Genomic DNA, 72,089 nt, shown 5'->3' with positions numbered 1-72,089 from the left:
GAAACAAGAGAACAATCTTGAACATAATAAGAAATAAACAGGCGAGCATAAACACACATAGGAGAGAGCAAAAGAGTCAGAAAACCTTTAAAGAAGTTTTTCCAGAAACCCTAAAATTGGATTCGAACAAATTTTGAAAAGAAAATTTGGGGAAAAGCCCTAAAACGTCTATTAAAGACCCAACACGTCACAGGTCTAGGAGAGATAGACGAGTACAGAACCTTAGACGGCTTAAAAATGGCAGAGAAGACCCTAGGATGAGAAGTTCTTGAGGAAAATCGGATCTTTAGTCGGAGAGACTCATATTGCTTCGAACATGCCCGAAAATAGCTGGAGAGGCCATGGATCTTGCAGATCTGAGATAGATCTAAAGGAGACCATTGAAGTCAGGCCTCCAATCTTCGAATAGCTTAAGCTAGTGGTGAGGGAGAGTGAGCACAGGCCACCTATGGCATGGGCTGCCATGGATTCCGGTGGGAATGAGATGGAGATCGGTGGAATAGGGTTAGGTTTTCGGAGGGCTAGAGAGGTTTTGGGAGACGAAGGGAGTTTGGAGGCGGCTGTCTTTGGGTAAATGAACTAGGGTTAGGGGGTTAGGGATTAAAAAAGGAAATGATAGGTTATGGTTGTTGATCAAAAATGATCAACGGCCAGGATTTAAAAGAAAATCGGACGGGTTTAGCAATTGGGTCAAGGGGTCGGGTAAAAAATGAAATTGGGTCGTTTAATTGGGTGGTATTGGGGTTTAATTTTGGGCTAAAATTGAAATGACAATGGCTATGTGTTAAATAACCAATTTCTCCCTATTTTAATTTATATAGAATAGTTAAAATAATTTTAAAAACAAATTAAAAGCACTGAACTAATTAATAATATATAAAAATTAATCTAAAAATATTGGGAATGATTTTATAATTGCGAAACTCTATTAATCATAATATAGGCTATAATTGCAATTTTATGCAATTTAGCTTAAAAATATCAAATAAACTTGTAAAAAAATATGCAAAAATCACCTTAATTATATTTTGGTGTAAATATGAGGATGGAAATAAATTATTCACCAAAATTATAATTTTGGAAATAATTATTGGATTTTGTACCGTTAAAATAGATAATAAATTGGTTTAAAAATTGTTAAAAAATACCAAACTCTTGGGTGTGCTGATATATGCACATATATGCTATTTTGAAAGTATTTTGAGTGTAAAAAATACTTAGGAAAAAATTGGGTATCAACATGGGTCAGGCTCTACCTCTCATTCGAGGACGAATGATCCTAAGCGGGGGAGAATGTCAGGTCCCGAAATAATTTGCGAAATAATATAGGATTTCGGGGTGCCCCAGGTAGACTAATTATAATATTTTATGTGCTATAGCTATGATGTAAGTGAATTGAATTGGTAAACAAGTGTATGAGTCATATAGTAATTAAGGTGAGGTCCAAGGAGAGGCCTAAGTGTAAGCCAAATGGGAAAAAATCACAATAGGCTAAGATTCCAAAGGTACTTGCACTAGTCTAGACTTTGAACAAGCATATCTAAATATATATAAGGTATTATGTGATTAATAACCTATCAAATGAAAGGTCTCTGAGTCAAGTTTCCAACGTTTCAAATTGTTTGTCATTTGGACACTCCTACAAGAAGTTATGACTAAATTACCAAACACTGGAAAATTTTGTACTACCGCGCCGCCCCATGCGGCGCACGGCACACCGCGCCTGTAGGAATTCTAGAATGGTCCGAAATTTCAATTCCAGACATATTTTGAACAGATGCCCCCGCACCCCGTGGTGCCCCACGCATCACGGCTGTACAAAATGGGTTTTTAAGACCCGAACCCCATTTCACTTAACTCGATTGAGGTTCATTTTTGGGGAAATTTCTGGTGTTCTAGAGAGAAGGGAGAGCGATTCTAGAGACAGGAAAGGGGAAAACTAAAGATTTCACTACTCTTCCTTGAATCACACCTTGAAATTGTATCAAAGGGTTGCTAAGGCTTCGAAGAGGTAAGAATTTCTTTTCCCCAATTCTTCAATTTCGAAATCTAACTAGAAATGGGTAATTAGTAAGATGATTCTTGGATGTGAGAGTATTAGTTATTTTTGCATGTACAAATTAGGTTTGTGGGAAGATTGTTGAACATAAACAAGTAAAGATTGGGTTGGAGAATGAATGGAATCTTGTAAAAGAGATTTGAAATCAAGATGCACAACTAGTAATTGATAAAATTCTCAAATGAGCTAGAATTATGAATATTTTCCTAATTTGTGTTCAATTTTGTTATGTCTCAAAATAGATTGAAGTTGCTAGAATTTCCGGAATATCGTAGTAATTAAAGGAAAGCTCAAGAAAGGTATGTATGGCTAAAAACCCCTCTTTTTAGAAATTAAGCTTCGTTGGTGTTTGTGTAAATGCGGTAAGATTAAAGTTGGGTTGATGTATTGATTGTTAATTCCACATGAATTGGTGTTGCAACTTTATATATGTGAAAGGTGTGTCTCAATATGATCGATGTGTTATTCTTGATAATTTAAAAAGGTGCGGAGAATATGAATCATGTATTGAAATGCCTAGACCTTAAATCAAGATTGAAATTGAAATTGTTATGCCAAACTATGTGAAATCCTCTATGTATAAAGATGTTTGAAATAAAACTTTGGGAAATAGAGTGTGGCCATCGTGCCAAGAGCTTGAGTTCTAATTGTGCCTAGTGATGCCTATGACATGAGAAAATATGAAATAGATTATGAAATGAGCCTTGACTTCACTTTCCGTAATTGACTTTAACAACAAAGTGGCTTAAAGGATTTGTACTCAATTTATGCCCATATGTGGCTGTTCGAGATATTGATTTGCCTTTTAAGTACCTCCAATGTGATTCGAGTTGTTACATACACCAATGTTTAAATTGTATATTGTCATGATTGAAAAGGAGTAATTCAAGAATAATTGGTGTAATTGCTTGTTTATGACTTGATGTGTGTTTCTATTATGGTTTGGTGTGTCCCCTCCTTTTTGGAAGAACCCTTTGTATTTGAAGTTCCATTGATAATGAACTTGAGGTGTATTATTTCTGAAATATTCTATATGACCATGATTCATGTTTCCTTTCATGTGTACTTGACCTCTTGAATTGAATAGCTTGTTGTTGAGATTGATATTGATGTGAAATATGTGAAAAGAACTTGAATTATGAAATACGGCCAAGTGCCAAGTATGATGTATTGATTGTGGCCCCAAGTGCCGATGAATTGATATGTGAAATAAATATTGAAATGAGATGATTGATGGAAAAGGGAAAACGTCTTGGTAAGACGGCCTAGCCGATCGGGCCATGATCGGACGTCATGCCGCACACATGGTGGTATTATGCTGATATTGAGATTAGAAAGTGACAATAAAATTGTGATTGGGGTACACGTCTCAAATAAGACGGCCTAGCCGATCGGGCCGAGATCGGACTCCGTGCTAAGATTCACGGTGGAATATGTATGTATGTATGTATGTATGTATGTATGTATGTATATATTGGCACAGAAATTGTGATTGAAATTGGGAGTTGGTTATGATGTGCATATTGTGAACAATGGTATTATGAACAGTGGCATTGTGAATTATTGTGAACGATGATGCAAAGATTTGAAATGTCCCAACCTAGAGGTATGGAAATTATGTGAAAGCTATGTGATCCCTTTTAATTGATGGTGTGGTGATTGTTTAAAGCTTTTGTTGAATCCTTATGATTTCTTTGTTCTTGTATGATAGCTCTTTCTACTGAGATGGTGTTTAGTTATACATACTAGTGCTATTCGACGGCACTAACGTCCCTTTTGCCGGGGGCGCTATGTCTTTAAATGGATGTAGGTGGTTCCATAGCAGGCAGTGTTGGTCGCAACAAGTGACGCATCTTCCTTTCAGCTGACTTGGTGAGCCCCACTTCATTTCGGGTCCTGTACCGTTGTTTATCATGTACTTTGTATTTTGAGGTATAGCCGGAGCCTTGTTGCCGGCATTTCCATATTACTCATCGGTTGTATTTAGAGGCTCCATAGACAGGTTGTGGGTGGTGTTTGGTATCAGGAATTAAATTAGAAATATTGGTATTTGGCAAATATGTCTTCCTTCATATCTATAAAAATTGTCAAATTTTGGATACTATGGTTGAAATGGCTAATGAAACCAAAATGAAAGTTTGTTAATGAAATATTTATAAAGTATGATTAATGGAGCCCATATCCTCCTTTTTCATGAATTAGTTTGGGTAGAATTAAACCTAACAAGCTTGCTCAGTCGGGTTTACTCGATTGAGCGCCGGTCGCGCTCCTCGATTTTGGGGCGTGACAACTTCTCAAGGTGAAGTTTTGCCCTACTCTTTTACGTTGATGCAACTCTGCTCTAACAACGTTGCTGAGTATCAAGAACTAATACTTGGGCTCGAAATGGCTATCGAAATGCAGCGGTTGCAATTGTAAGTCTTTGGTGACTCTCAGTTAGTGGTCAATCAGCTTTTAGGTAGTTGCGAGGTCAAAAAGCCTGAACTACGCCCATATCATGATTACGCTAAAAAGTTAATGGGGTGGCTCGGTGATGTAACTATTCAGCATGTGCCAAGGAAAGAAAATAAGAAGGCGGATGCTTTAGCTGCCCTAGATTCATCTTTAACCCTGCCTGATCAAGCGCAAGTTACTGTCTACCAAAAATGGGTAGTACCGCTGCCAAATAAGGCTGAAGGTGAAGAAAATGTACTCAAGCATCTTGTCGCTGTTTTTGAAGTCGAGAAAGCAGAATGGAGACAACCCATTATCGACTACTTGTGCTATGGGATACTTCCAGAAAATTCACAGAGAAGAACTGAAATCCGTCGTCGTGCCCTCGCTTCCTTTACTAAAAAGATACCACAGAAAGAAGATCATTCAAGGGAGTACTCTTGCGATGCTTAGGGGAAGATGAAGCACTCCAAGCTTTGCAAGAAGCTCATTCTAGGGTATGTGGGTCACACTAGTCTGGACCAAAGCTCCACTTCCATATAAAAAGGATGGGATAATATTGGCCAACGATGGTAAAAGATTGTTTGGACTATGCTCGAAGATGCAAGGCTTGTCAATTCCATGTGAATTTTATTCATCAACCTCCTGAAGTGTTGCACCCGACTGTTGCATCCTGGCCGTTTGACGCTTGGGGATTGGATGTTGTTGGACCACTGCCAAAGTCCTCTAGTGGGCACCTATACATCTTGGCTGCAACTGACTACTTCTCAAAATGGGCTGAAGTTGTTGCTCTTAAGGAAGTAAAAAAAGGAAAATATTGCAAGTTTCATCCGAGTAAACATTATTTATCGCTTTGGCATTCCTCGTTACATAATAATGGATAATGGAAAGCCATTCGATAATAGGCTGATGAACAAGATTTGTGATCTCTTTGACTTCAGGCAATGTAACTCTTCAATGTGCAATGTTGCCGCCAATGGTCTAGCTAAGTCATTCAACAAGACTCTATGCAACTTGTTAAAGAAAGTCATCTCCAAATCCAAACGAGATTGGAATGACCGTATGGAAGAAGCTCTATGGGCATATAGGATGACTCACCGCACGCCAACACAGGTGACTCCTTATTCACTCGTTTGTGGAGTCGAAGCCATCTTGCCACTTGAGCATCAGATACCTTCGTTACGACTGGATATTCAAGAAGGTATCACTGATGAAGAAAATGCTCGACTTCGATTAGCAAAGTTGGAGGCTCTCGATGAGAAGAGGTTGGAAGCTCAACAGAGTCTTGAATGTTATCAAGCTCGATTATCTCGCGCCTTCAATAAAAGAGTTCGCCCGAGATCCTTTCAGGTAGGAGATCAAGTCCTTGTCGTACGAAGACCCATAATTACTTCCCATAAACCCGTAGGAAAGTTCACTTCAAAATGGGATGGGCCATATGTCGTACAAGAAGCTTACTCAAGTGGGGCCTACAAGCTGGTTGATGCAGATGGCATGAGAATTGGCCCTATCAATGGCAAGTTTTTGAAGAAGTTTTATCCTTGAAGTTACAATGCTTCTTGACGCACGAGCCTAAACTACATATTGCTACACTCTTGGCCCGCATGAGTCTAAACTGTGTACGGCCCCTGCAAAAAAAAAGAGTCTGCTAGGTTGAAAACTTCGAAAGAGGCGGCCTAGGCAAAAGCTAGGACATAAAAAAAATCACTCGGTCTGAACTACGGTATGACTTGATCCTCCTTACCGAGGTATGTAGGCAACTTAGAGTTTCATTCTATGTTTAGTCGCATAAGTTCAAAAGATACATATTGCCCCAATTGTTGCCCGAGTGAAGTATGAAGGAATGTAAAATCAAGCTGAAACACCATCCTCCTGTTGAACTTTGATCTCATTTGATTTAAAAGGCGCAAGTTTCCATGGTAAATTGGTGTCTTCAATGGCATGATTATAGTCTTTTAGGAGACTACCAAGTATTTGCAATGAAGCCTGGTGATTCGTTATGCCTTCAAGTTCGCCAAACCTTCAAATTTTTGCTCTTCAAGTTGAAGTGTGCATATCTGCCAGTCTTTAAGTTGAAGTATTCACGCCCTCCAAGTCCATCGTCCTTCAAGTTGAAGTCCTTAAGTTCACTAGAATTCAAGTTGAGTTGTTTAAGCCCTCGAAGTCTCCAAGTTGAAATCTTCAAGTCCGTCAGTTTTCAAGTTGAAGTCTTCACGTTCGCCACCCTTCAAGTTGAGATATCTAAGCCCTCCAGGTCTCCAAGTTGAAGTCTTCAAGTTGAGGTCCTCAAACTCGTCGGTCTTCAAGTGGAAGTATTTGAGCCCTCAAATTTTTCAGATTGAAATATCAAAGTCCGTCGAATCTTCAAGTTTGTCGGTCTTCAAGTTTAAGTCTGCAAAGTCCGCCGAATCTTCAAAGTTTTCCAAGTGTTCAAGTTGACGTCATCAAGTCCATGAAGTCTTCGAGTTGAAGCTTTATAACTTTCCAATCTTAAGTTGGACATATGAGTCCATTTGCACCTTAAGTTGGCCTCTTCGTGGATTTGTCCTTAAAAGGAACTATGATTTTCCAATCTTAAGGTGGACATTTAAGTCCCTTTGCACCTTAAGTTGGACTCTCCATGGGGTTTGTCCTTAAAAGGAACTATAACTCTCCAATCTTAAGGTGGGCATTTAAGTCCCTTTGTACCTTAAGTTGGCCTCGTTATGGATTTGCCCGTCTATATAGCGATGTGGATTTGGCCATCTATATGGTGATGGGGATTTGTCCATCTATATGTTGATATGGATTTATCCGTCTATATGTTGATGTGGATTTGTCTGTCTATATGTAGGTATGGATTCGTCCGTCTATATATTGATGTGGATTTGTCCATCTATATGTTGATGTGGATTTGTCCATCTATATATTGAGGTGGATGTGTCCGTCTTTATGATGATGTGGATTTGCCCGTCTATATGTTGATGTGGATGTATCCATCTATATGTTGATGCGGGTTTGTCTGTCTTTATAGTGATATGGATTTGTCCGTCTATGTGTTGATGTGGATGTGTCCATCTATATGTTGATGCGGATTTGTCCGTCTATATGTTGATGTGGATTCGTCCGTCTATATGTTGATGTGGATTCGTCCGTCCATATATTAAGGTGGATGTGTCTGTCTATATGTTGATGTTGATGTGTTTGTCTATGTGACGATGGGGATTTGTCCGTCTATAAGTTGTTATGGATTTATCCGTCTATAAGTTGTTGCAAATTGATCTGTCTATAAGTTGTTGCAAGATCCGTCCGTCTATAAATTGTTGTGGATCTATAAATTGTTGTGAATTTAACCGTTTATAAGTTGTTGCGAATTTATCCTTCGATGGAACGTCATGGAGTTGTCCGTCAACTTGACACTCAACGACCTTTCTCTTCTTGGCCTATAAAAAACAAAAGGAACCAAAAAAAAAGGCAAAAGAAAAAGCACAATTAAAAAAAGGTTACCTCGGCACTTTACTTCTTCTGGCTCCTTTGCACAGCAAATTGATGCTCATAAATTGGAGAGCACGCTGCATTATATAGATGATTAAAAGCTGCTATTGTGAAGTAACTTTCGATGTGGGACATTGCTATAATTGGTTTTCTACAAGGAATCGACTTGTTGAGGCGGCGGTGGTATCCGATTTGAGGAAGGAGTTTTGCTGGCAAAACTAATTTTTACGCCTGAGAATTGCATGGCAAATCATGGGTCAAATGGTCCTATGTGGTTACGTTATTGCCTGAAGAAGCATAAGTTGCCAAATTAAATGCATGTGGATGCAGTAAAGACAACATATGAATTCAACTAATCTAGCTTAACCATTAGTGTTGGATTCTTTTAGAATGAAGGGAAAATTGAATCATTGGCAATGTTGGATTTTCAAGTGCTAAATATTATGTGCCTACGTTAGCATTATTCCTATATAAATAAGAATTGACTCCAAAAAGTCTCAAGGAATATACTGCGGGGTTAGTTTTATCTAATTCGAGCTTCAAATATAATGCTACGCTAATACTTCAAGCCTAGTCTTTTAAGATCAACATGTGACAAGTCTTGAAGTAGGGAGCATTTGTAGGCATATAAATTCTATTGGAATTAAATCCATAAAATAATTTGAACTATATTTTAGATTCAAGTTATATTAGTTCAAATAAATTTATTGGGCTAATATAATTGAATTAATCATATAAGTCCAATATGTATAGATTAAATAAATAAGTCTTAATCCATTAGGCTAGCCCATTTAATTTGGCTAAAGTGATGAGCCCACTTCATTAAGCCCAAGATGTCATCTTCCTAGATGCCCAGTTTGGTGCCACGTGTCAAATGACGTGGCGCCCCAAGTCAAACGAAAGAACCAATAAGACCATATCACGTGTCAAAATGACAAGGCATGCCAAGTCACACTAAAAGTCCAATGAAATCGTGCCACGTGTGCAAGTGACATGTTCTGGCCAATCAAATACGGCCATGTCACACTTCAATTTGATTGGCCGGAAAGAATTTGTTCTTATCACAACTCCTCCCTTCCACAACTATAAATAGGAGTCTTCATAACTCAGAAAAGACACCAGAAGTTATAACAAGAAGCAAGAGAGAGCTCGTGGATTAAACGCCGCAAATTTCTCTACAAGTTTCAGACTTCAAGCAACCAAGTTCAAGTTCAAGAATGAAGAACAAATCAAGTATTCAAGATCAAGAACGAAGTCAAATCAAATACAAGGCGCTCAAGATCAAGGCTACTTGTTCGTGATACAATTTGTGGCAACAATCAAAGTGTTCACGACGGTTAAATCAAATTCAAATTCAAGATCAAGCTCAAAGGCCCTTGAATTTATACTAGAAAAGTATAATTAGAGGAATCATAGAGATTGTAATACTCAAATATTTGAAATAAAATACTACGATTGTTGCGATATTTTCAGTCTTGATTTTATTTTCTCGACACAATTTATTGTCTACAAACTTATATTCTACACATAATTAAATTTATTATATTATTTATGCTAAAATATTCTTTCTTATATTTTTATAAAATTAAGCTATTATTTTTTAATATTTTTATCATTTATTAATAATTTTTTATAATATATTTTTGATAAATTTCATGTATTTAAAATTGTAGCCCATTTTTAAAGACAATTTCGGACCATATTAGTGGCCCAAATACCCCAAAAAACCTTAGCCGAGTTTGCCCCAGCCCAAACCAAACAACCTGTTCTCTTAACTCGCCCCATCTCCTTTCAATCCTAGCCGTTGATCTCAGATGATCAACGGCCCACAATAAAACCCTACTTCCTTTTACATCCCAACCCAACCCTAGAGACCCATTTTCTCTGCCCAGCCGCCTCTAATTTCTCTCGTCTCTCCACTCACCTCTGGCAAACCCTAGTCGCCTCATCTCTAAACACTCTCCCATTCCGGATGGACAATGGAATCCCCTTATGATTTACCTTCCTTATTTATGTTACCGCATCAGAATCTACGCGATAATGGCGTTACTTAGCACTTGCCTAAACTTGTCAAGAACTATCTCTCAGAATCGGGCCCGTTCAACTCAATCTTGGAGATTTGGACAAATCTCGTCCATATACACGAAGAAAAGTTTGATTCTTCATACCAGTTGGCCAATTTTGAGTTTTAAACCCTAACTAGGGTTTGGAGTTTGATTACTGATCGCATGCGATATTTTACTCTTTCTTGTTCATGTTTGCTTGATTTCTTTCCTTGTTTACTCGCCTAATTCAGTATTATATAAACCCGTCTCGTGATTCCCTATAAAAAACCTCAATCAATGTATTCTCACTCTCACTAGTCCTATACTATTCTAAAAACTCGAGCTCTTGGCCGGCTGGAAGTCAAGGCCACCAGAATTCAATTATTAGACCTCTCTCAGTGCGAGCACTATCTGGGTTCATCTGAAGCCCTTGGGAACTCTGACGCACTGAGAATTTTGGGGTTTCATTGTTCTCCTGCAATCGTCACTATTTCTGAGATTTTGAGTTTCACATTCTTTGTTCGATTTGTTTGCAACTAGTTAATACCTCATACCCTTGCAATTCCTACTTCTTTCTATTTGTATTATGTGCACTAGTGCTACTTGGATTCCTTTGAATTAACTTCGATATTATGTCACTTCATATACGAGCATGTTTGTCTTAATACCATTATGCAGTAGCTTCATATAGCTCGATCGATGTTTGTTGCACCTTATTTTGATTTCTTGTATTAAAACCCTTAGGGAACTATGTCATTACTTAGAATTGCTCTATTCCTGTCGAATCTGTTGTTTCTCTGCAAGTTATGTGACAATGATGTGTAAATGCTTAGCCTAATATGTTCTCTTGCCACTGCTAGCTTGATGCATGCCCATTATATGTATCCAACCTGATTGATTTCTAATCATTATGTTTATGTAGCTAGTTACTTATACTTGTCGCTTGTTATGAGTCTATGCCTTAAAGGAGCTAATTCACACCCAGAATATGCCTGAATGAGCTTTTACTAACAATTCCTCTATGATACCCTGTTTTACTTGCCTACATGAACCATATTTAATGACGCAATATTTTAACCACATATGTTGCTCTATTCTGGTATATGATCACTCTTGAATTCATTGGTATTGCTTGTATTCTAGTTGAATCCCAATACATTTAGGTTCCATGATCACTGGCCTATGTTCTATAAATGCTGCACTATTTAACTTTAAGATAATATGTCTCCCTGCCATATATTGGTGTTATACTCAACATGATTAGGCTTCTCGTTGATCTCTTGCTTGCCTCTTTGTTATGTATAATTGTCATTCCCTGAATATGACTCTGCCTGACCTTCCATGACTTAGGTTCCTAGGTTTTAAATCCTTTTAGGCTAGTGCTCTATTTTGAACTCATTTAGCATGTGCATCTTGTATATGTTTATCTTGTAACCCCAAATGACTTGTTTCCCATAACTCTCTCTCGATGTGTTTCTTTATGCTCAACATGCCATCTCCTACTAAGTGATTGAACCTGTAATGTCAATTTGCCATATCAACTTGCCATGATGAAGCTAAGCCTTATTAATTCTCTTGGTTTTCATATTCTTTTGTTTAATCAATCCTATTACGTTTGCCTCTAAAAATCCAAATGCATTCTCCTATAAATTCTGTCATATAGTCATTGTTAGTAGGCCCCTGAATCCTATAAGTGATTGTTATGTATGGTTTATTTGGTTAAGTTGTTAACTCACAATTGCTTGGTAAGTGGGACTCCATCTGGGTTTTGATATGGGTCCAATTATGGACTTGGGTTGTGCAACTAATACGCTCCAATGCTTGAGCTGAGTTTGGTTCTAGGTTTGCTACAGCGTGAGAAGCGAGCTTGTTAAAGGCCCAGGCAGTGCTGGATTATTTTCTTCTTGGGCATTCTCTATTTGTTGGGCCTATAGTCACCTCAATTTTTCAATATTTGAGTTTGTTTCTTCTTTTATCTTTGGGCCTGTAATAATTTGTAAACAAACGATGGGGCAATTAGTGAAAAGGGGTAGGGTATTCTGATTCTCACACAACTGGGTAGAAAGCATGCATATAGGATCTACTTGCTTTGCTTGCTACTTTGTTCGATGTGATATATATACTAGTAGAAATCATGCCTATAAGGAATCACACACTTCAATCAAATCGTCTAATATATGTATACTATCCAAAGTATGTTGTACATGTTTCCATGTCTATTACTATGTGCTATTAGACAACATGTCTATAGAAATCGACGCTTGTAATTACTTGTTTAATTATTAGACAGCATGCCTATTGGATATAATAATACATGCTTTTGCTAATGCTCATCTAGATACCATGACTATGTGATTTTAACTAATTAACTAGTTGCTCTTGTTGCTTTCATTATACTGCCCCACCTAGATGACATGCCTATAGGGGATAAATTATTATAAAATCAAGTTAGAATGCCGACTGTTAAATCCTGCCTATAGAATACTCTTGCTCGCCTAGAAAGCCTGTCTATAAAATCAACGTTGTTAATTCTAATTCTTAAACAGTTGTATTGCCTCATTGCGCAAATAATTAGAGATCATGCCTATAGGGTTTGCAATACCTATACTCTACAAATTCCTTAGTCTAAAAGTTGCAGTGCTGCTTGTACAATACTGGAAATCAGAATTATAGAAACTATGCTTATAGGACTTAACGGTTAAAATGCGTCTTAACCCTAAAATTGTACCTGATCGCGTGCATTCATTGTTTATATGTGGAATCTAACTTGGGCCTTTAATTGTCTTTACATGAAGTCCTATTTATTTTGAATGTCGCCTAGTTTTATCGTTTTTGAGCAGCCTAAGTAAGTCTAGAACCACCCAAATAGAGGTTCAAATCCTCCTGGACCATAGGCATAGGACGAGTAGTGCATGCATAGGGTACGATTTAGAATTGAATTAGAGCGCCTTTAAGTAAACAACTTTACATAGTAATTGGGTAGCAGGAGATGATAGTCTGTACCCGCTATATAATATGAGCAACCCATATCTTAAGGGAGTTGCGAAGTATTATTTATGTTGCACGGGGTGATCCTTTATGCTAAAGAACTTAGGACCCCCTCCCCCTTTTCCTTTATGTATTTGTTATCTACACCTAGTCGTTTAATGTAGACCAATGGAGTTATATAATTGTAGTTATTAAGATTTGTACCAATTCTCGTGTGTTGTAATAAAACTCTTCGACTTTTATATTTCTTTGTTATATGATAGCTTAGCCTAATGACATAATCCACATAGTGATAAGTTCAGTCGGGACCCACAGTTGTAAATCTCGAAGAGTGCCTAACACCTTCTCTTTGAGGTAATTTGAGCTCTTACCTGATCTTTGTTGGCGTTGACTAGTCAAGCAAAGTTATTTGCAAAAATAGGTGCCTTAACGCACCTTAAAAATTATTAAGTGGCGACTCTTCTCTTTTAATACCTATCCTCCATTTAAAAGAGTTGTCACACGTCGAAACCCAGTTTCGCGAGAAAAAGGGGCGCGACACTATCTCCTCTGGAGTCTTTTTGATCAACGGACCTCTAGCTGCATTACTCAATGTTCTCCGTGAGGTTGGTGTCAGTACATCCCAAAAATCCTGGAGTTGCATCCAGAGTTTAATTCCTCTATGTTGACACTTTCGCACTATCTCCTTAAACCTCTCCCAAGCTTCAAATATAGTCTTAGTCTCGTTCTAGCAGAAGTTGTGAATTTCTCTTCTAAACTTGCCCATTTTAGCCGAGGAGATATATTTAGCTAGAAGTTTCCTGGTTATCTCCTCCCATGTTCTAATGGATCCCTGGGGCAAGCTTCGAAACCAATGTTTTGCATCATCTTTCAGAGTAAAGGGGAATGCCCTTAAGTACACTGCATCTTGTGACACACCATTGTATTGAAAGGTGTTCATGATCTCCACAAAGTCCATTAGATGATTGTTTGGATCTTCGTTTATCTTTCCTCTGAAGACATAATTGTTTTGGAGGGTTTGAATCAACCCTTGCTTCAGCTCAGAATTGTTGGCTGCAACTGGAGGGGGTCTCACACTAGATAAACCTTGGTTGTAGACCGGTCTATCATAATCACCAAGTGGTCTCCCTTGGCCAGGAGCTACGTTTCCAAACTGGTCTGCACCCAAGAGCTGATTTTGAGCCATTCTTAGAGCCTTCTCCTCTTCATAAACAATTTGTGCATCTCTAAGTGTTGCTTCTTCAACATCTCTTTGCAGCTTTCTCTCTGAGTTGGGTTGGCTCTCTCACAGCCAAATCAACATTATCATCATCTCCCGCTATCTTTTCTTTGGTTGACGATTGCCCAACCGTCTTTGAATTCTCGGGGAGATTTCTATCCTTCCTTAACTGTCGTAACGGTTTCTGATTTCTGGTTCGTATGGTTGTAATTCCTTACCAGAAGATCGAGTCATACACCAATCTAACCTGTATCCTGCACACAATTAGAGAACAGCCAAACGTAAAAAGAGAAAATAAAATTAAAATTAAAATTCCTGAATTAGCACTACAAACTATTTCAAACACTATTGATTTCCAATCCCTTGCAACGACACCAAAATTTGATGAGCTTGAACGCACACTAAAATACGCTCGCTAGTCGAATATAGTAAATTAAAATATCGTATCCACAAGGATTGGAACTAAACAGTATTATCGTAGTTTGTAGCTAGATTGCTATTCCAGATGATCAACAATTGAGATTTATATGATTAAAACTAAAATTAACTAAGAGTTTAAACTATTGGCTAATAACAATCAATGCATGTATTAAGCAAAGGAAGTTATCAATTGGGAGAAGATAGGGTTGATAGGACAGGTGCAAAACAAATGTTTGGGATTTAACTCTAGTTAATTCACTTCTAATGTTCAAGTGAGTCTCTTGAATTCACTTGGTAATTAATTCAATTGATTATTAGAAACTCCTCTCTCGATTAAGTCTCAACCTCACAAGATGAACCAATTTTAAGTACGTGAAGATATGCAAGAATTCGTAATAGATTGGTCTTTAGGAGAACCTCTTTCGATTATCCTCCTAACTTAGTTTAATCAACAATTCAACTAGCCTCTTTCGATTACTACAAAGAATTAATGAATTCAACTAATAAAATATAATGCAAAAAATATCACTAGTTATGCCTCTCTCGATTACATTAACAAGTGAATGTAGATACAATGATTAAAACTTCCAAAATAATTCAATACATAGAGCTAGAGTTAATTATCCACAAACAATTATCAGTACATCAAACCCTAACCAGAACTACTCCATATTCATGGAGTACTTCATCACAATTAAGTTTAAAGTAAAGAAAAACATAAAACATTCCAAACCCTTGTCTTGAGTTGGGATTGAATGATGGATTCCTTGTGCTCTTGCTTCTCCAACTTCTCCTTAGCCTCCTTAGGTCTTAGATATGTCAAAAGTTCATAAAATATTTTTTTATGTATATATACCAATTCGGGTCGGGCCCAAACAAAATCACCTTCTCCTACGCGAAATAGGACACTTTTCCGGAGTTGGACGTGCCACTTAGAAGTGTGGTCGTGCACTTTTCACACTGTTTTGCGCCATATGCGTGCCCAGTGCGCGGCTAGTGCGCGGCCAGTGCGCGGCTAGTGCGCGGCCAGTGCGCGGCCGCGCACTTTCAGTTTGTTATATTGAGAATTTAGGAAAACATAAAACATTAAAGTTGTAGCCCTTTTAAATAGATTTCCAACGATAGCTTGTGGAGACCAAACGGAGTTCTGAGTGAAAAGTTATGTGTATTTTACTAGACAATACAGTATGTCTGCTCAATTCTTCGTTCGTTCTTAACTATCATCCATTGATCCCCGAACACGATCTCGGCTTAATGCCTTGGGCTTTTACTCAAACTTCAAAGCTCCAAATCACTTGAATTTATTCCATAACATGTTTATAGCTTAGAATCAGTCCTACAAGGCAAACACACATAATTAGTGCAAAACACTAGCGATCAAAGCTCAAACTCAATTAAAGTGCAATAAATTAGAGTGTAATAATCGACTAAAACATGAGATTATATCCTACCATCATTGAGCTTGTCTTGCGAGATAGGGGAAAAGGGAGTTGGTAGGTGGGATTTTCTTCTTCGCATTTGCAAATTTGGTGTCGCATTCGCGGAGGTATGAGAGCAGGTATGTCACATTCACATTCGCATGCAGGGGGCCGCATTCGCTATGGTATGGCGCCAGGTACAAGGATTGCCTTTGCATTCGTGGACAGGGTCCCATGTTTGCGTAGGCTTAGCGATGTAGTGCACCACATTCGTATTTTGGATTTCGCGTTCGCGAAGTGGAGCAGCAGCTGGGCGGGATTTTGGCCTTCACAATTGCGAAGGTGGTCCCGCAATCGCGATGTGTATAAATGGGCAGAACATTAAGTGTTATAATTTTGGGATTTACCCATTCTCTCATATTTTGAATCCTAGACTTCAAAGGTGGAGACTTTGGAGAGCGAATTCACCGCTGCATTGGAGATAAGCAACTTTTACTTGGATTTGACTTTATATCTTAATTTCCCATGGATTTCTACACCTAAAACAAGGATTTTTAAAAGGAAAATTTGGGGGTTTTGTCTATAACTTAAAAGGGGAATTTGAAGGTCGATTTGGACTTGATTTTGGAAACTAACCATATATTTGGACTCGTGGGGCTATGTGTAGTCAGGATCTACCCCTTGATTAGGGATTTGACCATGTGGGCCCGAGTTGACTTTTACTGACTTTGGGGATTTTGATTAAACATCAAAAGTTTATTGTTTGGGATTGTTTCCTATTTCTTCGTTTGACGTTATTGAGTAGTTTTTGGCTAGATCCGAGCCAGACGAATTTGGTTTTTAAAGGAAAGACTATTTTAGAGGATTGATTTGGCCCGTTTGAAGTAAGTATCTTATTTATTCTTATGTGAGGGAATAACTCATAGGATTTGACCTTATTTGTCTAATTGTAATGTATGTAAAGTGACGTATATGTGAGGCAACGAGCGTATATGCGGGTGCTATGTATGAAAAATAACTAGATTAGACTATATGCTTCTACTATGCCTTAATTTGATTGTGTGCTCTTTACTATACATGTGTAATCATTTGTATGACTATGTGAGCTTATCCTTTCATGTTAGATATCATGTTTTAGGATACTATTTCCTAATTAGCCAAGATCGGCATTTGTGGAATCATTGCTAAATTGATTTAGCTGTAGTCATGTCTTATATCTTGAGCACACATCCACGCTTTATTATTTTCATATCTTTGTGCACCTTATTGATGAATTGTGAGAATATGTCTCTTGAAGATAAATTTTTATCTTAAATTTATTATAATTATGGTACATATGGACATATTGGGTGGATTGATTGAGTATTGACATGAGGTCTCTTCCATGCAGATATTATATTATGATGATATATGGATTATAAAGGTGACATTCTTGATTATGATGATATTGGTATTGTTATAGCATGTGGTTTTTGCCGTGCAACGTGTGGATATGAATTCATCCTCCTAGGGTCGCCCTCTCATGTTTCTCTCTTGATAGTATACACGCGGATTGTAGTACTGTGATTGGTGTAATTGATGTGATAGAGTATAAAGGTGACATTCTTGTTTGAGAATGTGTGGAGTATAAGGGTGGCAACTTATATTGATGATGAGTGGGGTATAAGGGTGGCAACCTTGATCATGCAAGTGAATTCTTTATACTTTGTTATGCACTTTACATGATTTCACATTGTTTTTAACATTCTACTTTATGCCTCTGTTATTGACTGATAATTCTTTTTCATTTATTGAATTATGAGCTGATAACTCTTGCTTTATTGAGTTGATGGTAGTACACTGTTACACCCCATACCAAAATGAAGTGTGGTAAGTGAAGCTTTTAGCGTAGCCAATCAGCCAACAACACGTTTGAGGAAAAAGTGGTCACACACTTCAGTGGATTTGTGCCAAATGTCTCACCAGCGCTGCAATCGGGGCAGTGCGACCCATTTTGCATATAGAAGTGGCAGAAATTTCTATGCTTGGTATAGTGAAGCTCTTTCTCCTTCATTCTAGACCCGGTGACGCCCCTCCCAGTAGGTGCACGATTCAGCTATTGGTTGTTGCTCTCCACTCCTTTAGAGTAGCTATTCAAAAGTCAATAGGTGCTGAGGTAGATGATATAAATGTTTTGGGTACGGTGAGGCCCTGTTCCAATCAAGTTGTATAAATATATATCTCTTTTTGGTACTTTAGAGGCTTGTAGACTAGTGTTAGCATTCGGTTGCATGTAATGGTTGGGTATGACTATGTTGGTGGCAGTAATGACCATGTATAAAATGCCAATGTTTTTTATGTTAATCAGTTATTATCATTATAATTCAGGTATTATTACTTGGAGGCCTCAATGGCCCTGATTTTATGAATAAAAATATGTAAGAGCATGTGTCGGTTCGCAAGGGCCTTAGGGCATCGTGTGCCGGTCGCACCTCCCAAGGCTGGGGTATGACATACATTTTATTATTCTTGTTGCCAGTTATTTGATATATTGCATATGTCCTTTGACTAATGAGTATCACATAACTTGAAACTCGTTAGTCGTTATTACTTCACCGAGGTTAGTCTTGATACTTACTGAGTATATGTTGTCTCGTACTTATACTACACTCCTATATTTTTATGCAGATTCGAGTGTTGGTAGTAGTGGACCTAGGGAGTGAGCTTAGATTATTCGAGAGGATTCAAGATAGTGCTGCATGGATGCCACAGACCCTTGGAGTCCCCTTTTCTTATTTCACATTATTGTATTACTTACGAACAATATTGTACTTTTGAGACACGTTATGTATTCAATTTAGAGCTCGTGACTCTGTACTACCTGATTTTGGTCGTTGGCTTATGTACCATTGTATTGGTTTTGTTGGAGCTTTATTCATTGTTTATGTTAAATTCAGACTTATTATATCTTATTTCGCTGTTTTTATATTATTGTGTGACTGACTTACCTAGTCTTGGAGGTTAGGTGCCCTCACGACCTTTGGTGAAATTTGGGTCATGACTTTTGCACTAGTGAAGGTACAAAAATTTGTAATCGTTCATGCACGTTTGATAATTCAATAAAAAATTTAATTCCATCATAGTTTATTGGGGTTTTAGTTGTCAAAGCTTCAAACTCCAATACTGATTGCTGGAGTTGTGTTTCGTGTTTTAGTTGGACGCCAAAACATCAATTGAATTGGACCAGTGGAACTCTATTGTTGCATTTTTTAAAGAGAAATTTTCATAAAGCACTATCTTTTAGCGGTAATTAGCTATCCATAGATAACATTTGCTATACTACGAATTGTAGATACATTTTATGTTGTTATAAGATGTATTAGATGTATTTAAGCTACTGTATTCATGAATACAATAGCAAAAATAGGCGTGAATCAGAAAAGTTCAGCTAATCAGTTGTTGTATTCGAGTGTATTCGACTGTATTCATGGCGTGAAACATGAGATTACATCTGGACAGATTATTGTATTCGACTATATTCACAGCATGAAACAGGGGGTTACACTGTTTTTAAACGGAAAGTGGATCAATTAACATAATAGACTCCTAATATAACTCAACAAACTCAATTATAATACACAAAATTTGTATTTCCTTGTATAAAAAAGATTCTCAACCGAAAAATACCCCAAAAATATAGCAATCTTCAGAGAAATTATATAATACATCTGAATACATAAATTATATTAATTAAAAAACATAAGAATACATTCATGGCATATAGCGAGACAGTGACTACAATGAAATACATAGAATACAGCGAGATACATTGAAATACAATGAAAAGAAGACAGTGAATACAATGAAATACAACGAGATACATTGAATTACAATGAAAAAAAAACAATGAATACAATGAAATACATGAAAATACAGCGTGATACATTGAAAATACATTGAAACGGAGAGGAGATTTTTGGGTATGATTGAATCAAGTCCCATTGCTTTTGGACCTAAACTGCCGTTTGAAATGGCATTGCAATGTAAACTTTACGAATCTTGTGCTAGCTATTTGTGTTGGTCGTTAATGGGGTTCTTGCCCTATTTTGGCGCTTGTTATGTCCAGGCGTGTGACAAGGTTTTTTAGGGTGGGAAGCGGCTAGTTGCTGTGACTGGAGACGGGGTGTTCTGGCCGCTGGTGTTGTTGGTGGAAGAGGGTGGACAGATGGAGGCTTGGGAGTGAAGAGGAGAAGGAGTTTGGGTGGCTCAGGCTTAGAGGTTCAGGGGGGGGGTCGCTGGCTCTTGGATTTTTCGGTGACTGATGGCTGGCGGCAGTGAGCAACTGGTGGACTGGCGGCTGCTGCTTAGGGGCATTGGATGCTGCTGGTTTTTGGGGTTCTCATGGTCTAGGATGTGTGGAAGAAGTAGAAGGGGTCGTTGGTTGTGAGATCAGCGAGCGGAGACCTCAGTCGTGTTTTCAGGGAATGAGGGAAGAGAATGACATGTATCAAAGTGAGAGAGAAAGAAAATAATGTAACTGAATAGCGTATTTAGTGGCTTAGAGGTAAGAGGTACCTAAAATTAGATATTTTGCTATAAACATTAAAAGGTATCTATAGAATATAATTTTTTTAAATAGTATTTATTTAAAATAAATAAGGTGTTAACTTTTGCTATAAGAGGTAAAAATTCCTTTAAAATATAACTTAGCTCTAAAAATCAGCCCAAAAAGAGGCCCACACAGTTAATTTAGAAATCGACAAAATATTTTTTAGCTCAATAGATGGATGAAGGAGATTTTTGTGCAAAATCTAATAGGCCAGGGCAGTATTGGCACTCTTTCTTACTATAAATAAATATTTTGATCTTAAATTATATATATATATATATAACTCCAAAAGTAATTTTTAAGTTGTTGCAAACAATTTTAGTTAGTTTATTTTTTAAGTTTTACTATTCGCTAAAATAGTTATTGTATCTCTTATTTGGGTGATACATGCTTTAATAAAATAATAAAATATATATATATATATATATATATATATATAATTAATGGGTTAATCTTTTTTCCACCTAACTCATTAGTTACCTAACTCATTTTATACTCGCATAAATATGAGCGGATAGAGTTGTAACCTATCTTTTATTTGACTTATTTTGAATCTTTTAAATACAGTTTAACCAGCCCATTTGTCACTGCTATTTCAAAGTAATGCTTTCAACCTTCCTCAAGGAGATTGACACAAATGGTCCTATAAGAAGGTTGGTCCTTAATTAATTGCTCTGTTTTTAATGTGTTTAGAAAATGACTCTCGACCCACACACATTTATTGCTCGTCATAGATTTATCTATCGGATTGGTGTATATTATGCTTTATTTACTCTACTAATATTGTTAATTTTTTTGCAAACTTTACTAGGTTTTCATGACTTTGTAATTATTGTATTATTCATCAAATTGTATCATATTGGCGTGACTTTATATTATTTGCATTCGTCCTGTTTGTTAAATTATTCACATACTCTGTCTATTGACATGACTTGTGCTTGTTTAATTATTTATTATACTCTACCAAATTAATGTGACTTTGTGTTATCTTCATTTGACCTATCTATAAAATATTCATCAAAATCTACTTGATTGACATAAATAATCTATGTTGTCAGCACAGTGTTATTCAAATTTACAATTTTAATTTGGATCAAATAACCTAAATTTACTCCAAATGATCTCAAATTTTAAACAAAGCCTCCAAATACCGACACAAACGATCTCAAATCACTATTTTAGTCTAATAATACCAAATAAAAAGAACCACTTTGTCTTCTTCAACACAATCTAAGGACTAAAAATGAAATTTTAAGATTTTTAAAGCCATAAACTAAATCAGTGCTTAGACTAAAAATTTAAGCACAGATTATTAATATTCAACGATTTTAACAATTATCTATCATTAACTTTCAGTTTCTACCACCAAATAAGATTTTCGAACTTCTAAATTTGAAGAACTATGGTGTTGTTGGCGAAGAAGAACTTTGCAATGCACATAAAAGTAATAAAAACCTATTTTCTTCAAAAAAGTAAAAAATAGAAATAATATTTAAAGATCAGTTCCTCAGGGATAACGGTACAATATTTTGCCCTCCTCGCTCTCACCCCCAATCCATCGGCAGAAATTCAAAAATAGTCATATTTACAACTGGTCGTTCAAAAATAGTCCAGTTTCAAAAGTAATCAAAATTTATGTAAAGATAAATCTGAGCGAAACTACTGTTCAAAACTCGAAAAATACGCCAGTATATTATGTTGGAGTTCCAACATAATATGATGGAGTCCAGCATAAGTACACTAGAACTCCAACATAATATATTGGAGTTCCAGCAAGTATATCGGTCCAACATAATATACTAGAGTTTGGAACACCGGTGCTCTAGTCTCCAATATATTATACTAGAGCCAACAAAGTATACCGGTCCAGCATAATATGCTGGAGTTCATACACAGGTGCACCGAACTCCAGTATATTATGCTGGACCGGTCTCTGTTGCAGCAAAATAATGGCTATTTTTCATTGACTTTGTAAACGCTAGCTATTTTTGAATGACCAATCCGAAAACTGGCTATACCGTGCTATTTTTACCATAAAAGTTTAGGGAAACTACAACGCTCTCCCTCTCCGGTCCACCCCGTCTCTCGTAGTGTTTGTTTAGTAAATACTCTTAAGATAATATTTTTTGTTTATTAACGAAAAAACAAAAAATAAATAAAAGTACTTATTTTTCAAAAAAGAAAAAATTTCAGAAAAATATTTTCCATGAAAATAACAAACACTATAATGAGCTTTTTTCTTCCCTGATAATGTCCTTTTCATTTGTCTCAATGAAAGTAAAAAATGAGCTGGTTGGCAACCTGAGAAATTTTCGACAGAAAATGACGAATATTAGAGTCCTACTGATTCTACTGCTACTGCCGGCGGCGGCGTTTCTTCTGCCCGGTGCAGCAGAATCCGGCAGCGGTCAATCGTTAGTGGAATGGGAGATCCTGTCGAAGCTGAACTACTCTTCCCAGATTCGCCTCCATCCCCATCTTCTTCTTTTGGTCACTGTCCCTTGTAATCCCCACTTTTGTCTTTCCACTTTCAAGACTTTTCTTATCAAATATTTGCTGCAAATAAAGGCTTTGCTTAGCTTGTAGTGCATTAGGACTGATATAGATGTTGACCTGACTCATGTAGGAAGGGTTCATTTTGTTGTTCTTAAAATTGGGGGCTTTTCTACAAGACTGACGACCTGATTTTGAATCTTGTTCTAAATTGATATGTAAATTTATTGCGTGGATGTTTGTATATCAAGTACAATTTTATGGTGTGAAGAGTTGCTGACAGGGAGGTACCTTAGAAGTGATTTAGCGTCCTTGTTTAAGATATTTTGTTAAGTATGCTTTGTGTGAACGTATTTCTAATCCATTTTATTTTATTTACATTATATTGGCATAAGTTGATTTAAATGGAGCAACGTGGTCGATGAGGATTTATGTAACCGACCCTAACCTGTTTAGGACTGAGACTAGTACTAGTTGTTGTTGCATACATTCTGAACCTAGAGCGTTGCAATGTCAAATTGTGGGAAATGATCTGGTTAATTAACCAAAGTTCATGGTGAAAGTTCACTGTACAGTCAGCTTTTGGTAGGGTAATACAGTAAGCGTTTTTGCCATCAGAATTCTAACTTGTACCATTCTGTGTATTTTCAGAGTTGTAGTTTGTTTGCTTGTGTTTAAGCGATTTGGAGGGGTTGCAAAAAGAGATGAGAAATATAAAGAGAAAAAAAATTGCTGAAAGGAGGCAGAATGGTAGTTTGAAAAGAAGTCGAATTGAAGTATAAAGAAGATATCATGGTTGAAAACAACAAAATAAAAAGCGAGAGAAAAAAGAATATTTTTTGGTGTGAAGAATAGGTGGAACCAAAAGTGTAAAAGTAGACGTTTGAAAATGAAGCAAAATTGGTTGAGTTTCTAGAAAAAGAATAGCAGGAGGAAAAGGGTTAGAGTTACCAGGTCTTGGGAAACCAACGAGAAGAAGTGAGAGAATAACTTATTACAAACAGTTTGCCTTAGAGAAGTTAATCCAGACTTGATGGTTATGAGTGCCGGTGGCTAGAATCACAGGAAAGTATCATTCCTGGAAATCCTTTTACTTTCTAAAGAATGATTTGGTGTCTGGGTGACTATTTCTAGAATGCTAGACTAGGTTTAGGTCCATGAGGTATGAATATTTTGAAAAAGAAGTCAAAGGACAATGCTTCATGTAAGCTATGAACCAAATTTGTAATTCTACTTTATTAGGAAGGAGGTAGAATACATATGACAATTATTCATTAGCCAGAGTTGCTTTCATCATCATTATTTCTTTCTGCAGGAGTTTGATTAAGTTGACGATGTTCTTTGTGTTGTTACTAAACTAACCGACCACATGGATAATAAAAAGATTAAAGCTTTACTCTTATAAATATCGTTGTTTAATAAACGTTTAGTGAGTTTATTAAAAAGGTGATGGATTTGTCATACGTCTCTTAAGACAAGATGGTAAGAACGTTAGTTGAGTCCTCAAGTCTTCGTTTCACCGATAAGGATTTGACGCAAGATGTGGGGATAGAGCGTACGTCAAAAGTTCCAACCCTGCTGCTGATTGAAGCCTGGTATCGCGAGTTGCAACTATGGCCCAATTGAGGTTGGATCATTTGACTCATAGAGATTTCTCGATTATTAAAAGAAACGAGAGTGTTGGTTGCCCTACCGCTGATCAGTAGGTGGCTGGAAGGTGAAGGTTAATCATTTTTATTTTTTCCTGATGTTATTATCTCCTTTTATTCCGAAGTAGACCAAAAATCACGTGGAAGGATGTTGTTTCGAAAGACCTAAATCTCTTGGAATCCACGTAGACCTAGCAGAAAAAAGTGCATGATGGAAAATAAGATCTATGTATGTGATACCCATAAGTTGGGACTTTGTTTTAGTCATGTCAGTATGTTTACTTTAGGTTTTATATTTTGTAGGAGTCTTTTTAGATGAAATTTATATGCCAGGGAAAACTATAGAGGACTTCTAGTGCTTTATTATTATTATTGTTGTTGTTGTTGTTGTATAGTATGAGTCTAAGATGAGCTTAAATGGAGCAATATGTTAGTGAGGATTCATATAGTTGATCCTAACTTGCTTGGATTAAGGCGTCATAGTTGTAGTTGATATTACTCCTTCTTTTATGATTGCGCATTTTATTATAATTATATATAGTCCATCTTTATGATTTTTGAAAAATTTTCTGGCTTAAAGATCTATATTCAAGAGTATTCCGGAGGGTTATGAATATTATTGATTATTTGGTCTATTAAGGTCTTTCTACATTGCACATATCCTCCACATCTGGCGTTGGTGACCAGTTTTGACGCAACAAGGATGTGGGTGTGAGAATTGTGCCGAATTGTCAAATACAATAAGAATCGTTAACCAAGGCAAAGAGAGGAAGACAAAGAAGGGAAAAGAAAGAGAAGGAGAGAAAGAGAAGTGGTTATGGAGATTTTGCAATGACAAAATGGGATTGGAAAGAATTACAAGATGGGAAATTCTTGAATGACAATAATGCCGAGTCATTCCTATGAAGTTCGGAATCGGGAACATATCAGAAACTTATGGATATGTTCTCAGAACACATTTACATGAAAACAGGCGATGGTAAAAAACTTTATTTTTGAAAGAAAGATGGTTGAGACATACACCCCTCAAACATCAGTCCCTAGTATTTTCAGCATAGTAAATAATCATGGTGCCACAGTGGAATATTATTGGTCTACTCAAGCATGGATCATTTCCCTTTGGAAGAAAGTGCAACGATCGAGAATTGGAGGAAATGAACAACTTTTTGCATATGATAGATAGCTTTGAACCCTAAACCCTAAACCCATCATTAGCCGCTGAACTTTATTCCCTATCTGGCTAAGCACCCATGGTTAAGTAGCCAAGACCCAGATTGATTACCTCCTCTACAAAGAATGTGATAAAGGTTTATGCACTGATTGCAAGGTCATCTCGAGTGAGAACATCACGACCCAACATAGACTTCTAGTAATGGACCTGGAGATCAAAAGGAGCAAGAGAAAGAGGGCGGTGTGCAGGCAAACTAAGATCAAGTGGGGTAATTTTGACTAAGGACAAAGTTCAAGAGTTGGGGAAGAGGTTGCTGGCTGTGAGGGCTTGGGAGAGTAGGGGAGATGCAACTATTATGTGGGCCACGATCGCAAATTGCATTGGGAAGCTGCGATAGAGGTCTTAGGGGTTACGAAGGGCTATCCTAGGGGCCACAATGGGGACTAGTGGTGGAATGGAAGGGTCCAAGGTAAAGTGGAAGCAAAGAAAGCAGCTTATCCGAAGCTAGTAGAGAGTACAGATGAGGAGGAAAAGAGGATGTATCGGGAGTGTTATAACAAGGCAAGAAAGGAGGCGAAATTAGCGGTCACGGCGGCTAAGACCGTGGCGTTTGGGCGTCTATACGAGGAACTCGGGAGCAAATATTGAGACAAGAAGTTGTACCGGTTGGCCAAGGTGAGGGAGGGGAAGGCCTGTGACATGGACCAGGTGAAGTGTATTAAAGATGAGGACGACAAAGTATTGATGGACGAGGCACATATTAGACGTAGATGGCAGACGTACTTCTATAGACTGTTGAACGAGAAGGGGGACAAAAGTATTGTGCTGGGGAGTTGGAGCACTCGAGAGTCGGTGGGATTTTGGGTATTGTAGGCGTATCAAGGTGAAGGAGGTGGAAGGGGCTATGCGCAAGATGAGTAGGGGCAAAGCGACGGGGCCAGACGAAATTCCACTGGAGTTTTTGAAGAACGTGGGTCGAGCAGGCTTGGAGTGGCTCACTAGGTTGTTTATTGTCATTTTTAAGACAAAAAGGATGCTCGTGGAATGGAGGTGGAGTATGATGGTTCCGTTGTACAAGGACAAGGGTGATATCCAAAATTGCAACAATTATAGGGTATAAAGCTGTTGAGCCACACTATGAAGATTTGGGAGAGGGTTGGTGGAAGTCAGGATGAGGAGGAACGTGTCTATTTTCGAGAACCTGTTCGGATTCATGCTGGGGCGATCAACTACAGAAGCTATTCATCTGGTAAGGAGATTAGTGGAGCAATATAGAGAAAGGAAAAAGGACTTACACATGGTGTTTAACGACCTTGAAAAAGTGTACGATAAAGTGCCGAGAGAAGTTTTGTGGAGGTGTCTGGAGGTTAGCGGCGTTTCGATAGCGTACACTAAGGTGATTAAGGATATGTACGATGGTGTTAATACTCGAGTGAGTACTGTGGGACACTCTTAGCACTTTCCAGTTGTGATGGGGTTGCACCAGGGATCGGCTCTTAGCCCGTTTTTATTTGCCTTGACGATGGACGTGCTGACGCAGCACATACAGAGGGAAGCGCCATGGTGCATGCTATTTCCCGATGATATAGTGTTGATCGACGAAACGCAAAGCGGGGTCAATGCAAGGTTGGAGGTTTGGAGGTAGACCTTGGAGTCTAAAAGTTTCAAGTTGAGCAGGACTAAGACAAAATACTTAGAGTGCAAGTTCAATGACGAGGCTCATGAGTCACACATGGATGTGAAGCTTGATACTCAAGTTATCCCCAAGAAAGATAGTTTCAAGTATCTCGGGTCTTTTATGTAGGGTAACAGGGAGATTGACGAGGATGTCGCACATCGTACTGGAGCGGGATGAATGAAATGGAGGCTTGCGTCCGGCGTCTTATGTGATAGGAATGTGCCGCCAAGACTTAAAGGTAAATTTTACAAAGTGGTGGTCCGACCAACTATGCTGTATGGGGCGGAGTTTTGGCCCAATTAAGAACTCACATGTGCAGAAGATGAAAGTAGCAGAAATGAGGATGTTGAGATGGAAGAGTGGGTATACCAGGAGAGATAAGATTAGAAATGAAGATATTTGGGACAAAGTGGGAGTGGCCTTTGTGGAGGACAAGATGCGGGAGTCGAGGCTGAGATGGTTCGGACACATAAAAAGGAGAAACATTGTTGCTCCTGTCAGGAGATGTGAAAGGCTGGCCATGACGGGTTTGAGAAGAGGTCGAGGTAGGCCAAGGAAGTATTAGGGAGAGATGATTAGACATGATATGACGCTGCTTCAACTTACTGAGAACATGACCCTTTATAGGAAGGTATGGAGGTCGAGGATTAGCGTAGAAGGTTAGTAGGTAGTTGTAAGTTTCTCCTTTTCTTACTAGTTACTTTAGTAGCACTCAGGTTCGTGCATATGCGTAAGTAAATTGTTACTTCGTCATGCGATTTAATTCGCTATTCGCTTCTGTATCGTATTTCCTGTTGTTAGTGTTTAGTACTTCTATTCCCCCCCCCCCCCTTCTTCCTCTTCTTCTTCTCACTCTTTCTAAGCTGATGGTCTGTTGGAAACAACCTCTCTACCTTCACTAGATAGGGGTAAGGTCTGCGTACGCACTACCCTCCCTAGACCCCACTTGTGGGAATATACTGGTTTTTCTTTTGTTGTTGTTGTTGGTTTAGCATCCATGGTTCCAGTTGGTTCTCACTGTTCTGAGACAGTTTGTCATGGTTTGATTTAAAATTAGTGACTGAATCCTTTTGTGAGACTACTTTTTGTTAATATTTGTACAATTTTCATCTTTCTATTTTTAGTTTAATACTTTGCTTTTCTACCCATCCTTTAGTTCTATGACTACCAAAAGCTGATTAGAATTTATTTTGTTGGAGACCTAGTGAATGGGACAGGTGGGTGCAACCATATTTTATCAGATCCTTTTGTACTTCTAATATATTGTCTGATGAGTTTCCTTATTGATCAGGGTCTGGTGAGTCTCGGTCCCTTATGAAGGAATTGGCTGATGTAGTTGCTCATGACCAAGGGAGATTTGGTTCACTGAAGCTGATGGTATTATATAGGAGCAGTGAGAGAATGCTGGCAGATGCAGTTGGAGCTGATGAGGGAATAACAATATTTTATTATCATCACTCACACCCCCACAAGTATCTGGGAAGACTTCGAGTGCAGAACATATTGTCATCTTTATATTATGTTATGTCACTGTTGCCAGAACAGCTTCCATTCAAAATTTTAAAGACACCCGAAGACTTAGAAAATTTTCTTGGTTCAACTGATAAGGCTTTGATTCTTTCTGAATTTTGTGGATGGACCCAGAAATTGCTAGCTAAAGGTGGCAATAACAACAGCGAACGTGGTTTTGGTAAAGTCTTCACTTCTGGTTTTTGTTGCTTTATTTCCAGTAATGGAAGGTGAATAATTTTTATAAAATGAAATTGCCTCGTGAACTTTATAAAAAAAAATGAAATTGCCTCATGAAGGATACTGAAATGACCTATCCAAGAACAAAAAAAAGGTAGAGCCATGCTAACTGAAACAATTTCATTGATCTTTCTAATACTTTCAAAGTTCTTAGTTTACTTAACAATGTGTTCATTTAACACGTCATGCTTTCTAAAATTTAAACTAAATGATTGGTTCTGTCCATATTTAAGCATCCAAGGGGAACTGTTCATCAATAAGATAGTACGATTTGCTGGTCTTAGTTATACTTTAATGAAGGTGCGGAAGTCTTTGACTTCCTAATGTAAAGGATACTTCTGTCATTATCGTTATTGTTATTGTTGTTATAATTTAAAGGTCAAGTAGTCATTACATATTAACAATTCAAAGGGCTTAATTCTCATGGATAACATAATTTAATCTGCTTGAGCACTAAAGTGACATTCTAAAACTGAAGTGTAGGAACTTTCTATGTCTAAATATTTAGGTTCTGTAAAGGACATGTGTCCTTGTTGGCGATTTAAAATTGGGAAAGACGTTGATTCCCTTCAATATTGTGATTGAAGTTGCTATCCTGTTGTATCCTCTCTATCTATCACCTACTTGTGAACATGCTAAAATCTTTTGATTCTAGACATATTGGATGGTGGGCCACCAGAAGGACTCAATTACTTAGAGCTTTTAGTATTATAAGTCTTTATGAGCCTTGAAGTGAGAAAATGCTTTTTTCTTGGGTGGTACAACACTTTGCAGAATCCATTTTCTAGTTTTTTCTTTATGTGATTGCTTGTATCATTCATTCTTAGTATCTAGAACTTGGAATTTGATAAATGCAAATGATATGTGATTAAGCGGGGCTAATCTATCATGCGGATAAACATTTAATGGTATCATAATTTCTCTTTGCCTTTTTTTCTTTCTTCTTCTATTTCGCACTTGAATGATGGCATGGGAAGTTCTAAACTGACGCGCTTATTCGAAACAGGATTTCACGAACAGTTTAATGGAACAATTGCAGCTAAAGAGAATGAAAATCAGGTGGCAGATGGTAGCTTCTTAGTGCTTATGACTATGAAACTGTTTTTAGAATTGTGAAACCCATATTGCTTAATGGCTTTACCTGTATTTTGTTTCTAACATTAGGGATTGGAAAATGCGAATATGGATTGCGGTGTTGACAATCGATTTAGTGACATGCCTTGGCTTAGCGAGTTTACCTCAGCAAACAATAGTGCTTTCCTCGCGGCTGAGAATATGAGCCTTAATAGTGGGGCTTCCTGTAAAATTGATGAATTCCAACATTTCGAATCATTCTTACCAAAGTTTTTAACTGTTGCGAGAGACTTATTTCTTCCTCCTGAAAGGCTAAGATTCGGTCTGGTTCTTGATAGAGCGTTGCTTTCATCACTGAACATTAAGGATTCTGGATCATGGCTGGTGACATTGCATTTTGCTGGATGCCTCAGTTGTTTGAAGGTTCTCAGAGAAGGTGATGATCTCAAAGCTTTTGCCAAAATTCAAGCTTGGCCAGTTGCAGAGGCAAGTGAAAACTTGTGCTTTACATTCTTGATAATCTTTGTATAAAATCTCACTCTCTAGATTTTTCTAGTTAGGGTAGAAAGGTAGTAGGTAGTCGAGCTTATTTTTGTTCCGTACCGATGGTATTAGGGTTAGTCTGGTAGTTTTTCTTGTCTTAGATTGCTAGTATTTCATGCTTTTTCCCTCTTATCTTGCGCTTCTGTTTCTTAGTATTTGCTGTTGTTATTACTTGTTGCTACTGCTTCCTTCTATCTTTTTTTTTTCTGGCTCCATGATTGTTGTTACTATCTCACTGCCCCTCTTTGTTGATATTAGTTGTTTATACTGTTTCTGTTCATGAAGGGGAGTCTTGGCTTAACTGGTAAAGTTGCTGCCATGTGACCAGGAGGTCACGAGTTCGAGCCGTGGAAACAGCCTCTTGCAGAAATGTAGGGTAAGGCTGCGTACAATAGACCCTTGCGGTCCGGCCCTTTCCCAGACCCACCGCATAGCGGGAGCTTAGTGCACCGTGCTGCCCTTTTTCTTTTAGTCTTTTACTATTTCTTTTCATATTTCTTGAGCCAAGGGTCTATCGGAAACATCCTCTACCTTCTCAGGATAGCGGTAAGGTCTGCATACACTCTGCCCTTCTCAAACCCTACTTGTGATATTCCACTGGGTTGTTGTTGTTGTTGTGGATTTTTCTAGTTACTAACATTTGAACTCCTTGAATGGGGATATTCTTGATAGTATAAATAAATGTCTGCATTTCCCGTAGAATTATATCTTTGTATGAGGGTTCTCTACTTTTCGTATTCATCTTTTTTGCAGGTTTTTTTTTGTCAATCAATAAAAATTTCAAGACTTCAGTAGAATTTTTCTTTTCTTTTGAATGGAGAAGTATCCTTTTCTACCTGCTTGCGGTATCATCTCAAAACGTGTGCTATCTCTTCTAAAAGCTTAAGCTGTTAGAGATAACACACTTCTGTTTACTTAATTATATCTTAAAGGGTTTTTATTCAAAATAGTTTTTCACGGATTTGCTTTCTTTTTTTACTATGATTCTATGAATATGAGAGTGGCTTTGGATTTCATGGAGGATTGCTGGGAGGTGGGAAGGGAGTATGGGGTTTGAGAGAGTGGGGTTGTGGTAAGAGCAGGGTCACAAGAGTTTTTGGGCTAGGGTGTCACGCCCCAAAAATCGAAGGGCGCGACCGGCGCTCAACCGAGTGAACCCGACTGAGCAAGCCTGTTAGGTTTCATTCTACCCAAACTAATTCAGGAATATCATACTTTGTAAATTTATTATTAATGACTTCCATTTCATTTCCATTAGCAACTTCATTCATAATTTTCAAAATATTACAAGTTTTAGTACATTTGTTAAGTACATGTTTAGCAAATACCAACATTTCTAGTTCAGTTCCCAATATCAAACACCACCCACAACCTGTCTACGGAGACTCTAAATACAACTGGAGAGTAATATGGAAATACCGACAACAAGGCTCCGGTTATACCTCAAAATACAAAGTACATGAGAAACACAAGATACAGGACCCCGAAAAGAGGTGGGGCTCACCAAGTCAGCTGGAAAGAGTGCACTGCTATCACTGATCGATGTCGCCTGCTGTGGGATCACCTGTATCTTTAGCCCCCGGCAAAAGGGACGTTAGTGCCGTCGAATAGCACTAGTATGTATAGCTAGAAGTCCTCTTTCAAAATAGAATACCCACATAAGAAAGGAAATCATAGTACGTAAAGCAACTATAAAATGCCTCATGGATTTACATTTCAGGTTTTTATTATACTTACCTCACTCTGAACTTCCTTGGGGCCGATTCAACCATATGAACTATACGTGGGATACAAAATATAATGTAATCACAACAACATGTATAAGCAAGGGCAACGAAATAGAAACCACCTACCGTTTGTGTTAAATAGGCATCTCCACAAACCATTCGGTCCTTTCTTATTATGCACATATACGTTTTAGAGACAGTTAGTAAGGTTCACATATTATATTATACACCTATGCGTTTCATAGCCCGTCCATAGGGTTCACATATCATATTATACACCTATGCGTTTCGTAGCCCGTCCATAGGGTTCACATATCATATTATACACCTATGCGTTTCGTAGCCCGTCCATAGGGTTCACATATCATATTATACACCTATGCGTTTCATAGCCCGTCCATAGGGTCCACATATTATATTATATACCTATGCGTTTCATAGCCCGTCCATAGGGTCCACATATCATATTATACACCTATGCATTTCATAGCCCGTCCATAGGGTCCACATATTATATTATACACCTATGCGTTTCATAGCCCGTCCATAGGGTCCACATATTATATTATACACCTATGCGTTTCATAGCCCGTCCATAGAGTCCACATATTATACACCTATGTGTTTCATAGCCCGTCCATAGGTTCCACATATTATATTATACACATGCGTTTCATAGCCCGTCCATAGGTTCTACATATTATATTATACACCTATGCGTTTCATAGCCCGTCCATAGGGTCCACATATTATATTATACACATATGCGTTTCATAGCCCGTCCATAGGATTCAAATATCATATTATTCACCTATGTGTCTTATAACCCGTCCATAGAGTCCACATATTATATTATACACATGCGTTTCATAGCCCGTCCATAGGGTCCACATATCATATTATATACCTATGCGTTTCATAGCCCGTCCATAGGGTCCACATATCATATTATATACCTATGCGTTTCATAGCCCGTCCACAGGTTCCACATATTATATTATACACCTATGCGTTTCATAGCCCGTCCACAGGTTCCACATATTATATTATACACCTATGCGTTTCATAGCCCGTCCATAGGGTCCACATATTATATTATACACCTATGTGTTTCATAGCCCGTCCATAGGTTTCACATATTATACACAATAAACCTTTTATATCGTACTTAGTTTCATTGGTATCTTTAGCTTCTCACAACATCATTAATTTATTTGCTCTTTTTGGCCATACGTACGATTCTTCTTTCATGGCGCAATGGCCGTATTTCATATTCCACAATGCACTTATTTCACTTCCAAACATCTTTATATTTTACCAACAATACATTTCCAATCAAGACTTTAGGTATACATATGAGCAATTATGAGCCTTAATCATATCGAACTTTCTCACACAATTTGGCATACAAGCCTTCATTTGAAACATGACACAAAGTCGTAACATTTTAACACGCAATCCATACTTTGGTCATATATCTTCATTCATAAGGCTCATTTCGGAATAGTCAAGTTTATAGGTAATAACTCGGAATATATAAATTAGAAATTTTGAGCCAACATACTTAAACTTACGGAAACATTTATGGAATTCGATTCTAAGAGAGAAAGTTTAGCCAACATACCTCGATTGAGCTTTCCTTAAATTCTTACAAAATTCCAGGACTCTTAGCAACTTCAATCTATTTTAGAAACATAACAATCTGAACCAAAATTAGGAAGATGATCATAATTCTAGCTCATTTGAGCATTTTATCAAACACTAGTTGTGCATGTTTATTTCAAAGCTGTTCTACAAGATTTCCCTCATTCCCCAACCCAATCTTTACTTATTTGTGTTCAGCAATCTTCCCACAAACCTAATTTGTACATGCATGCATACATAATACTATTACACCCAAGAATCATATCACAATAACCCATCTTATACCCCAAACTCGAAATTAAGGTCTAGTGTATAGATCCTTACCTCTTAGATGAAGATCTTGAGGGATTTCTTGTTGGATTTCAAGGATTGGACAAGATTTTTGATGAACAAGGCACTTGAGCTTCTTCCTCTCTCTAAAAGCACCAGAATATCCCAAAAAAACAAACCCCAAACGAGTTAAATGAAATGGAGTTCGGGTTTTAAAAACCCATTTTTGTACATCCGCGGCGCATGAGACACCGCGGGGCATGGGGCGGCTGTGCAAATTGTGTTTGGAAATTAAATTTCGAATCATTCTGGAATTCCCTATAGGCGCGGCGCACCGGGCGCCGCATGGGGCGGCGCGGTAGTACAATTTTGAGCAGCATTTGGTAATTTGGTCATAACTTCTTGTAGTAGTGTCCAAATGATGAGCGATTTGAAGCGTTACAGACTAGATTTGAAAATCTTTCATTTGATAGGTTGTTTATCACATAACTCCTTATATTTATTCAGATATTCTCGTCCAAAGTTGGTCTTGTGCGTGCTCATTCGAAACTTTCGTCTATAATGAAAATTTTCAACTTGGCTTGGACTTAGGCCTCTCCTTAGACCCCAAATCACTTATAATATGCCTCGTACACTTATTATCATATCCAATTGATATCCATCATATTAATAGTCCTCATTTGCACACAAAATAATATAATTAGCACACGTCAACTTTCTTAATAGCGCTTAAGTACTTCAAATGTTTTTTCCGGGGTGTTACATTCTCCCCCACTTAGGATCGTTCGTCCTCGAATGAGAAGTAGAGTCCGCTCTAAACGCCTAACGTAATATATCTCTTTTCTTCTCACCTACCTCAAGTCCCTAAATTTTGACTAACTCCTAAATTTTTCAAAAATTTCGGCAGTCTCCTTTGTAACTAGGCCTATCCACCTGCCAGAGAACCACCGAAACCATACTAAAAACACATGCACAACGAGACAAAGTACCACAACGTATATATCAATAATACTAATCTCAGCATTACAAGCACTCCATTATCATAAAGACACCTGGACATGAACTGCACATTTCTAAATCATAATACCTAGAAGGTACCTTTCAAGTCAAAACCAATTGCTATACAATCAAGAGAAAATACCTTGTTTCCACAACACTTTCGGCCTTCAATGTGGCCTCTTATACTTACGGATTTTGCCGCACGATCCAGAATATCAAAGAAGGGTGTTATTTCTAAATGCTCAAGAAGCCTCCAACGTATAGATGTGGTCGATAACACACCGATAAGGACTCTACTAGACACGGCTCCGAGACATCCTACGACACTTTAAAACCTTAGGCTCTAATACCAAGTTTGTCACACCCCAAAAACCGAAGGGCGCGACCGGCGCTCAACCGAGTGAACCCGACTGAGCAAGCCTGTTAGGTTTCATTCTACCCAAACTAATTCATGAATATCATACTTTGTAAATTTATCATTAACGACTTCCATTTCATTTCCATTAGCAACTTCATTCATAATTTTCAAAATATTACAAGTTTTAGTACATTCGTTAAGAACATGTTTAGCAAATACCAACATTTCTAGTTCAGTTCCCAATATCAAACACCACCCACAACCTGTCTACGGAGACTCTAAATACAACTGGAGAGTAACATGGAAATACCGGCAACAAGGCTCCGGTTATACCTCAAAATACAAAGTACATGAGAAACACAAGATATAGGACCCTGAAAAGAATTGGGGCTCACCAAGTCAGCTGGAAAGAGTGCACTGCTATCACTGATTGATGTCGCCTGCTGTGGGATCACCTGTATCTTTAGCCCCCGGCAAAAGGGACGTTAGTGCCGTCGAATAGCACTAGTATGTATAGCTAGAAGTCCTCTTTCAAAATAGAATACCCACATAAGAAAGGAAATCATAGTACGTAAAGCAACTATAAAATGCCTCATGGATTTACATTTCAGGTTTTTATTATACTTACCTCACTCTGAACTTCCTTGGGGCCGATTCAACCATATGAACTATACGTGGGATACAAAATATAATGTAATCACAACAACATGTATAAGCAAGGGCAACGAAATAGAAACCACCTACCGTTTGTGTTAAATAGGCATCTCCACAAACCATTCGGTCCTTTCTTATTATGCACATATACGTTTTAGAGACAGTTAGTAAGGTTCACATATTATATTATACACATATGCGTTTCATAGCCCGTCCATAGGGTTCACATATCATATTATACACCTATGCGTTTCGTAGCCCGTCCATAGGGTTCACATATCATATTATACACCTATGCGTTTCGTAGCCCGTCCATCGGGTTCACATATCATATTATACACCTATGCGTTTCATAGCCCGTCCATAGGGTCCACATATTATATTATATACCTATGCGTTTCATAGCCCGTCCATAGGGTCCACGTATTATATTACACACCTATGTGTTTCATAGCCCGTCCATAGGATCCACATATTATATTATATACCTATGCGTTTCATAGCCCGTCCATAGGGTTCACATATCATATTATACACCTATGCGTTTCATAGCCCGTCCATAGGGTCCATATTTATATTATACACCTATGCGTTTCATAGCCCGTCCATAGGGTCCACATATTATATTATACACCTATGCGTTTCATAGCCCGTCCATAGAGTCCACATATTATACACCTATGCGTTTCATAGCCCGTCCACAGGTTCCACATATTATATTATACACATATGCGTTTCATAGCCCGTCCATAGGGTCCACATATTATATTATACACATATGTGTTTCATAGCCCGTCCATAGGGTTCACATATCATATTATACACCTATGTGTTTCATAGCTCGTCCATAGGGTTCACATATTATATTATATACCTATGCGTTTCATAGCCCGTCCATAGGGTCCACATATTATACAGAATAAACCTTTTATTTAATAGCCCGTCCATAGGTTCCACATATTATATTATACACCTATGCGTTTCATAGCTCGTCCACAGGTTCCACATATTATATTATACACATATGCGTTTCATAGCCCCGTCCATAGGGTCCACATATTATATTATACACCTATGCGTTTCATAGCCCGTCCATAGATTTCACATATTATACACAATAAACCTTTCATTTCGTACTTAGTTTCATTGGTACCTTTAGCTTCTCACAACATCATTAATTTATTTGCTCTTTTTGGCCATACATACGATTCTTCTTTCATGGCGCAATGGCCGTATTTCATATTCCACAATGCACTTATTTCACTTCCAAACATCTTTATATTTTACCAAACAATACATTTCCCATCAAGACTTTAGGTATACATATCAGCAATTATGAGCTTTAATCATATCAAACTTTCTCACACAATTTGGCATACAAGCCTTCATTTGAAACACGACACAAAGTCGTAACATTTTAACACGCAATCCATACTTTGGTCATATATCTTCATTCATAAGGCTCATTTCGGAATAGTCAGTTTATAGGTAATAACTCGGAATATAGAAATTAGATATTTTGAGCCAACATACTTGAACTTACGAAAACATTTATGGAATTCGATTCTAAGAGAGAAAGTTTAGCCAACATACCTCGATTGAGCTTTCCTTAAATTCTTACAAAATTCCAGGACTCTTAGCAACTTCAATCTATTTTAGAAACATAACAATCTGAACCAAAATTAGGAAGATGATCATAATTCTAGCTCATTTGAGCATTTTATCAAACACTAGTTGTGCATGTTTATTTCAAAGCTGTTCTACAAGATTTCCCTCATTCCCCAACCCAATCTTTACTTATTTGTGTTCAACAATCTTCCCACAAACCTAATTTGTACATGCATGCATACATAATACTATTACACCCAAGAATCATATCACAATAACCCATCTTATACCCCAAACTCGAAATTAAGGTCTAGTGTATAGATCCTTACCTCTTAGATGAAGATCTTGAGGGATTTCTTGTTGGATTTCAAGGATTGGACAAGATTTTTGATGAACAAGGCACTTGAGCTTCTTCCTCTCTCTAAAAGCACCAGAATATCCCAAAAAAACAAACCCCAAACGAGTTAAATGAAATGGAGTTCGGGTTTTAAAAACCCATTTTTGTACATCCGCGGCGCGTGAGACACCGCGGGGCATGGGGCGGCTGTGCAAATTGTGTTTGGAAATTAAATTTCGAATCATTCTGGAATTCCCTATAGGCGCGGCGCACCGGGCGCCGCATGGGGCGGTGCGGTAGTACAATTTTCAGCAGCATTTGGTAATTTGGTCATAACTTCTTGTAGGAGTGTCCAAATGATGAACGGTTTGAAGCATTACAAACTAGATTCGAAAATCTTTCATTTGATAGGTTGTTCATCACACAACTCCTTATATTTATTCAGATATTCTCGTCCAAAGTTTGGTCTTGTGCGTGCTCATTCGAAACTTTCGCCTATAATGAAAATTTTCAACTTGGCTTGGACTTAGGCCTCTCCTTAGACCCCAAATCACTTATAATATGCCTCGTATACTTATTATCATATCCAATTGATATCCATCATATTAATAGTCCTCATTTGCAGACAAAATAATATAATTAGCACACGTCAACTTTCTTAATAGCGCTAAGTACTTCAAATTTTTTTCCAGGGTGTTACAGAGGGGTCGTTGGGGTGGGCATGGAGACAACTTTGGAGGCCAATTTTGTCAAAAATAATATTGGCTCGTGTAAAAGCTCATTCTTGAAATTACAGGGGACTATGTGCTACATTTGCCGTTAGTTTGTTTGAAAAAGATTTAACAATTTCATTTTGGTCGATAAGCTTGAATTTGTTTCGAGTATATTGAGAAAACTTAGAGGTTTTTTAAGGGTTACAAATTATAAACTGAAAACTGGAAGAGGTGAAGTGCATTTCAGCCAAGATAAGTGAATGAACAAGTCTGTCTTCATACAGGAGAAAGCTAAGTTTTTGGACATCTGAGTTGTCTTATGAGTGCATCATCCTTTGTCAGCCTGTATGGAGGAGAAGATTGTTGGCTAAAAGAGGTCCCGAATAACAGGAAGCGATCGGCTAATAAATTGGATAGGACCTTGGTTTAGAAAAAAGAATATATCGTTTTGTGTAGACAACATGCCTTAATTGATAGGACTCAAGCAGCTTGGATTATGTTATCTTGGTGTTTAAGTTTCTCCACTTGGGGATTAATTAAAAAAGGAAAATAGAATATCATTCAGATATAATCACACAAGTTGGTTTGTAGTGCTTGAATACAACTCCGAAGATCATAAAATCAAAATAGATGGAAGGAGAGGATTCTGGGGATGACAAGAAATGGATAATTATCAGTACAGTCATGTTATCATAAACTCTTGGTGAGGGAGTAATCGGGTTCTCCTCACTTATCGGTTTGGATCCCTGGTGCACGAAAAAAGGTGTGCTTTTTTACTTGGGCGGGAGCAAGGTGAGCAATCTTGACAGTTGAGAATTTGACAAAAAGGAGAATTACATAGTGCTTTTATGTGCGATTTGTACATTGTCAGGTGCTCGCTTATGTGTGATGGTTCGGGTTGCAACAAGCGATGTTGGGCATAGTGAATGACGCACTCTCTGGTTGGACATTTAGAAGAAGAGAAGTCGAAGAGCATTGGATGTTGATTACATAGTGCTTTTATGTGCGATTTGTACATTGTCAGGTGCTCGCTTATGTGTGATGGTTCGGGTTGCAACAAGCGATGTTGGGCATAGTGAATGACGCACTCTCTGGTTGGACATTTAGAAGAAGAGAAGTCGAAGAGCATTGGATGTTGCGCCATTGGCATTCATGCGGATCTTGTGGAAGGAGATGAGAAGGAATAACTTCTCATTCTTAATTTCTTTTTCGTTGACTCATGAAAATTCTAGCTGTATAGAAGATTGGATGTCGTTCGTACCGAATAATATTATTTTGTATTTTTTTTTTTGGTATATTGGTTGATTTTCCCATAATTAATTAATTATTTATCTTATGAAAAAGAGAATTCTGTGAAAGAACGGAGGACAATATTGCAGAGAGATGAAGTTTGACTAGGGAGGCTATAGTTGGAAGGGAAAATTAAGGGAAGAGAAAAACTAGGAATGATGAAAACTATGGGTATTAATTTTCCTTTTGATAAAACTTTGGGTATGACCTGTTGAATTGTAGTCAATCATCACAGCTAACAACTCGTTGAAAGGAGAACCTACTTAAGTCATTGTCCAAGCAGATGATGGCTTGGAGACAGTATTTATATATATGTGTATACATGATGACATAATTTTCTATGTGCTATTGTGGTTGCTCTCTCAGTTAATTCATCTGTCATTCTATATTGATTCATAGATGTCCTACCATGCAGCTGGAGGATGATGTGGATGATCTTGAGAATGCTCTTCCAGCAAATAAGCCATCGGTTGTTCTTTTCATTGATAGATCGTCTGACTCCTTTAGAATCAGAGAAAAGAGCAGGAAGGCTCTTGATTCATTTAGAGAGTTTGCCCTGAAAATTCAGATGTCAAATGAAATGAGTGAACCAAAAGCATTCAGATCGCAAAAGACATCTCTTAAGGCTTTTCAAGCATCAAGAAGTACTTCCAAACACCCTAAAGTAGGGCTTTTGTCAGCATCTCAAAAAATAAATATCAAAGACAAGATGTCAATTGTTGTATTGAACCAGGGAAAACAAGTCATCCTGGAAGATCTGGTTTCGGGACTACAGGGGAGTACATTGCATGAAGTCTTGGCATATGCACTTCAGCAAAAGAAGGAAGTGAAATTGAGCTCACTTGCGAAAGATGCAGGATTTCAACTTTTATCTGAAGATTTTGACATCAAAACTGTTCAAGCTTTACCAGGTCAAACAGAAGTTCAGTCGAACAAGGCTTCGGAGCTCCTTGTGGAAGGTGTTTCTGAAGGTATTATTGATCCAGATAAAAAAGCAAAGCTGCATGAAGATGCCATTTTGGGGAAGCAATACAATGAACAATCTGAATCAAATAAAGCCAAGCCTTCTCACGTTAGCCAAAAAGATGCTGAAACTATATTGGTGCACACGGAAGTCCAGTCAGATGAACTTTGTCCTTTAGAAGGTGCTCTAGTAGGGCCTATTGATTCAGGTAAGGATCAAATGCTGCATGTTGACGAAGGGAAACACATCGAACAAATGAAACCTGTTAATACTGAATTGCAAAATGATGAGAACAATTTACTTGAAGATGAAAGTTCACAAAAATCTGTAAACTTTGGTCATGATGGTATGATGGAGGTTGCTAATAGTCCTAGTGCAGAGGAAACAGTCGAGAAGCTGGATGAGCAGAATGAAAAGAGAAACTTCAGATCTTCCTTCTTCTTTCTCGATGGTCACTATAGACGACTTAGAGCTCTGACGTCAGGTTCAAATATACCATCTGTGGTACTAATTGATCCCACTTCGCAGCAACACTATGTTTTAAGCGAGCAAACAGATTTCAGCTGCACTTTGCTATCTGAATTTCTTGATGGCTTTCTCAATGGAAGTCTTCATCCATATCAACAGTCTGAGCATGTTGTTCCAACAATTAGGGATGCTCCAATTCCACCATTTGTTAATCTGGATTTTCACGAGGCTGATTCTATCCCTCGAGTGACAGTGCATATGTTCAATGAGCTGGTCTTTTATAATCAGTCTGATTCCAAAAATGCTGGTAATTCTCGAGATAGGGATGTTTTGGTTCTTTTCAGCAATAGCTGGTGTGGGTTTTGCCAGAGGATGGAACTGGTTGTTCGTGAAGTGTATCGTGCAATCAAGGGATATACTAAAACCCTAAGGAATGGGTTTAAGAATGAGAAACTGTCATTGAATAGGGGTAAGCAGTCTAGCCCATTTCTGCTCTTCTTTGGGTAACATATGTATTAATTTATATAAAATAATTTGTATATATAACTATACCCGGGATTAAGATTGTAAGGATGTATAATGGTTAAAATTGTTTTAAACTATCATATCATTTAAAACGTAACATCTACATGATTTCATCTCATTCTAGAAATCTGCTAGAAGTTAATAAACAAGTGTTCTAAATGCTTTTTAAAAGTTGAGAAGCTATTTGGTCCATGTCTATCCTCTCTCTTAGTCCATATGAAAGAGAATAATAAACAGAATAATATTAGAACTAAGCTAATTTCAGTTTGTTCTGGTGATATCCTGCATTACAAATTAATCAAGTTAATGCAAACATAGGCCTTATCTCCTCCTTTCAGTTATATTCTGCACATCTTTGCCGGAGTCTTGGTCGCGGTGAAGAGCAATGTTGATTTACCAGTCATGGCAAACATACTCTTGGTTTGCTTTATTTTAGTATCCTTTGTTTTATTGTCAAGTGGTTAAATTTGTGGCAGATGAGGCGAGCAATGCGAACCTGAAGTTTCCAATGATCTACTTGATGGATTGTACATTAAATGACTGCAGCCCAATCCTGAAATCTGCGGCTCAGGTGTGAATTCAACTCATATAAAATTTTTGTCATTATGTCATTAGCATACTTGTTATGTTTGTACTGCTAATTACAAGGTATATCAATCTAAGGTCATATTTGCAGTGACTATGACATGCCGCATTTCTTGAGCACTCATTTTTTTTTATCAGTAAACAAGAGGTATTATTTGATAAGAACATATCAAGGAGATGCAGAAGCACCAAAAAAATGAAAGCTAAAGTTTAAATAAAATAAAATAAAATAAACAAAGAAAAAAGGAAGAGGGATTAGACCTTGTAGGGATCCTTAGTTAGAAAAAAGGAAATCTAGGAACTGGCATGATTTCTTGAAGTTTCCACAGTTTTGAATTTGCCCCCTTTCACTTGGTTAAGTCCTTACATTAATCTGCAAATCTTTTGTGAGACTAAAAATATTTGGCTTCATTAATCTGCAAATCTTTTGTGAGACTAAAAATATCTGGCTTTGGTAGCGTTAATAGTTACCTTGTGGCCATTTCCATCCTGTAATGACAACCTTCTAAAAATTACTGTGAATACTTTAAATGCTTAGCTGATAAGTACTTTTCAGTATAATATGCATTTCGACTTCCCTAGTATTAGCATCTTACTAGGTTCGGGCACATTCAGAGGAGGAGCACTGATGCACCGGTGAGGGAGGTGTGAGCGACTGGCTGTAGTGGGCACACGGAGAGGTAGAGGGCGACCTAAGAAGTATTGGGGAGAGGTGATCAGACAGGACATGGCGCGACTTAGGATTACTGAGGACATGGCCCTTGACAGGGAATTATGGAGGTCGAGCATTAAGGTTGTAGGTTAGGGGAAAATTGTGAATATTTCTACAGCACAATAGAGTGAGACTAGCCAGTTAGGAGTTAGACTAAGAATGTCATTGCTCGTCTATTGATGCAGGGCTTTACCTGCTAGTTTTTACTATACCAGCCATCTATTTCGTATTTCGTATTCTGTATTTCATATCTCCTATATTGCTGTTATTTTATTATGCATTTTTATGGTACTAATATATCGTCTCCTGTTGCTTTTTTGAGCCGAGGATCTCCTGGAAACAGCCTCTCTACCCTTCGGGGTAGGGGTAAGGTTTGCGTACATATTACCCTCCCCAGACCCCACTTGTGGGATTATACTGGGTTGTTGTTGTTGTTGTTGTTGTTGTTGTAGTATTAGCATCTTAGCTTACTTAAGTTAGATGGCTGCCAAATTGTTGGGTTCAAAGGCACGCAGATAATAATCCTCTGCACTCTGGTTTCTCATCCTTCTTTTCACCCTTTTGCAAGTAGATGACACTGCTTTTACTATTTCACATGCTTGGGCTGAGATCTTTGTGAAGTTAGGGATGTGCCAAGATAAGTGCTTCACATGCTCAGCTGTTCTGAAATGAAATTTACCCTAATTACAGAAGAGCATTGCTGTTGGGTGATCCTGTTAATCAAATAAAACTAATGGCTGAAAATCATGCACTTTCGCGCCGAAATCTTCTACTAAGTTTCTTCCTGGTATGTGAAATGCAGGTGGAAAGTTATAAGCTATTATAATCTCTAAACTCTAGTACTTCTTAACTCAAATTAAGCAGTCCACAATCAAGCCTCCACTTGTATTTAAGTGTTAATTTTTGTCTTGTGCTTGTCCATTGCAATTTTGCAGAGGGAACTTTATCCATCTCTACTATTATTTCCAGCTGGGAGGAAGAAAGCTATCCCTTATGGTGGAGATATAGTAGTATCTAACATCATTGACTTTCTTGCTCACAACGGGGGCCACTTTTACGGTCTTCTTCAGGAGAAAGGTGAGTTTCCAGATTTGAAAATATGCACTATTAAGAAATATCATTTACTCAAGTTGGAAGTGGTTACTTACCTAGAAAGTGGGGGAGCTGGAACCAATATTTGAGAGTATCTAATAAAGCATTATCAGGAAAATAGATGTGGAGATTGTGTACGCCTTCTTTTTTTTACAAATAGGTTTTGTTTTGTGTCCTAGCAGTGTTAAAGTCTCCTAAACTGAGAATAAAGTTAACTCAAATTACGCCTGAACCGAACATTAGGTAAGATAAGAAACCTACAAAATATGAGGATGTTAATTTTTGTGCAGAGTATAGATATATAGCAGAATAAATTCTTAAAATAGTTAAACGACCACTTACTAGATCTACAAGAATATTATTGAAATTGGCCGCCCATGTTTAGGAAAGAAAACTTGTAGCACCTGTAGTAATTGTGAGATTGCTTTGTCTTTTGTTTGAAAAATATAGATATGCTCAATCCTCTATTGTTCTTATTCCACAAGTCACTGGTTTGCATTTCATGTCAAACATTAAAGAGATTTTTATCCTTTACACTGAAGGCAAAAGGAGAGAACTATAACCAATTAAGTAGTATCTGTTTAAAGGAAGATTCCTGGAGTATCCAGATTGCAGTGAAACCTATCATCATAAGTTTTTCAGGTCATTTGCTTTGCCAGTTACAATTAGTGCAGTTGCATAAAGTTCTTTTTATATGTTTCAAATTTGTCAAATTGACAACGGAAAAGGGCTAAATATACCCCTCTACTTTCAAATATTGTTTACCTGTACCCTTCGTTATACTATTGGGCTATCCATACCCCTACCGTCATACTTTGGAACAAAAATACCTCTATTGTCATACTTTGAAACAAAAATACCCCTATTTTGGATGGAGTCCCACGTGGCAACATCAAGATTAAAACGACCCATATTTTTTTTACCTGATCCGTTTTTAAAAGAACCCACAACCCGACCCCTATTTCATTTTTTTCCAATTTTTTTTTTTTAAATTTCAGTTTTTAAAAAACGAAAATATTTGTTAAAAAACAAAACAAAAAAAATTCTGTTTTTACAAATTGTTTTTCCAGTTTTTACAAAACAAAATTCTTTTAAAAAACTGAAAAAATGAAAAAAAATATTTTTCAAAAACGAAAATAGTTTGTTGAAAATAATGTTTTCAGTTTTTAAAAAACGAAAATATTTTGTTATAAACTGATTTTTTTTTTTTTGTAAAGGGTTTTAGCTTCTTTGGGTTCTATAAATAAAGGATTTTCTTATAAGGTATATGAAATTTTATTTAACATATGTAACGAAAAAAAAGGAAGAGAGTGGTGGGTGTGTGGGGGGTAATTTTGGGTAATATAGCAAAATTAATGTGTATAAATATGGGGATAAAAAGAGATAAAACAGAAAAAAAATATTTTCGATTTTTAAAAACTGAAAACATTATTTTCAACAAAATATTTTCGTTTTTGAAAAATATTTTTTTTTCATTTTTTTAAAAGAATTTTGTTTTGCAAAAACTGGAAAAACAAATTTGTAAAAACAGATTTTTTTTTGTTTTTTAACAAAATATTTTCGTTTTTTAAAAACTGAAATTTAAAAAAAAAAAATTGGAAAAAAATGAAATAGGGGTCGGGTTGTGGGTTCTTTTAAAAACGGATCGGCGAAAAAAAAGAAATGGGTCGTTTTAATCTGGTGTTGCCACGTGGCACTCCATCCAAAATAGGGGTATTTTTGTTTCAAAGTATGACAATAGGGGTATTTTTGTTCCAAAGTATGACGGTATATGGATAGCCCAATAGTATAACGAAGGGTACAGGTAAACAATATTTGAAAGTAGAGGGGTATATTTAGCGCTTTTCCATTCCCTTTTTCCTACATCAGGTATACTGTGGAGTGAAGGTGAACCAGGGATAAATCATAACATGAATGCAGAAGCTCCTCCATTTAAGAACTTACCGCATGAAATAATACTTCAAGAAGGACCACCAACGTTAGATGTTCAGTTCAGCGAAAATAGAGCTCCTCTTAGTAGCTCCGCGAAAACATCCTTTCATGTGATTGTTGGTTCCATCCTTGTTGCTACGGAGAAGCTTCTAAATGTTCACCCATTCGATGGATCGAAAGTACTTGTTGTGAAAGTGAATCAAAGCACAGGATTTCAAGGTCTGATTGTCAACAAACATATCAGCTGGGACTCGCTTGATGAACTTGAAGATAACTTACAGCTTCTGAAGGAGGCTCCTCTATCTTTCGGTGGCCCTGTTATGAAACGTGGAATGCCTCTCGTTTCATTGTCCAGAAAGTATATTGTTAATCAGTCCATGGAAGTATTACCAAATGTTTATTTTCTTGACCATAGGGCCACAATAAGCATCATAGAAGAGCTAAGGCTAGGAAACCAGTCTATCCATGATTTCTGGTTCTTTTTGGGATTTTCGAGTTGGGGTTGGGGCCAGCTATTTGATGAAATTTCTGAAGGAGCTTGGATTGTTAGAAATCATGATGAGGAGCAAATTGATGGGGCTTGGAGATGACCTAGATCTTCTGGATCAGGTTAAATTGCTGAATTAGGTATTTCTTTCAAGAGTCTAAAGTGCGACATTATTAGAGTTTAACAATAGAATTTGATTTACAATAGGCAGTGACTATCACAAGAGTTTGCATAGGTGTATAAAGATAAAACAACATTCAAATATCCTAATGTGGTCTGCTTTTTGTACCGATATCTTTCATTTGACTGACTTCGTAGTGAGTCGGTTTGTCTGTCCCTCCCTCATCTCTCTATACCCCCCAACACCCCCCCCCCCTCCCCACACAGATGAACTTAGGGTGGTTTGGTTCGTGGACAATGTTATATAGAGAGTGTTTGAGCAAAAAGTATGAGACATTTTTTTGTTAAACTAATTAAATAAGATGGAGGGTAAATCCTACTTAAGGATAATTAATTCTAGATCCAAAATGAATAATATGAATAGAAAAACATAGCTGAGTATGAGTGCTGACAGTGATTATGGCCAGATTTAATAGCATAAAGAGATGCATTAAGTAACATTAAATGACAATAAAATGTAAATAAACGAAAAGAGTCACCCAATCTTGAGTGAGGCGGATCCTCTTTCATTTGATAAAGATGAATGATAGACAAATATAAGAACCTTAGGACCCTTTTTGGATCTCCTCCAGGTCTGGGATCAAAGATCCTCTAATCTTTTTAAAGAGGAATGTTTACGTGTTTTCTAGAGGGGGGGGGAGAGCACCATCGTTCTTTTGGACATTGCTACTTCCGACTTGACGGGTGTCGAGAATGGGATATAGGATGAGCTATGTTATCTTTTACTATTCGGTCACTTGGGCGGGACGTTGGTCAGCTCGGCCGTGACGGTCAGATTTTGACCAATACAGAGAGTATAACACGATTTAAAATCGCTGTATTATGTAGTCTATATGATCTTTTTGGCAAACTTTTGGTTTATTGCATTAAAATTGGGATATCAGTGTATGTTATAAAAGCTTACAATTTTACCCTTGCTTTTGAAGTAAGTGAAAAATAGAAAGATGAATCAAGGTTAATTTGTCTTTTAGGAGTTTTATTCCTGAACATATAGACATTCCCTTAAAGTCGTCACCAATTTTTACTAAGATATTTTAACTAAGGCATTTACCTATTGCACACTTTCACCTCATCTAATGTCTGCCAATTAAACACAGGTTGCTGACATGACACAATGGGCGTTTTGCACATCTTTTAAGCGCATGAAATGGGTGTTTTGCACATATTTTAAGCGCGTGAAAGGCTGGGTGATTCCAGATTCGTTCATCAGTTCTTCCACATAATATCATCCAACTCTCCCCATTTCTCACTTCCTTCAATTGTGATCCTTCTCATTTTCTATTCAGCTACGAAACAAGTAATAAACATTACTAGTAAATAAAAGGTAACTAAAAATGATATTTCATAAAACATTCACGGATATCATTGAAAAACTTATCACCCTGTGAATATATCTCTTTTTAGTTTCTAGAACTTGAAGAAATTTTCAAAAGTAGCAGTGGCAAATGTGTTAATCTTTTTTCTTGAATCGGGGAGTGAATGCGTGCTTGAACAATTTCTTTGGGGACTTTGGTAATTATGGAGAATCAATGTGTTTTGCTTTAAAGTGAAACTGTGGTGATGGTTTCAAAGGGCTTAATCTTTCCATCAAAGAACTTCTCATAAATAAACTCTCTCTAATGTCCTCTAAAATCAAAAGCAAATTTGTCATCTTTAACTGGGTCAATATTGATCTCTTTTTCTTTAAGATTTTCTTCCAATTGGGTAATTGTTGATTTTTCTCTTGTAGGATTTTTTTTCCAATTGAATGGTCATCTTCAATTGGGTCAGCTTCTGAATGGCTTGAAGGAGCACTAATGTAAGGAGTATAACCACAGCCAAAGTTGAACTCCGCCAATCGAGATTATATTTCCATTTATGCATAGCATATGTCCAATCTTTTTCTAATGGGAAAAGAAGAATAATATACACGTGCAGGTGACAGGAGAAAAGAAAAGAGGAGGACGAAAGGGGATGGGGATTTTGTCAAGAATGAGTCTTTGTTTCATGCTGTTTGCGACGTGTCATTCACTTATTCGTTCATTTACATCAACCTCACGCTTTTTAATTTATTTGGGGCTGTCAAATTAGTGTTTAATTGAAACACATTAGATTAGATAAGGTTGGAGTGTCTAATAGGAAAATGCTTTAGTTAAAGTGTCTGAGTGGTGACAAATGTCTGTGTATTTGGCCTAAGTTATTCCGTGTGTGACCGGGTATAATACTATTTGCAGCAACAAAATGAACCGTAGACTCACTCAATCTGGCAGTTTACATAACTGATTTGCTATCATTCAATTTCTCCTTTTGCTCTTTCTGCTAAAATATATATAGACTTTCAACAAAAAGAGAAAGGAATGCCTTCTTTTTATTCCTAATATATAGTATTTGCCTTGTCCTTTAAGAACAACACTGAGATGAATATTTGAGTGATGAGGGATGGATCCAAACGCAAATATCTCTTTCCATCCTTTGGGTATTGAGTCAATAAAAGCCAACTTCTTTTAGCAATAATCAATCTCACCCCATAGCTTTTATTGAGATTTCATTGAAGTTACCTTCTTGAGCTCCAACAATCTGGACCACCTCCTATCAATTGAAGCAGCATTCTGTTTGCCCAAAGCTGTAATAAATAATTAACGGATGGATGTTATTATTGTAATAGAAATGCATTTTGTTTTTCCAATTCGATTTCCTATTTCACTTATCTATATTCGGTTTTTGCAAAATCAGAATTTTGAAACCATGTACAAATAATTTTTCTAACCCAAAACGATATAGTGTTTCTTACGCTGCAATTTAGGTTCAGATTTTTCACATGATTTTGAACAAGTCTCCTGCAAAAATAAGCAATATCCTGGTTTAAAATGGTTTTCCCTATAAATAAAATGGAGTTATATATTGAGAAGAAAAGTGGATATATACTTTAACAGCGGCAGCAAGGCTTATGGTATCTTGTATTAAAGAATCAAGGTCAGCTTCAAATCCTGGTTTCACATAGATAACCTGCGATGTCCCAAAAGGATAAACTTTTAGGTTTCTTTTCTCAGTTCATGATCGGACAACAAGAACTATGCTACTTGGACTCTCCAAAAATGCTATCATACCAATGTCGAATCCTCAAAAAATGTACTATTTTTGGATGATTTGACACGCACGATCTAAGCAAACATAGAACCAGAGTAAGAGCCTTAATTTGTAGTCTTACAGATGGATCATCCCAACCAAGCACTGGAAGCTCATCCGTAGCTGATCCTTTTTCTCTGCTTGATGGTAAAACCCAAACTTTAAAGCTTGCATCAATCTGACCAAACAGGAACATTTATCAACCACAACAATTGAGGAGTGAATTTGAACCTTTTTTTTCTCTCCAAGAATCTGGACATGTGGATCCACCCATTTAAAGATTAGAAAGTAGTGTACAATAAATACCTCTCTGCAGTATGGGGAAGAGCAGTTGCTACATTTTCTAGTGAAAGATGTGATAACTCTTCCATCCACTGAGAGCCCAAAACCTGTGTGCTGCTCATCAATTAAAAGGTCTTGCATTCAGGATTTGGTAAGAATATTCACATAATAAGAATGGCGAATTAATTAAAGGAATAGCGATGAAACCTTGTGAATACAAAGACTAATGGAAACTTGAGTATCTTTATGGCCATCTTCAGCTAATTCTTCAAGTTGAAGATCTCCAAGAGAGAAAATGTAGTCACACTTCCATTCCCCATGCCATCTTCCATCAGAGGTAGAAATTGTCACCAAACGCTTTGAAGCCCTTTGACTTCTTTTTGTTATCTTCAATATTTGGAAATTAAACAAGAAAATTATGACCATGTCAAATCATTTATCTTTTTTTTTTTTTGTAGGTTGTCAGTCCATATTGGTACGAAAACTTACCAATAATGAAGTGTATATGAAAGAAAGAAGTAAAAATAGTAGTAAGATGTTTTGTAGCTAGAGAACTAGGCTAAGGAACTCTGTAACTTTTGCTAGGATCCTATATTTATATTAGAAAATATATAAATATTTAATTATGAATCAATAATTAAAATGAAGTATAAATTCAGATGGCAAGTTTAGAGATGATAAGCGAAAAAGAATTTACCAATGAGAAGTCATTTCGTTTTAATGAAGCTTTGGTGTTGTTTGGGGAAAAATAGAAGGGTTTAATAGGTTGTGGTTGGGATATGGAGCTTCTTGATGATATCCAGCTTCCAGCTCTTGCCATATCCCTTCCTTTCTCTCTCCTTATCCTCTGTACTGCTTGGGTAGGCCAAATAGGTGGATATATTTATTCTTTCTTGTTTCTTATTTTTATTTTGGCAATATAATTTGCAGATATTTCCTTTTATCTCAAATGCTTCATTTGCATTTGACGAAAACAAGAATTTTGTTAAAGAGTCTTTAAATTTTAAATAACTTTTATTTTCGATAATTAGGTGCAACTAGATTTAAATTAAGCAACATACTATTTAGCTAAATCAATTCTTTTTTTGTTTCTAAGAAGAACGCGACTACTTCTGATTGGCCGGCATTTTCTACTCGGTTAGATGCCTACCTTGCTTTTGACACTTGAGGAAAATTTTCTCCGTTGAAATTCCAAACTGAATTGTGAGGCCTTTTAATTATAGGAATAATCACACAATACAAAATCATAACTCCCAAAAAAAAAACATAAAATAAAAAAGAGAACGAATACAGAGGTAGAGAAAGAATAACAGTAGGAAAAAAATACAAATGAAGCACAAGAGTCCGTAGTTAGATAGAGCACATGCATTTTTGTAGCTACTTCAAGCAGCATCAATCAAAACTAAACACTAGATTTTAGGAAACTCATAACAATTTACGATCAAACACACTAAGGGGTATTAGCTTTGTGTATTAATAATATATTGTTTGGTAGACATTTTGAACCTATACATTAGTTATGCAAGCATTAGTTATATATCTTATTTGGTATTATCCTATGCATAACTAATGCATAGAAAACAATGGTATTAGCAATGCAATGGATTTTAATGCATGTATTAGCTTAGTTAAAGACAAAATTGTCCTTCAAAATTATGCTTGATTAAAATATGCTAGTTAGTATATTAATGCAAGTTCAAAATAATCCAAATAGTGAGAAATAAAATTATATCCCTAGTAAATAAATAAATACTTAGCATATTTCCTTTTTTATAAATAAATATTTAATTTTATTTTACAATATAGGTAGACAAATAAAATAATTTTTTTAAAACTTTTTCATATAAAAACATTTCTCAACATATGTTTCTTTTAAAAAGTTAGAGTGTGGACTAGTTTTGAGGGCATTTTTGTAAACAAACAATTCTTTTAGAAACTGTGCAATGCTTTAATACATCAAACCAAATAATGGATAAGAAATATGTCAGCATAACTAATACCAGCATAACTAATACCAACATTACTAATACCAGCATTACTAATACACCCTATTCAGCATTATTCTTATGCACCTTACCAAACGACCCATAAGGGAATGCCATTATGCTAAAAATCCAGTGGAAGCTAGTATATAGTAACACAAATAAGTTTTGGGAACTTGAATATGATGAAAGGAAGGGAAGATACTATCTTGGAATGAATGGAAGATGATATGACTTTATTCTAATTCGAGGGTTGAATTACGTTTCAACACTGGTCTACTTTATATCATTGTTAATTTTTATTACTAATCTTTACATTTATCAATTGGTATTAGGTGAAATCACGTGTCCTTAAAACCACATTATAAGTTTAATTGTTATCCAATTTTAAGGGTAAACAGTTTGGCACCCATTGTGGGGCTAAGGATAATAGTGATTATCTGGTATTAATTCTCGTAACACAGACTACTTTATGCTTATTTTTGTGAGTATTTTTGATTTCAGGATCAACATGTCTAACTCGCAAGCAGTACCCGCTCACATCGATAACGACCTCGATTTCCATGGAGAAAATAATAATGTAGCCACCCCAGGGATCGAAGTGCCTCAGGCTGGCCACGAGGGAGTACCAATCACAGACCCCATTGATGTCAGTTTGCATGTCGCCCTAAATGCATATCTAGGCATTGATCCTGAAGGTAGCGTACTCAGGAAAGTTCGATCAGGCGGTCGAGGTACGCAGGGTGGAGAAGACGGTGGAGTTAGCCTCTAATTGATATTTGAAATACTTCAGGCTCAGTAAGCCGCTATAGCGCAACTACAGAATCGACATCGAGCACCAAGTAGGATCGAACCAAAGACTGAACCAGAAACTATTCGCAGGGCCGAACCTATACCGGAAAGATCGGACGCCAATGATTCGGGAGCTGACCCTGCTATTATGAAAATGCTCGAGGAGCTCACTAAATGGATTGAATTAGGAGAAAAGAAAATCAAGGCAAATGATAAAAAGGTAGAAACATACAACTCCCAGGTTGACCAAATAAAGGGTTTGGATTCGAAAAAGTTTGTGTAGAAGCCTTTCCCGCCAAGTGCGACTCCGAAGCCTATCCCGAAAAAATTTCGCATGCCAGAAATTCAATGGAACCACTGACCCTAATGAACATGTCACTTTTTATACGTGCGCAATAAAGGGGAGTGACTTAGAAGATGATGAGGTTGAATCCGTTCTATTGAAAAGGTTTGGTGAAAATATATCGAAAGAGGCAATGATATGGTACCACAATTTGCCACCCAATTCCATCGACTCCTTCGCCATGCTGCAGATTCCTTCATGAAGGCACATGTCAGAGCAATAAAGGTTGCGACTAGGAAATGGGACCTCTTCAAAGTAAGACAAAAGGACAACGAAATGTTAAGGAAATTCGTATCTTGGGCTGTTCAAGTTTTTACTCAAGGTTTGAACGAACGAAGTTCGATAGCATTACGAAAACTGAAGCAAAATTTAATTAAATATCCAGCTGTAACCTGGGCCGATGTACATAATCGATACCAGTCGAAGATCAGGGTTGACGATGATCAATTGGGAACTCCTTTCAGTTCTGTTTGTGAGCACGTGATTTTTGCCCTATATATGACTTACTCCCACAAATTCAAAACAAAATAATTATTTCCATTGTTCGCAATTTCATAGGTTTTTGTAGCATTTTTTCTCAATTGTTTGCATTTGTCTATGCACGTTTATTTTTTTTAATTCATGAAAAAACACAAAATACATTGCATTTGCATTTAGGATCTAATTTTGCATTTTTGAATTAATTAGTAATTTAGTTATTTACAAATCATAGAAAAATCATAAAAAATTATCACATTTCAGTTTCATGTCATCTTAGGCTCAATTTGCATGTAGAAATTAATTTTATTAAGCAAAAATCACAAAAATGGTCATTTTTACATATTTGGATTTTAGCTTTTAAAATTAGCATTTTTCCTTAGTTTTAAGTTAATTAGTTGTTGTAATGTTAAAAATAAATAAAGAATTTTAATAGATTGATTTAGGATTTTAATTGATTTTTTTTTAAAAAAAAAGGGAAAAAACAAAGAAAAGGAAAATAGGACTAACATATTTTTGATCTTGTTTCTTTTAAAATTGGGCTAGAATTCAAATTGACCCTATTCCCATAAGCCAAGACCAATGCCATATCCAATACCCTCTTGACCCAAACTCTTTTTTTATAAAAGGCAAGACCTAGACCTAAGAGCATCAGATTTTTCCATACACTTGAGACCCCTTCCCTTCTCCACAAGAAATAAAAAATGGTGCACAATGGAATTCAATTGAGAGTTCCTTTTCGTTGGTAGAAATTTGAAGAAGCTGAAACTTTATATCTTTTGTGGACCATGTTTCGATGGATTCCATTTGTCCCAAGATAAAAAAAATCCATCTCCATTTAGATTACACCTCCGACTTGAACTTTGGAGTGGAGAATAAGTCGATCCATTAGTTTCACTGTAAAAAGGAAAACAGAAGACGTTGTATTGTATTAATTTGATTAAGATCTCACTTATAATTTGCCTCTATCTGTTTGCACTCGTGCTTCATTGATTACATTGGATCGGAGCTGTTGCGTATTTGGTAAAGGACTGTGTTCCGCTGCTGCCTGCATAGCTGAACTTTTCTCATCCTTTTTTCTGGCCTTTATTTGGTCTTATTATGCTGCCTTTTGCTCTTGCTGTTAGTATGTCAATTATTTCCTCTGTAATTCTCAACTATGTATGAATGAAGGCCTAAATTACTTGTTGAATCTCTATCTGATTTTGTGTGTTCATCGTGTTTGATTGTTAGATCCATTCACACTTCTCTCCTGGTAAAATTATTTTTTTAAGCTAAAGACTAACTCTGAAATTATTGATTACTTGGAGAGTTATATCTGTTGATTTATGGCTTAATCAATTTGGGTAAGTAATTATGTGAATTCTATGATATTAAGGCTAAAGTTATTTGTTCATTTAAGCCTAGCCCATGATTTTAGCCATGAACGACGTGGTCATGAAGTTTTAATTGTTCAGATGCTTTCTTACAAGGCATTTAGCTAATAATCAGAAATCAAGATAGTTTCTTCAACACCTAATTGGATAAACTCTTTGTTAGTTTGATTAAAGCAGTGGTTGATAAATTCGTACAAGAATTGAAAGAGAGGGAGATGCAGACTTACATTGAGGAGCGCGAACGTGAAGTTGTTGAGCATGAAGCCGCTTGAAAAGCTGAGCTCTCTCGCCGTTAGAAATTGCTCGGCAAGAAGCCATGTTAAAGATGGAGAGGGAAAATCTTGAAGAAAGAGATTCGAGGCGCGCCATGTCGAATAAAATTTTAAAACCCATGGCCCTCACTTAAATAATTTTAATCCTTTAGGAATCGAGGCGAGCCATTTAGTTGAATTTTTCATGGCCCTCGCAAAGTTGAAAGTGCATAGTTGCTTTAGGCACGCTATTAAAAAGTTACTTTCCTAAACTCGGGTGCGCATTTATGTGACCCAAATCCAAATCTCAACAACGTTAGATAAAATGTGTTGTGGACTGCAGGTGCATTTATGTGACGTGGTCCAAGACGCGTTTTATGTGACGTTAAATCTTCCTAAAAAATATTTAAATAAAAGCGGTTATAAAGTTAAAATTGAACTATAGGTTAAAACATGTATTAAAATCAGATAATAGGCCAATTATAATAGTTGAGCGACCGTGCTAGAACCACGGAATCCGGGAATGCCTAACACCTTCTCCCGGGTTAACAGAATTCCTTGCCCGGATTTCTGTGTTCGCGGACTGTAATACAGAGTCAATCTTTTCCTCGATTCGTAATTTGAACCGGTGACTTGGGACACCATAAAATTATCCCAACTGGTGACTCTGAATTTTTTTTTTAAAAAATAATCCCGTTTCGATTGTCACTTAAATTGGAAAAAACTCCCTTATACCTCTTTCGGGGTGTAGGTAAAAAGGAGGTGTGACAGCTCTGGCAACTCTGCTGGGGATCAGAACCCAGAACTTCTGGTTCAGGGTTCAAGAATTTGAGCTTAGAATAATTGTTGTATTTGGCTTTATTTATTATCTGATTTTATTCACATATTTGGGCCCAATGTGCTAAGTGCTGCTTTTTACCGTTTTGCTATTATCTAAACTGTATATAAACTGATACAAAACCCTTCTCTTCTCATCTTCGGGGATGTGCACGCTGGCGTGACTCCCTATTCTGTTAGTGTCATACCTTGAAATAAGAAAGAAGCTCGGACAAGTTACTAAGCCGGATGACCTTTTGGTTCACGGTTAGCCCCCTCCTCGGCTCGAGTTGTTCACTCGGGTACACAAGTCTATAATAACATACCCAGGTTTTGAACTTAGAATAACCCAGCCTCATGCCGGATCTCAGTAGGAACGCTTGTTTGCATCATATGCATTGGACTTTGGGGACTCAACACAGGGGTTGGGTCCGTCTAGGACAAGTGTACCCAAAATAACAGACCATCTTGATGCATCCTATTTGCTACACGTTGCATTTCTCTAAGGGTAAAAGGGTCATTTGGCGGACCAATGATATCGGAGGGCAAATGAAAAAAACAAGAAAAAAGAGAGGGTGAAGTGTGAGGATAAAGCGAGTAGGGCCCAATTATGTTTTCTACCACATTTTTGTTAAGAAAAAAAAGCCTTAAAATTCAAAAAAAAAAGAAAAGATTTTGCACTTTTTCATCATTTTCCGAAATTCAGAAAATCAAAAAAAGGGGAAAAGAAAGAAAATCCAAAAAGAGTTTACATGTTTCATCATTTTTCAAAAAAAAAAAACAAAAAAAATATATTTTCTCTAAATTAGTTATTTTTCTTAATTCTCGCTCGTATCCAATCTGCCCGAACTACGCCAGTTTGATTCTCACCGGATGTGGGATACGTAGGCAACCCCCATCAAGTCCAACTTCCCTTTTGCAAAAATAGCCCAAAAGAACCAAAATTTTATTGTTTTTGTGGTGAATAAGTAAGGCGATGCCATTCTTGTCAAAATTAGTCGAGTGTCCCTAAAAGGATGCCGGAAGGCTGTTTTTGCAAGAACAGCCACCTTTGGTCTCTTTTTCAAATTTTTGGCCGGTTAGCAAACACAGCCTTAAAATCTTCTCACGGAAGTGCTGAAAGGCCGTATTTGCAAAGCCGGATTTTTACTTTTGAAATGAAAATCTGAAAAAAAGAGTGCCAACTTTGTTTTTGACTCAAATGAATCATGATTTTTTTGCTTAATTACCTTAATAAATGTGCAGAATGAGCACAAGTCAAAATTTGCCAATAACAGTCATGAACAAAATCCCTTTGGAGATGCATATGTGGTGGGGTGATCTAGGTAAATCAGGGCAAGATATGGTCAATCAATATTTGGGAGGTCTCACCGGGTTGTTGAAGATCAGGCCTAGAGGGGACATCATAAAGGCGTTGGTTACATTCTGGGACCCGGCCCACAACGTGTTTCATTTCTCAAATTTTGAACTCACCCCAACTTTGGAAGAAATAGCCGGATATATTGGGAATACCAAGGTTCCTCTAAGACACAAGTATTTGGTTGCTCCAAGAGTTGTCGCTATGTACAGATTCCTAGATTCCTTAAAGATAAGCAGGGGATCCACAACCCTGATTTGGCAGCCGCTTTTTCCACTCCACAGTTTATATACTAGAGATACGATCATATAGGGGGTTTAACAATCCAGAAAACAAAATTTGTAGCAAAGGGAATCGCCTCAAATGGGAAGAACACAAGTGTTTTGCTTTTATGGTGGTCTTCTTGGGACTTCTGGTGTTTCCTAGGAAAGATGGAAATATCGATATACGGATAGCTGGGGGTCGTTAGCACTTTGCTTACTCAGGCCAAAAGCACCCTCGCACCCATGATAGTAGCTGAAATCTTTCGCGCTCTCACCGCCTGCAAAGCTGGAGGAGACTTTTTCGAGGGGTTCAACTTTTTGCTGCAGATGTGGATGATTGAACATCTATGCCATCATCCTCAATTCATGAGTTATGGGTCGACAGAGAAAACCTGCATAGAGGAATTCTATACAAGGGTTGATAGGATCAGCTTGCTAGAAGGGGTCACAGAATGGGTATCATACCTCCGTTCCATCACTGCAAACAAAATAGAGTGGACGTTTTAATAACTTCCTGTAGATGAGATCATATACATGCCATCTACCGGGCCTTATTTCCTCTTGATGGGTCTTAAGAGTATCCAGCCTTATGCCCCATACCGGGTTTTGAGACAGCTGGGGAGATGCCAAATAATTCCAAAAGATGAAGATCTTAGTGCTCAAGTAGTCGAGATTGGTCCTGATGGTCAGTTTCATGAAGCAGCAGTCTGCCAGATTTGGAGCGAGTGTCAATACTTGACGGCAAATGCCTATATATGTGATCGATCTAAAGGTGAAGTTTCATCAGGGTACCTTGCTTGGTATAAAGGGAAATTGAGTTTGGGAGGCCGGCCAAAAGACCCCATCTTCAGGAATTTGTCGAGGTGTCACAAGAACAGTGGGCTTGGTTGGCCAAGGAGAATGAGTACAGGGCTACCATAAGCAAGCTAGAGAAGAAAGTCAAGGATCTTCAATTCGAGAATGGTTTGCAAGCCGCGGTGGATGAGGGTGAAAAGAAAAAGCTAGCCAAAGAAAATGAGGCCCTTCAAGCCCAGATTCGGGAAATGAAAATAGTAGCCAAAAACCCCGCTAGAAGTGCAAAAGATGAAAAGTTTATAAATAACCTTAGACAGAAGGTGAGTGAGTATGACTTCAACTTGAACAAGGCAGAGGGCGAATTAGCAAGGGCTCGAACAAAGCTGGCTAAAAATGCGGAGGAACGAGAGCGCTTGGTTAAACTATTAAAAGAGAAATATGACAATGAGGTTGTGGGGTTGAAGAGAAGGGTCACCATCTTTGAGAACAAAATGATCAAGCAGGCAAAAGACTTTAAGGCAGAAAGGGAACACTGTTACGCAGTGATGGCACAGTTAGAAAGAGATTTGCAACAACTTCAAGAATAGAATCATGTAGCCGAACAAACTTTGGAAGCCAGGGCCCAGCAGATTGGGCATTTGTTGCAAGAAAAGGGTATCATAAGAGAGAGAGTCAGAAGGATCGCCGACTACATCGCGATGAAGTGTAGTAGTTGTGAGGATATGACTAGATCCATGTTCTTTGCCACCGTGATGACCTTTGTCCGCCAGATAATGGAAGATCTCTACCACCTCCAAGGGGATTTAGCGCGTAGGCCCGTGGTGAGACAGAATGATGTCCCGCGGGCCCCAGGAGCAGTTGAGGCGTTGATGTATTCGTGATTTTCATTGAAGTCTGTTAGTCTATTTTCGAGTCTGTATTTTCATATTTCTGTTGGAGTCTGTTAGTTTGTTTTTGAGTCTGTATTTTCATCTTTTCATCAAAGTCTGTTAGTGTCTTTTTGAGTCTGTTAGTTTTTGAGTCGTTGTAATCAAAGCATTTTCTTTTTATGAAAATTTGAAAATCCCAAAATATTTTATTTTTACACTTATCCCCCAGAACTATGCAAATGTCCGATTCATGCGGCATCATGATACGTAGGCAACCTACATAGGGTTCAATCGAATCATTTTCTTATTTATTAAAAAAAGAAAAAAAACAACCAAGAAAAAGGAGATGAAATCATGGGATGTGAGAAATGAGAGGGAAGAAAAGAGCGATAATCAGAAAGAAAAAAAGGGAGGGAAAATGAGCGAGCTAAGAAGTGCGAGTAAAGAAAAGAAAAGAGAAGATTCAAATGGACAAATTGGGATGATGCCAAGTGACCTTGTGACCCTCGAAGTCATTCTTGAACCGTTAATTATTGCTAGGTGCATTGCACGAAATGTGATATTTTTAGCTGTTAAATGCCCTAACGCTAACATGATGATTTCATTTGTTCCTCTTTGTTCTCCTCATTATAGCAGAAGGGTGGTTGGTTTGTGGTTCTTAAGGTAACTCGTCCATACAACACAAGGTCAAAGGGCAAGGTAGCCATGACTAGCAAAAATTTGGGCAAAAGAGTTTTTGACCCATCAAGGGAGTTTGTGGAATCGGAGTCTGAATTGAAAGAGGAGGTCCAAAGGGTGAAACAGCAGATGACAGAAATGTATCAGTCTTGGATCAGGGGGCATCCTCCACCTTCATTCCCCACTTACTACACTGAAAACCCTGCAACTATCCCACTACTATCACAAATCTAGATTCCCACTGTTGCTGATATCTCCCCACAACCTTTTCACACTCTACCCGCCAAAACACCTCCCGCTCCTTTTTCCACTCATGCTCTTGCAGCTCTTTCACCAGCTATTTTTCCTCGATCCTCTAACGAGACTGTGTTCAAAGTCCCCGATGTCCAACACTGTGCTCCAAAACCAACTTTCAAAGTCTTGGATTCGTACTCTCACGCTCCTCATTTTGAGCCTCCCGGTGAAGCTGAAAAACCTGCTAAGACAGTGGAGCAAGATGAGATATCCCGGAAGGTAAATATCTTAGAGCAGTCTTTAAGAAACATGCAAGGGATAGGGAGCCAGATGAGCGTGGCTTACAAAGACTTGTGCTTGTTTCCTGACATCCAATTGCCTGCTGGTTTAAAGATGCCAAAGTTTGATTTGTATGACAAACATGGAGATCCCGTGGCCCATTTGAGAGTTTTCTATAGTAAGATGAGAAGCGCCGGTGGGAAGGACAAATTATTGATGGCATATTTCAGTCAACATCTGAGTGGGGTAGCTCTGGAGTGGTACACCCCCCAAGACGTTAGCAAGTGGTACACATGGGACGATATGGCTCAGGCCTTTGCCCGGCATTTTCAGTACAACATAGAAATTGTACCGGATCGTATGTCCGTCACCAAGATGGAAAAGAGGACTAATGAAAGCTTTAGGGAATACGGGCTCAGATGGAGAGAGCAAGCTGCCCGAGTCAATCCCCCGATGGAAGAAAAAGAGATGGTCGAGTACTTTCTCTAAACTCAAGAGCCAACTTACTTTGGGCATTTGATCACGGTTGTGGGTATGCCTTTTAATGATGTGGTAAAAATGAGAGAAATGGTAGAAGATGGGTTGAAGTCGAGCAAGATCATGAGCTATTCTACTTTAAAAGCAACAACACAAGCAATTCCGAACGACATAGGAAGCTTGATGGGTCAGAAGGAATATGATGATGTTGCCATGGTTGTCTCAGGATCAGGACATGGTTCAACGGGTCCACCTCACCAATATACTTAGCCTCAACTCCAACCCCAAACCTATCCCCATCCACAATGCACCACCATATGCTCCACATCCCCGAGGCCCGCGATGGCCCATGCCACTTCCACAAATGTCTCACCTGCCCCCTCAGGCATATCAACCACCTGCCCGCAAAAGGTTCCAACCAAGGCCAGAGTATAAAATGAAAAGACTACTGAAAAAAGAAAATGCTTTCACGCCCATCGGAGAATCCTATGCAAGCTTGTTTAAAAAGTTAAAGCATTCTGGCCTGATTGAGCCGCTCCTCGGCTATACTCCAGACCCATATGCAAAAGGCTTTGATCCTACTGTACGATGCAAGTACCACTCTAATGTCCAAGGGTATAGCATTGAAGATTGTCGCTCTTTGAAAAGGGAAATAGAAAGAATGATTCAAGAAGGGGTAATTGTGATCAATGACAGTGACAAGGAGCATACGAATCCTCTTGGAAACTTTTTGACTAAAGTTGATAATGTTGAAGATAGTAATGGTCTTGGCAATAACGATGTGGAACTCAGTGGATAAGATGCCGAGCTTGGTAATTGGAAAGACGCTCCTTTCTTGCTAGCCAGGGAGGAGTCTTGGTGGTTTATTTTGTTGCCATTTCTGTTGTCCGGGTGATTCAGGGTTGTAATCCGGATATTGTCTTATGACTCAAACCCTTTTATCCTTTTATTTTGCATGGTTTGTTTAGTCGTAGTAACTCGTTAGGTGTTGTCTAGGTTTGTTCCAGGGTTGTAACCCCAGTTTAGTTTACTTGTTTTGCTGTTCAAACCATTTCACTGTCTGTATAAATTCAATTCTTGTCTTCTTTTATTTCTAGTCATTTTTGTTTAGTTCTTTTCTCTTTTTTAGTTCCTTTCCTGCTGGCTCTAGTGACATAACACGTACGCATAATTCTAGGCCTAGTCCCAATAGCTTGTTCAATCATGGAGCAATGAAATAATTTTGAAGATGATAGGGACATTTGAGGGAAATAAGTACAGATTTGGACATTTGAGACCATTTGAAGCCTGAATTGTGTGAAACTGGGGTAGATAATTTGGGAAGTTAATAGGATGGCAAGAATTCGTTAAAGGAAAGTGCATCCTGGACGATTTGAAACAAGCGACTTTTGAGTTCAAGTGCATCTCAAGTTACAAGATAAAGTCAAGGAAGTTCTCTCCGAATTGATGGAGGATATCCATTGTGAAGAGGGAATCACCCAATGAGGGTTCTGTACTTAACAAGGAGCTAAAGAAAAATGGTAGGCATATTAGTGATATCAATGTCAAAGACGCAAAAGAAATATTGTGCATGATTTTCAATTTTCATTTCAAGTTGCATGTGTTGTAATTGGCATTTTCAGGGATTGGGAGGCCCTTTTTCAGCTACCCAAACACTCATACTATTTGATACCCTTTTGAGCATGTACTAATTTCTTTGACCTCCCATCTTTTGGAATTAAGTTAGAGTAAAAAAAAAAGAAGAAGAGAAAGTTCATGTCCCCATAGGTTTATTTTAGAAAGTTCATTCCAAAAGAAAAATTCAAAAAAAGAAGAAGAGAAAATAGAGATAAAAAAAGAGAAGAAAAAAAAAGAAGGAAAAGAAAAAGGAAAAAGAGAAAAAAGGAAAATAGTGACAAAAAGTAGTGTTGTGAACTACGTTTGACCTGATTCTTGTCACCGCAAGATACATAGGCAGCCTCACGGTTCGGTCATACCAAATAAAATGTCTCATAATCCCACGAAGTCGAGAGTGGGAAATTCAAAAAAAGAGAGGGAAAAATAGATTCAAATTCCCCTGTCTTAGAAATTAGGGCAAAGTTTTTAGAATGGATTCTAAAAGTTGTAAATAAATTAACCCCGTTGTCTTAGTTATTTTTGAGCCTTTATGATATCATTTCTTTCTAACCCTGTCCAAAAGCCACATTACCGTCCGAAAGACCTCCCGGATAATCTTTGAGAGTGCTGAGTTTAGACATGCCAGGAGCATATGATGTTTTTACTCTGGTCAATGCCTTGTCATCTACAGAATCAGAGGAAATAAGAAGAAAAGAACAAATGAGAGAGTCTTATTGGTGAAAACCTTCACAGGCATCATAAGGCGATGGTGGGTTGAGAGAAAGAACAAAATGAGAGAGGCTTGATGGTGAAAACCCTTCGGGCGCTACAAGTCGAATAAAGATCGTGAATCAGATAGAATAATCGGAGTATAAAAGCCAAGTTTCACGGCTTAGAGGTACAACAAGAGTCGAACATTAGACTTGCTTGATAGATTAGGACACTTAATCCACAGGGGCATGTCATGGTCATTAGAGTTTGTATCCACATCTGAAGGGTTTCTACTTTGTAGTTTTCTTGTTAGGAGTCATCTCTTTCCATTGTCCTTTACTCTGTTCCTTTTGTCTTATTTACTTCCTCTCCCTGAGTCTGTTTGGTCATAACAAGTGAGAAATGACTTCAAAATATGCCACCAGCTTTCTAATTGCACAAAACGGAATCTGGCTAGCACATCAAAGTAGCATAAGTTAGGAAAGAACAACGTACGCACTGAGTTGGTAACAATCAACATGCCTTGGGGTTCATGTGAAATACAAAGGTTTGGTATATATCAACTCATGAACAATGCAACAGATAGAGGGTTTTGGGTTGGAACGCATCAAAGGTATTTTCTCTGATAAGATTGACAAAAGAAGTGGTTAACCAGTGACAAGCAAGGTCTTCCAAGCGGAAATCAAAGTCATCATGGCAAGTGAAGGAGCAATAAACCTCAAGGCTAGTGTTTTAAATTAGGAAAGAACAGTATGCGCACTGAGCGGGAGGCAATTGATGTGCTTTGGGATTCATGAGAAACACAAAGGTTCAGTACATGTCAATGCAAGAACACAATGCAACAGATGAATAGTATTGGGTTTGAACGGATCAGAGGTATTCTCCTTGATAAAGGTGAGAGAAAAGCGGTCAGTCAATAAACAGGAAAGGTCTTTCGAGTTGAAACCGAAGTTACCATAGGAAGTGAAGGAGCAATCGCCCTCAAAGTTCAAGGCCACAAACCAACCACCATGTTTAAATTCACAAGTTTTCTTTGATTGAAACAGGGGCAGAAAATTTTGTTTGTTTCGGAGAAACCCTCCGTAAGAAAAAGCAAGCACCAGGCAGGTTTGACCATAAATTCTTAGGACCTTCCTGGAAAATGGGACCTAATTTAAAATTCAAAACAATCATGAGTAGCAAAATCTAGCATAAATGCACCCCCAAAGTAATATAAGTTGGCTTCAAAGTTTTCATGCTTGAGATATGATACAATTAAGAGCTTTCAGGACCCTCCTGAATAATGGGACTTAGCTTTAAGATTTCCATTAGATAACAAGATTTATCGTAAGTTCTGTTGTAGGGTAGTATAATTCAGCCGTAAAAGTTGTCACTCTTAAGAGAAGACTTGATTTTGATTTTCAGGACCCTCCTGGATAATGGGATGTGGTTTTAAGACCCTCTTATATAACAAGATTTGGCGGAAATCATACCTTTAGAAGATATAATTTAGCTTTGAAACTGTCATTTAACTAGGAGTTTTCAGGACCCTCCTGGATAATGGGATTTAGCTTTCAAATTCTTAGAGATATTTGGTAACATGATTCAATTAACACTCACAGATGTGCCCAGCGACCAAACTGGGGTAGAAATTTTTCTTTGTTTTGTCTATTTTGTTGTAATCAGGTTCAAAGGTAGCAGTTTCAGAGGAACAGTTCAAGTTTTGGCAATCAGGCGCCCACCCGAAGAGCAAGGGAATACAGTTGAAGTTTCGGCAATCAGGCGCCCACCTGGAGAGCAAGGGAATACAATTAAAGATTTGGAAATTAGGCGCCTACCTAGAGAGCAAGGGAATACAGTTCAAGTTTCGGCAATCAGGCGCCCACCTGGAGAGTAAGGGAATACAGTTCAAGTTTCGACAATCAGGCGCCCACCTAGAGAGCAAGGGAATACAGTTCAAGTTTTGGCAATCAGACGCCCACCTGGAGAGCAAGGGAATACAGTTCAAGTTTTGGCAATCAGGTGCCCACCTGGAGAGCAAGGGAATACAGTTCAAGTTTTGGCAATTAGGTGCCCACCTGGAGAGTAAGGGAATACAGTTCAAGTTCAGCAATCAGGCACCCACCTAGAGAGCACGGGTATACAGTCCAAGTTTTGGCAATCAGGCGCCCACCTAGATAGCACGGGAATACAGTTCAAGTTTAGCAATCAGGCACCCAACTGGAGAGCACGGGAATACAGTTAAAGTTTTGGCAATCAGGCGCCCACCTGGAGAGCACGGGCATACAGTTCAAGTTTTGGCAATAAGGCGCCCACCTGGAGAGCACGGGAATACAATTCAAGTTCAGCAATCAGGCACACACCTGGAGAGCACGGGAATACAGTTAAAGTTTTGGCAATCAGGACCTGGAGAGCACGGAAATACAATTAAAGTTTTGGCAGTCAGGTGCCCACCTGGAGAGCACGGGAATACAGTTCAAGTTTCGGAAAGCAAGCACCCACCTGGAGAGTAAGGAAATATAGTTGAAGTTTTGGAAATCAGGCACCCACCTGGAGAGCAAGGGAATACATTTCAAGTTTCGGCAATCAGGCGCCCACCTGGAGAGCACGGGAATACAATTCAAGTTTTATAATTAGGCGCCCACATGGAGAGCAAGGGAATACAGTTAAAGTTTTGGCAATCAGATGCCCACCTGGAGAGCAAGGGAATACAGTTCAAGTTTTGGCAATCAGGCACCCACCTAAAGAGCAAGGGAATACAGTTGAAGTTTTTTCAATCAGGCGCCCACCTAGAGAGCAAGGGAATACAGTTGAAGTTTTTGCAATCAGGCACCCACCTGGAGAGAAAGGGAATACAATTGAAGTTTTGGCAATCAGGCACCCACCTAGAGAGCAAGGGAATACAGTTAGAGTGTTGGAAATCAGGCACCCACTTGGAAAGCAAGGGAATACAGTTAAAGCTTTGGCAATCAGGCGCCCACCTGGAAAGCAAGGGAATACAGTTCAGATGTTGTAATCAGGCGCCCACCTGGAGAGCAAGGGAATACAGCTAAAGATTTGGTAATCAGGCGCCCACCTGGAGAGCAAGGGAATACAACTAAAGATTTGGTAATCAGGCGCCCACCTGGAAAGCAAGGGAATACAGTTAAAGATTTGGTAATCAGGCTCCCAACAGGAAAGTAAGGGAATACGACTAAGGTTTTGGTAATCAAGTGCCCACCTGGAAAGCAAGGGAACACAGTTAAGTTTTGGCAATCAGGCGCCACCTGGAGAGCAAGGGAATACGGTTCAAGTTAGCAATCAGGCGCCCACCTAAAGAAAAGAGAAAGCATCTTAGATTACAATTCAAGTCGACAACAAAGGGACTTCACCTGGAGAATACAAGTCAACAAGGCAACAAGAATCGCAAGATCAAGTTTGAGGACATAGATAGGATTTTTGTAATGCATAGATCATAGTTTAGTCTAACTTCTTTTATTTTGTTATGGTGTAATAAGGGGTTCAATAAGTAGTAGCAGCAGCAGCAACAGTAAAATCACAGCTTCATGGTAGTCCCAGCTACCGAAACTTCCCGAACTATACTGACCTGATTCCTTTATAGCCAAGGATATGTAGGCAACCTCGGAAGCAGGGTGCGGTCAAATCTTTCAAAAATGCTTCCCACAGAGTATTCTAATGGGCAAAAATCGCTCGTATCTGCTTACTTTATCTTTGCACGAAAACTCTCCGTGTTTCCGAGCAAAGAGGGGCAGCTGTGAGCAAGTGATTTTGCCCTATATATGACTTACTCCCAAAATTCAAAACAAAATAATTTTTTCCATTGTTCGCAATTTCATAGGTTTTTGTAGCATTTTTTCTCAATTGTTTGCATTTGTCTGTACACGTTTATTTTTTTTAATTCATGAAAAAACACAAAATACATTGCATTTGCATTTAGGATATAATTTTGTATTTTTGAATTAATTAGTAATTTAGTTGTTTAAAAATCATAGAAAAATCATAAAACATTATCACATTTCAATTTCATGTCATTTTAGGCTCAATTTGCATGTAAGAATTAATTTTGTTAAGCAAAAATCACAAAAAATGGTCATTTTTACATATTTGGATTTTAGAATTTAAAATTAGCATTTTTCCTTAGTTTTAAGTTAATTAGTTGTTTTAATGTTAAAAATAAATAAATAATTTTAATAGATTGATTTAGGATTTTAATTGATTTTTTTAAATAAGGGCAAAAACAAAGAAAAGGAAAATAGGAATAACATATTTTTTGTCTTGTTTCTTTTAAAATTGGGCTAGAATACAAATTGACCCAATTCCCACAAGCCAAGCACAATACCATATCCAATACCCTCTTGACCCAAACCCTTTTTTTTTTTATAAAAGGCAAGACCTAGACCTAAGGGCATCAGATTTTTCCATACACTTGAGACCCCTTCCCTTCTCCACAAGAAATAAAAAATGGCGCATAGTGGAATTCAATTGAGAGTTCCTTTTCGTTGGTAGCAATTTGAAGAAGTTGAAACTTTATATCTTTTGTGAACCATGTTTCGATGGATTCCATTTGTCCCAAGATAAAAATAATCCATCTCCATTTAGATTACACCTCCGACTTGAACTTTGGAGTGGAGAATCAGTCAATCCATTAGTTTCGCTGTAGAAAGGAAAACAGAAGACGTTGTATTGTGTTAATTTGATTAAGATCTCACTTATAATTTGCCTTTATCTGTTTGCACTCGTTCTTCATTGATTACATTGGATCGGAGCTGTTGCGTATTTGGTAAAGGACTATGTTCCGCTGTTGCCTGCATAGCTGAACCTTTCTCATCCTTTTGTCTGGCCTTTATTTGGTCTTATTCTGCTGCCTTTTGCTCTTGCTGTTATGTATGTCAATTATTTCCTCTGTAATTCTCAACTATGTATGAATGAAGGCCTAAATTACTTGTTGAATCTCTATCTGATTTTGTGTGTTCATCGTGTTTGATTGTTAGATCCATTCACACTTCTCTCCTGCTAAAATTATTTGTTCAAGCTAAAGACTAACTCTGAAATTAATGATTACTTGGAGAGTTATATCTGTTGATTTATGGCTTAATCAATTTGGATAAGTAATTATGTGAATTCTATTATATTAAGGCTAAAGTTATTTGTTCATTTAATCCTAGCCCATGATTTTAGCCATGAACGACGTGGTCATGAAGTTTTAATTGTTCAGATGCTTTCTTACAAGGCATTTAGCTAATAATCAGAAATCAAGATAGTTTCTTCAACACCTAATTGGCTAAACTCTTTGTTAGTTTGATTAAAGCAGTGGTTGATAAATTCGTACAAGAATTGAAAGAGAGGGAGATGCAGACTTACATTGAGGAGCGTGAACGTGAAGTTGCTGAGCGTGAAGCCGCTTGAAAAGATGAGCTCTATCGTCGTGAGAAATTGATCGGCAAGAAGCCATGTTAAAGACGGAGAGGGAAAATCTTGAAGAAAGAGATTCGAGGCGCGCCATGTTGAATAAAATTCCAAAACCCATGGCCCTCACTTAAATAATTTTAATCCTTTAGGAATCGAGGCGAGCCATTTAGTTGAATTTTCCATGGCCCTCGCAAAGTTGAAAGTGCGTAGTTGCTTTAGGCGCGCTATTAAAAAGTTACTTTCCTAAAAACTCGGGTGTGCATTTATGTGACCCAAATCCAAATCTCAACAACGTTAGATAAAATGTGTTGTGGACTGCGGGTGCATTTATGTGACGTGGTCCAAGACGCGTTTTATGTGACGTTGAATATTCCTAAAAAATATTTAAATAAAAGCGGTAATAAAGTTAAAATTGAACCATAGGTTAAAACATGTATTAAAATCAGATAGTAGGCCAATTATAACAGTTGAGCGACCGTGATAGAACCACGGAACCCGGGAATGCCTAACACCTTCTCCCGGGTTAATAGAATACCTTGCCCGGATTTCTGTGTTCGCGGAATGTAATACAAAGTCAATCTTTTCCTCGATTCGGGATTTGAATCGGTGACTTGGGACGCCATTAAATTATCCCAAGTGGCGACTCTGAAATTTTTTAAAAAATAATCCTATTTCGATTGTCACTTAAATTGGAAAAAACTCCCTTATACCTCTTTCGGGGTGTAGGTAAAAAGGAGGTGTGACACTGTTTACCCAAATAGGCCCGCCGGTAGAATTCAAAGGGACATCAACAGAGAACCCCGATCAAACAAAGATCGACATCAACTATACATCGCAGATCGTAGAAACATCAGCTCAAGACATAATCCCATTCAAATTGATAGAAGGAATGATCGAGGACAGAGCTCCCGAGGGCTCATGAGTAAAAGTGGCTTCGATAGACATATCGAGCCCACAGAAGCACCACAACTGTCAGAATACAACTTCAGCATTGATGCATCAGGTATTGTATTGGCCATCGGACGGATCAAGGATACTAGATGGCCCAGACCCCTACAGACCGATCCAGCTCAAAGGAACCCTAATCAAATATGCAAATACCATGGTACCCATGGTCACAAAATCAAAGTCTGCAGACAACTGAGGGAGGATGTAGCTCGCTTATTCAATGAGGGTCATATTCGACAATTCTTGAACGACTGAGCTAAAAATCACTTTAGAGACATGGATGCAAACAGGAAAAACGAATAGTAAGAACCACAACACGTAATTCATATGATCGTTGGTGGGGTCAATATTCTCAAGGACCGGTATTTAAACGCACCAAGGTGACAATCACGAGGGAGAAGCGAACTCGGGACTACTTACTAGAAGAAACCTTGTCTTTCAACAACGAGGATGCAGAAGGGATCGAACAATCTCACAACGATGCACTGTTAATATCTATCCTTATGAATAAAATTCAAGTTAAACGTGTGTTGATTGATCCAAGTAGCTCGGCAAATATTGTTCGATCTCGTAGAGCAACTCGGCCTCCAAGATCTAATCGTTCCCGCAGCTCGGGTACTTAACGACTTCAACATGGAAACTGAAACCACCAAAGGGGAAATCATTCTGCCAGAAAATATGGTCGGGACCATCCAAGAAACAAAGTTCCATATGATTGAAGGTGACATGAGGTACAACACATTGCTCGGGAGGCCTTGGATCCATAACATGAGGGCAGTACCCTCGATGCTTCATCAAGCCCTAAAGTTCTCAACATCAGAAGGAATCAAAATGGTGTACGATGAACAATCTGCCACCAAAGAAATGTTTGCAATCGATGAAGTAGTACAGATATCGGCGCTTTCATCAACAAATAGATCGGAGTCAAAGGGAAAGCAAGAAGTCAAATAGAACCCACACTCACTAGCCTCAGCCCAATCGAGGAGCATGAAACTTTCGAGGATGATAATTATATGATACCTCGAACCTTCATAATCCCCGATGATTCTAATGCAACAAAGTCAATGGTCGAAGAGCTGGAACAAATCATACTGATCGAGCATCTGTCCGATCGAAAGGTATACCTGGGCACAGGTTAACCCCCGAGCTTAGGAAAAAACTCGTTCAATTCCTTTTAGATAACATGGATTGTTTTTCTTGGTCCCACCTAGATATGACAGGGATCCTACCGGTGATCACCACGCGTCGACTGAGCTTGGACCCAAAGTTCCACCTGGTAAAGCAAAAGAGAAGGCCCCAGTCCGAGGTTAAGCATGCATTCATCAAGGACGAGATAACCAAAATTCTCAAAATTGGGTCCATTCGGGAGGTAAAATATCCCGAATGGCTAGCAAATATAGTCGTAGTCCCTAAAAAGGGGAATAAACTTAGAATGTGAATAGACTATAAGGATTTAAACAAGGCATGCCCTAAAGATTCTTTTCCTTTGTCGAATATTGATCGCATGATCGATGGCACGACCGG

General features: G+C 37.8%; 2 protein-coding genes across 5 annotated transcripts; one reads left to right on the top strand and one right to left on the bottom strand.

Annotated features, from left to right (window-relative positions):
- The first annotated feature begins 22,784 nt into the window (after positions 1 to 22,784).
- LOC107832152 (uncharacterized) lies at positions 22,785 to 47,658 on the top strand. 4 transcript variants are annotated; one of them, XR_012700180.1, is made up of 9 exons: positions 22,785 to 23,147; positions 28,927 to 29,325; positions 30,391 to 30,443; positions 30,549 to 30,944; positions 41,017 to 42,502; positions 43,035 to 43,129; positions 44,791 to 44,932; positions 45,490 to 45,589; positions 46,817 to 47,658. XR_012700180.1 is itself a non-coding variant. In XM_016659958.2 (8 exons), the coding sequence occupies exons 1-8, from the start codon at positions 22,895 to 22,897 to the stop codon at positions 47,467 to 47,469; spliced, it is 3,477 nt and encodes a 1,158-aa protein (XP_016515444.2). In that variant the 5' UTR covers positions 22,785 to 22,894; the 3' UTR covers positions 47,470 to 47,658. The 4 variants fall into 4 exon arrangements, 2 of the variants coding, with proteins under 2 accessions (XP_016515444.2, XP_016515446.2); XR_012700181.1 differs by lacking the exons at positions 45,490 to 45,589; positions 46,817 to 47,658 and adding an exon at positions 44,546 to 44,642 and having other exon boundaries at positions 44,791 to 44,928; XM_016659958.2 differs by lacking the exon at positions 45,490 to 45,589.
- A 2,094-nt stretch (positions 47,659 to 49,752) lies between these two features.
- LOC107832154 (large ribosomal RNA subunit accumulation protein YCED homolog 2, chloroplastic) lies at positions 49,753 to 51,810 on the bottom strand. Its single transcript, XM_016659961.2, has 7 exons — positions 51,631 to 51,810; positions 51,141 to 51,320; positions 50,958 to 51,047; positions 50,734 to 50,829; positions 50,451 to 50,531; positions 50,317 to 50,362; positions 49,753 to 50,148 (listed from the first exon to the last, which is right to left on the bottom strand). The coding sequence occupies exons 1-7, from the start codon at positions 51,751 to 51,753 to the stop codon at positions 50,060 to 50,062; spliced, it is 705 nt and encodes a 234-aa protein (XP_016515447.1). The 5' UTR covers positions 51,754 to 51,810; the 3' UTR covers positions 49,753 to 50,059.
- Between the last annotated feature and the right edge of the window lie 20,279 nt (positions 51,811 to 72,089).

Source organism: Nicotiana tabacum, chromosome 16 (genome assembly GCF_000715075.1).
Source record: "Nicotiana tabacum cultivar K326 chromosome 16, ASM71507v2, whole genome shotgun sequence".
Lineage (NCBI taxonomy): Eukaryota > Viridiplantae > Streptophyta > Magnoliopsida > Solanales > Solanaceae > Nicotiana > Nicotiana tabacum.
This window is presented reverse-complemented; position numbering and strand designations above follow the sequence as displayed.

Excerpts from the sequence above, each read along its gene's own strand:
- LOC107832152 (XM_016659958.2), top strand. The coding sequence starts at position 22,895 with ATGTCCTTTTCATTTGTCTCAATGAAAGTAAAAAATGAGCTGGTTGGC. Across the intron at positions 23,148-28,926 it reads TCTTTTGGTCACTGTCCCTT|GGTCTGGTGAGTCTCGGTCC; the intron begins GTAATCCCCACT and ends CTTATTGATCAG. Across the intron at positions 30,945-41,016 it reads AAGCTTGGCCAGTTGCAGAG|CTGGAGGATGATGTGGATGA; the intron begins GCAAGTGAAAAC and ends CCTACCATGCAG.
- LOC107832154 (XM_016659961.2), bottom strand. The coding sequence starts at position 51,753 with ATGGCAAGAGCTGGAAGCTGGATATCATCAAGAAGCTCCATATCCCAA. Across the intron at positions 51,321-51,630 it reads AACGAAATGACTTCTCATTG|ATAACAAAAAGAAGTCAAAG; the intron begins GTAAATTCTTTT and ends CAAATATTGAAG. Across the intron at positions 51,048-51,140 it reads TTAGTCTTTGTATTCACAAG|CACACAGGTTTTGGGCTCTC; the intron begins GTTTCATCGCTA and ends ATTGATGAGCAG.